This window comes from Thalia democratica, chromosome 9 (genome assembly GCF_965202585.1).
Source record: "Thalia democratica chromosome 9, ktThaDemo2.hap1.1, whole genome shotgun sequence".
Classification (NCBI taxonomy): domain Eukaryota; kingdom Metazoa; phylum Chordata; class Thaliacea; order Salpida; family Salpidae; genus Thalia; species Thalia democratica.
This window is the reverse complement of record NC_139173.1, coordinates 23547029-23619117: the sequence shown is the minus strand read 5'-3', so window position 1 is coordinate 23619117 and position 72089 is coordinate 23547029. Positions and strand designations below refer to the sequence as shown.

The following is a 72089-nucleotide window of genomic DNA, read 5'->3' as shown; positions in this document are numbered from 1 at the left end:
AATTTTCGAAATATAAGTCATCAAATTCAATGAGTTTGATATGTTTCTAACAAAAGGCGCAAAATAAAAACCAAAAAAACTATTACACAACAAATTTATCTTCTTTTGCATCTTTAACCAATATTCTTGAAGGTTTTTCAGTTAGTCCATTACTAATATTTAAATCCTTTTAATGCAAAAATTTTTTCAATACACATTTATTTACTTTTTTAATATTCAAAACATTTAAATTAAAATGGAATGTTTCCCAAGTATTTGAGGTAAAAAAACAGAAGAGGAGATAAGCTTTAAGTAAATATAAATAGAAGAGAAAACCGACAATATAAAAAATTGCTGTATATAACTTTGAAATGGATTTTATTACAAAAATGTCTATACCTTAAGAATTGATTATTTTTTTTTTAAACTAAATTATAGCTTATACTTTAAGTTTTCAAATAAAAACCATTATTAAACTTAAAAAAATGCTATAACCCTCCCCTATACCCTTAAACACTTTTAGTTGTAACTTATGTTTTGCTTTTGGCTAAACTTGAGTTTCATTTTCATAAACTTTACTTTTATTTATAACTGCTTTGTAGTTTGAAAAGATTAATATCAATTTATGCTTATTTAAAAGATAAAAAAAAGACTTGTATTAAATAAGTAAACTACTTTGTGTTTCAAAAGTTTGTACTAGTTATAGAAAAATATTTGTACTATTTAAATTAAGATAACAAAATTTGTATAACAAAAACTCTGTTAAAAATTGATAGTACTTTAAAATGCGTCTTAATCTTTAGGATTGATCATGCCAATTCGATCATCAGACCACAAGTTTCGGTAGACTGAGACCGGTTTCGTCCTTTTTAGTTCTCATCAGTCAGTCACAACCGAAAAACTTGTAGTCGTCAATCTACAAACGGTTTATCATGCTTTCGCATGAAGCAAACATTTGCTGGCAATGATTAGTGACGTCAGCATTGTCTTTGCCGTGCAACGTTTAAAACATTGTCCACTAGGCAAGACATCTGGTACGCTCGTTTTAGTACAATCAACAAAATCGGCAAAAGTCTGCAGAACAAGTCCGGACTTTCGTTTGCCGTGAGACAAGCTCAAATTTAACAAAAGGGTTGATCATGCCAATTCGATCATCAGACCACAAGTGTTGGTAGACTGAGACCGTTTCGGTAGACTGAGTAAACTTGTGGTCTGATGATCGAATTGGCATGATCAACCCTTTTGTTAAATTTGAGCTTGTCTCACGGCAAACGAAAGTCCGGACTTGTTCTGCAGACTTTTGCCGATTTTGTTGATTGTACTAAAACGAGCGTACCAGATGTCTTGCCTAGTGGACAATGTTTTAAACGTTGCACGGCAAAGACAATGCTGACGTCACTAATCATTGCCAGCAAATGGTTGCTTCATGCGAAAGCATGATAAACCGTTTGTAGATTGACGACTACAAGTTTTTCGGTTGTGACTGACTGATAAGTCCTAATAAGGACGAAACCGGTCTCAGTCTACCGAAACTTGTGGTCTGATGATCGAATTGGCATGATCAACCCTTTTGCTAAATTTGAGCTTGTCTCACGGCAAACAAAAGTCCGGACTTGTTCTGCAGACTTTTGCCGATTTTGTTGATTGTACTAAAACGAGCGTACCAGATGTCTTGCCTAGTGGACAATGTTTTAAACGTTGCACGGCAAAGACAATGCTGACGTCACTAATCATTGCCAGCAAATGGTTGCTTCATGCGAAAGCATGATAAACCGTTTGTAGATTGACGACTACAAGTTTTTCGGTTGTGACTGACTGATAAGTCCTAATAAGGACGAAACCGGTCTCAGTCTACCGAAACTTGTGGTCTGATGATCGAATTGGCATGATCAACCCTTTTGCTAAATTTGAGCTTGTCTCACGGCAAACGAAAGTCCGGACTTGTTCTGCAGACTTTCGCCGATTTTGTTGATTAATCTTTAGGAGTAAGGTTTTCATGGTACTCTTAACATTAGATATAAACTTAATAACTTTATAGTATATCTTAATTTTTTAGAAAATCCAAGAATTAATGAAAATAATAAAACCAAAAATTAAAGCATTACTGTACAAAATTATAAAAGTAACTTTTTTAAACTGATTTCTTGATTTGCAAAACACTTTTGACTTTTTAAACCAAAAACTTGTATTTTATAAAACAGGCACATTTTTTTTATCAAACTATCTTTTCAGAGTATTTGAGTTATAAAAATCCAGTGAACACTAACAATCTATCTGGAGTTTTTATTTATAAATCATTTTTTGTTAACCTACATCATATCTAAATACTTTTACGTACATTCAAATGTGCTGTGTGATTAACATGAGTAACATATAGATCAGATGTTGGTTTTAAATTATCTGTCTTTACTTCATATTTCCATCTGGGTCTGTTGACTAAGTCCTCATTAGAATTTAGATTTGATCTATTAAGTAATATTTAATTTATTATGTCTTTTCTTTGTAAATACAACTAAGTAAGCAACTGAATAAAATAAGTATTAAAATGTCATCAAAATATTTTTTAAATTTGTATTTGGCTTAGAATAAACTTTTTTATTTAGTTAAGTTATAAAGGCTGTATACTAAAAGTAACTAAAGACTGAAATAAATGTACTTGTCATAGTGTTTTTCTAAAAACTATGAATTTTTAAGATTTTAATAATATTTGCATCTATTAAAATTGCACTACTTGCTTGTAATCTATTTTAAGCTTTTAATTTCTGAAAACTGATTATTTAACTTAAGGGCATAGGGGGGGGGGGGGGGGGGGGGGGGGTAAACACCCATTTTTGGTTTTTGATCTTATTTTATATAGTTTTTACTAAGCTACAAGATGCTTTTTACAGATTTAAAAATTTCAAAATAATTTTTGAGATATAGCCAGTCAAAGTCAGAGGCAACAACAGGTTCCTTATGGGAGGCGCAAACTAAAACGGCAAAAATAGACTATTTCACTAAAAATCTATCTTCTCCTACGTTTTTTGAGATAACTACCTCAAATTTTCAGGAAATGTTCCTTGATATATTTAGAAAATTCTGTTGGAACAGAATTTAAAAAAATTAAAAAATAAAAATTTTATATAAAAAATAAACAAAAAAAACAGTTTTTTTTTAGTTTTTTTATTATAAAATTTTTATTTTTTAATTATTTTAAATTCTGTTACGACAGAATTTTCTAAATATATCAAGGAACATTTCCTAAAAATTTGAGGTAGTTATCTCAAAAAACGTAGGAGGAGATAGATTTTTAGTGATTTCTAGTTATTTGCAGTTTTAGTTTGCGCCTCCCATAAGGATCCTATTGTTGCCTCCGACTTTGACCGGATATATTTCAAAAATTATTTTGAATTTTTAAAATCTGTAAAAAGCATCTTGTAGCTTAGTAAAAACTATACAAAATAAGATCAAAAACCAAAAATGGGTGTTTACCCCCCCCCCCCCCTATGCCCTTAAAGCAAGTTATAAAACTCATAGACAAGCTAGGTTAAAGCTTTTTTTAACTAATTTAATAAAGATTAGCTGCAAAGCAGTATTATTATTTTTTAAATAGTGATACTTAATTACAAAGTTTTTTTTTACTTGTAATTACCTTTTTATAAAAGCTGTAACAGAAAGTTATAATATACTATAAAAAAATAAATACATAAAAACAAAAAATAGTGAACAAATAAAGATTTTATGCATTAATAATTTCTATTAACAAAAAAATCTTCACTGTACCTATATATTTTAAATAAAATGAAAAAAATATGTATTTTTAATGAAATTATTCACAAACTAACTTGTCAAGTTGGTAGAACAAATGGGCATTATTTAGAACTTGTTTCATTTTGTACTCTTAAACATTAATTGGAGTGATGAGTTTAAATTTTCATGTATTTAACGTGTTCATAAAAAATTCTAAAACCATTTTTTTACTGTAAAAATCTTTATAACTATTTGCCAATAAAAAATTAAACAATATGAAAAGTTGAACAAAACAAGTTTTTAATGCTATACATGCATAAATTTGCAAAACAAACCATCAAAATAAGTTTACTAGAAACTAAAAAGTGGTTTCATTTAGGTCATTAATAGTTAATATACAAAATTTCATTGCTATACATACAGTAACTTTATAAGACAAATTGTTTTGGTTTTCAACTCAAACTGTTATACCATCAGAAAAGAAAAATTTTGAGTGCTTCTGTATTATGCATACATTTAATTTTTCTGCATGTTGTATTCACCAGATAATGTTAAATTTTGCGTTTGGACTATGTGGACAGGGCTTATTGTTTATGTATTTTACTATATATTTTATATATGTGTTGACCAATTGGTTTCGATCTTGCATGGATCAATTCAATAAGCTTTCAAAGCTGTCATTATAGTCCCTATGCCATTAGAAAATTGATATTACTAGTATTAAAATATAACACTAACTTTACTTTTTGTTATTTGTTTCAGATAGTTGTAAAAAGCTGTTAAACTGTCATTTTGTTGACCTACTACTAATGATTTAGTAAACTGTTTTTGTTACAATGTATTTTAAGATGTTACTTGAGCAATCAAGTATACACAAACAAAAACATAGTTTGTCAAATACATATAAAAAATCAATGTTTATCATTATAATCTATGACCCTAGTGTAGAAAAAACTTTGGATATAGTCTATTATTCAAACTTAAAGACTTGGTTCTAAAATCATTAAACTATTATCAGTGAATTGTGGGTTCACTTTGGTATTTGTTATCACTTGTTTGAAATTGTTTGAGTATTTTTTGTTGCAGCATTGGTAAACACGTAAGTAATTTCTTCACTTAGTTTCTTTAAAGCACGGTTATCAATGTGGGCCAAATGGCCCCTTAGGGGCCATGAGCAGTAAAGGAGCCACAGGGGGGCCATGAGGTCATAATTTAAAACTTACACTAGATATTCTGGAGTTGTTGACAAAAAGAGCAAAAAAAAAGGTCTTAATTAATAAGCTTTTAATGGTAGTTTTTTTTAGTAATCTTGTTGAAAGGGGCCATTTGAAAAAAAGTTTGGGAAACCCTGCTTTAAAGCCTTAAAGAATTTCTATGAGATAAATTTACTTTGTTTAATTCATATAACAAAGTGTTTATAACTGTTAAAGGACAGGTAGAGTTATGCAAAACTTTTTCTTACTTTTTGTTACTGCATGTATCTTGTTGCTTGGAACGGGCACCGTTGCACCAGGCTACCAAAGCACTTAAAACAACAAATATTATGTTTCAAATCAAATTCAAAATCAAAACTACTTAATTTAAAAACTTTTTTTTTCGTAGAAAACATTTTATATGCTTTTTAGTTTATTTAGTTTTTAATTTTACTAATAAGTAAAAGTTTCTCTAAAAGCATTTTGGTAACTATAGTTGTTTACATTTCATAACTATTATGAACTTTTAAAAAAATGTACTTCTACATGTTGTTGGAATCACAGCATCATATTTTGGACAACAAAAACTACTATATACTTTTTGATTTTATTAGAAGTTTCTACAGTTAACATAAAAAATCTAAGTAAAAAACTAAACTTTTTGAATTTTTTTTGTTAGAAAAATAATAAAATATTTTCAAATACTACCTAAAATGTTTACTTACGTTTCTTAAGTTGCTTTTGAAACGAGCGTTAACTTAGCTCGATTAGCATTTTTTGCAACTTTTAAAAAATGTCTAAACTTTCGATCGTGATTCAATTATTATGAGGGATTTCATAAAAAAATATGAGGGGTTTCATGTTCAAATAATGGTAACTTAAGTAAAACGCGCATTGGTCATGTCTTACATAAAGCAGTTTAGATAAAAAAAAGTTTGAACTATTTAAAACAGTAATAATTAAGTGTATCAAAGAAAGTTTAAAAAAAGAAAAAACATTTTCTGCTACAGTGACCGTTAAAAAATTGAAGATTTTTAGAATTTACAATCGGGCATATTTGTATATATTATCAAAGTATTAGAATTTATAAAAAATAAAAATTAAAAAACCCTTGATAACACAGCAAAATAAGAATATTAAAACAAAAATAAAATTGATATATATTTATTAGCTAAAACATTCTTAGAGAAAAACTTCAAAAATAAAAAACATTTTTTTCTAAGGGGCCCCACTCAAAAATTCAAAACCCAATTCAATGGATTTTTTTAATTAAAGGCAAAGGAGCGTTCTCTAAAACAAAAAAATTTTACTTAGCTTTAAAGATAAGGAATATAATTAAATCGAAAGTTTTGACATTTTTTAAATATTGCAAAAAATTCTAATTGGGCTAGATTTAAGCTTTTGATTTTTAATATTATTTAAGCGTATTTAAACTACCATCGAGATATTACATCAGAGACAATCAGCAAGACCGGGAATTCAAAACCCGTGAGGCCGTGACCTAGAGATTGCAACCCACTGTCGTAAATCATAGAACCATACGGCATCGCCAATAATTTCTACATACTCAGAAAAAATATCTTTACATTTTCTTAACTTTTTTAAGCTATTAAGTTAATTAAAAATTTTAAAACAAAAGTATTTAATCAAATTCAAACTTTAAAAAATTTTAAAATATAAGTTCCTGTGATTGTGACAAAAACTACTATTTTTTGTTTTTCTATAAACTATCGCTGCTTTAAAACTTTTCATTTTTAGTTGCTAAAGCTTTTTTATTAGTTTGTTTTATTTAAAATATCTTAAAATAACTAATTATTTAGTATTAACTTTTTATTTAAAACTATGTCCTTAACTAAATGTTTTAGAAAAGATTGTGCATTTTCTAACATCAATGGATAAGCTTATTGCAATTTTTTAACAACAATACCTATGTATTTTAAGTTGATAAATTTATTTCCATATTCCTACTGAAAAAATTCTTAATATATTTATATTTATTTACAAAGCTTAAAACTAGCCTTTTATTGAAATTTTTAGTAGTTTTAGACTGATTGCATAGTCACAAACTTAGCTGTAAATTCAGAAGTATGTTATTTTACTTTTTGTACTGTAACAACATAGTTCAGTCAGTTAAAACTGTTAAATATTTACATTTTATAAGTAACTAATGGTTAATTGTATAAATATACAAAAACTTTTTTATTTCACATTTGCTTAATTTTTACCTATTTGAAAACAAAAAACGATATCGCTAGTTCGCAACTTGAAGTTAAATACCTGCTCACTAATAAAAAGTTAATCATTTATTATATTTAACTTAATATTCACATACTACTTTTTTTTGAAAAGCCTTGTACAAATTTAGATCTACCCAAAAACTAAAACAAAAATAATCAATAGTAGAGCTAAGAGTTTTTACAAATTATTTTTAATTATCTGTCAAAATCTAAGAAATATTAGATTCGTTATTAGCAATATTAAAATAAACTTGGGATACTTAATAATACTGTTTTTGTTAAGTGTGAATGTAACAATATTTTGTTAAAATCTTATAAGAAACAAAATTTGTACTTCACTGAGTAAAAAATAATAAGTTGTGGTAATATTTTAAAGAAATAAAACAAATATAATTTAATTTTTTCAATTTGTTATAATTTTAAGTGAAAAATTTATATATAACTAAAGTACATAAAGTAGTATCTTTTTGTCAATAGTCGTTTATTCATTTTATGTTACAGTCTTTGTTGAACAAAACCTTGATTTTAAACTAAATAAAACTTAACTAGGAAGATTCTTATAGTATTTCTGCAAAATCTTAAACATTTTACATAAGTTACTATCGTAATACTAAGTTTATTTTTTATTCGCAATTTTTTTCAAAAATCTATCAATACCAATAAGCAAAAAAGTTATAAGACTTTAATTTTTTAAAGATATTTTCTAATTTTAAGAGATTTGTTCAATAGAAAAATTTCCAGTAGAATCTTTAAAATGTAGTATGTAATTATCAAACTGTTTTTTCTAGTTAAGCAATCTAACAGAGTTGCCACTCATTTTTAAATTTTTTCCAGGTTTTTAAAAGTACACATTTTTGGGTCTATTTTTAGTTTTAAGTTAATTTCAATTAAAGAAACTGTGTTAAAATAGAATAAAAGCATTGAAAAGATAGTGTTAAGTTACTTTAAATGTGTTTTTAATAAAAATAATTATTGATGATGACAAAAAATCTTAATTATATGATAGATTTTTTGTGTCAAACCAAAATTTTACAACTGAAAATGTTAATGTTATTAAAAATTCCAGGTTTTTCCAGGTTTTTTGATCAAATTTCCAGATTTTTCCTGTTTTTTTTCAAAATTTCTCAAATTTCAGGTTTTTCCAGGTTTTCAGTTAAAGTGGCAACTCTGAATCTAAACTAACTTAATAAACTTTACTAAAACGTCGGCAGTAAAAAAAAGAAATTTAAAAAGGTTTAAAAAAAAATTAATTAATATTGGTACATTCCACCTTATATGTTCTCAGGCAAGGGAAATCCAGACACCACGGTGTTTGCTACTCCGTCCAGCAAGTCCACATGCTCGGCAATCTGAAGTTGCTCCCATTCGTTGTTGAAGCATCCCCGCACGTTCTGCTTGATCGCGTTGTAGCTCCCTTCAAACCGGTCCTGCGCGTCCCTCGATCGGTCGGCTTGCGTCTTCGTTCCCACGAGGTACTTCATGAAGTGCCCCGACCCGAACATGACGAACATGTACAGGGACAACGAGGACATCCAGGACGAGTCCAGCAGCTCGAGCTCGACCCCGCTCTGGAACAGCCTGTTGAAGGTGGCTGGTATGGCGAAGGGGATTTTCAGAATCAGGTACCCGCTGAAGACCCGGCTGATTTTGTGGCCCAACCAAATGTGCGCGTACCTCATGAACATGTTGAAGGTCGCGCCCGAGAACATGTTCGGTGGCATGACGGGCGGCGGCGTGTCTTTGCCTTTCGTGATGATTCCGTCCTTCTTCGGAGGATCTTGTTTCTTTTTATATTTTCTGTTACCTTTTTTGTTGCGCCTCCTGTCTCTGTTGTTTACACCGTCGCAGTCCTCTCCGTTCAGCAAAAACGCTTTTCTTTTGTAAAACGCCTCCAGCGGAATGTACCCGCCCTTTTCTCTTAGCAACCTGGACCTCATCACAGCTTGACCCTTTTGAATGTCCTCAAGAGTCAGTTTGTCCTCGCCTTTTGTCAAGATTTTTGAGAGGCACTCGCGACCGACCGGCAAGAGGTAGTGCTTCAGTATTTGGACCATCACAGTTATGGCTACCAGTGGTATCAGGATAAAGTTCCTGATGTTGGTGTCGAGCAGCATATTGTTAGCAGACATAATTTATAAAATAATGTGTTTCTAAAAAGTTTTACAATTTTTTACAACTCTGATTTCAAAATATTTTCAATGTAGATTATTAAAGATATCAAATAAAAAATAAAAAACATTATATGTGTTCAATGTAAATTGAACTTTTGTATTTCTTTAACTGTTTACCAAATAATAGATAATTGTGTAATGCAAACAAAAAGATATTAAATTTAAACTAACTCAACTTTTGCTAATAAATACTAAAAACTACAAAACAGTGTACACAGCGAATAAAGAAATCAAGTTTATAGAATTCTAGCGAGAAACCATTTATTAATCTAAATATCAGTAAGCTACAATTTTTATAGTATTAAAGTATTTCTTAAATGTTGTCTAAAGATGCACTCGAAACATTAATTTGTATAACTTTATGAAAAAGCAAATTTGCAAAAATTGAGAAACAACAATAAATAAAAATAAATAAACTGAGCTTGATCGTTTATTTTAATAAAATAAGAACTCAGTTCTGAATAAGCTGTTTAAGTAAAAATATGCTTTTTAACTAAACTAGTATAATGTACAATCAAACCTGAACTGAACATATTAGGTTATTTAGTATACTAATGTGAAGCTTATTTAAACTGACGTTGCTCAGTCTTAATTTGTCTTTAAATATTTTAAGCATTTTTGAAGCTTTAAGTACTCTGTAATTAGTTAAAAAACTACAGTTGGAATATAATTGAAGCTTTTTATATCTAAGACAGGGTTCAGCGTTAGGCAGGCTTTGGTGTTTGTGAGTAAAACTTTATAAGTAATAATCTTCGCGGGTCTTTATGTTCGGGTAAGGTGGGTTAAAGATAGGGGTATAAGCTAACTACAAAAAAAGTTTTTTTTTAATGCTGACTCAGCTTTTTTCAGCTCAGACTGCCCTTTAAGTATCACTTCCCTTTTTTAATCTCCACTTAAATTCCCAGAAAATCTAACTAAAATTTTAAAGTTTATATGCTCGCGGGCCACAGTTTTGCCCTTCTTGCACTTTAGTTTGCCAACCCCTGACCTAAGTATAAATTTAATTTTTATTCATACTAACTGATGCAAAACACATAAATCATGCATATCAATACTTGTAAATAACTATTTTACAAATTTGGCTTTAAAATTGTTTAAATTGCTCAAAGCCATTAAAGTGTAGCCTGACATTGATGAAACTTTAATAAAGTATTAAATAAAACTGCTCATAGATGTCACAAAAATATTGAATACACATTTTGTGAAACTACGTTATTTATGAAAAAGAAATTCAGTTAGTAGTTTTTTATTACAATACCTGAGTACTAATTACAAAATGATTAACTTTTATTTTTACTTCCCTTAGTTAAGCTAAACAGTCTTCAAAACTTTTAACCCATACAACTGGCAAAAAACTTGAAAATTTTTTTTTTAATGTTGTAGAAAATCATAAATAGTTTCTTGAAAAGGAAAGTTTTTACATCAAATTAATTTATCTTAAAAACATAATAGTTAAATGAAGCAAAAAAATTCTATTATAATTGATGCAAAAAAGTGAATAATCCATATGTTTAACTTAAGTATCATAAAAATAGTTAAGTATCATAAATATTGTATTTTTACTAATTAAGATTTTATCATAATTATACTAATATTATACCATGCCATTATTGCTGAAATCAGGAAAATAAATTATGACTTAAAAGTTATTTTAAGTTAATAAGACCAAAAATAAAAAATTGAAAACAACAAATAGGTCTATAAACACAAATTATTATTTTTTACTTTTTAACTTAACTCGAGCTTTAAATTACGTGTGGTATAAAACTTGTATAAAAACTTTACCAAAATGCATCTTTTCTAAATTTTTTACTTTTGTTTAATAATATTTTTAGTTATTACCCTATTAGAGACACTTATATTTTGTAAAGGAGATTAGTATAAACTTTACAGCTTAGTTTTTAAGAATCATATTAAACAGGCTTCTTTAACTGTGAACAAGTAGTAACTAGTTATAAAGTGAACAATACATTATTTAGTATATAATAAATATTAGCTATGTTTTAATAAAAAGTAAAAGCAAAGAGTTAGTTTACATGTAAATAAGTCATAGTACAAAAAGTTCTTAAGTAACTTTTAACAAAAAAAAAAGATGATTAAGAAAAAAAACTGTCAAAACATGCATATTCTTTTAAAGGTTGCAAAAATTTAAAACTTATCAAATAACTGTTTAGCAGTATTGAAAGAATAAATTAAATAAATTAAAATTTAATGAAAATTGAGAAATTGTTTCAAAATGTAAGATATGTTTTTTCATCGTAAAAAGTTAAATTTGGCATGTACTTCAATAAAAGTATACTACTATTATTTTAAAAATTTAAACTTTCAAGAATAAGTGACTACACGTATTAAATCACAATTACTTTAAAATTCACTTATAGGTAAGGACTCAGTTAACCTCAGTTAAAACAAAAACTATTTTTTCTTAAGTCTAAGATTAAAAAAAAAGCTGACACACACTTTAAAGCTAAACTGAAAGTATAAGAAATAACTACTCTTTACAAAGTTTTTGAAATAAAATTATGCTTAATGATGCAACACGAGGTATTCAGCATTTAAACTATTTGAAAATGACTCTAGTAGTACATAGTTTTGAATTGAAAAGAACTTAAAACCTTATAGTTTAAATTATCTTTTTAACCTGGTTTAAAGATTTAGAACAACATTTTTTGTCAGCATTTATTTTTTTAAGTCAAATTCTATATTTTACAGTAAAATATTTCAAAGGATAAAAGCCAAAATAGTAGGTTTGTAGATAGTATAATTTCCATGATTTTCTTCGAGCATAATAAAACAACTGGAGCATGAAAAAAAACAACTGTTTATCAGTATTCAGAATTTTTATTTTATTAAGTTCTGGCAACTCTGGTTCAAAACATAGTAATTTGATACTTATATATTATTTTGAAGATTTTACTTTAAAAAAATAATAAAGTATGTTTGATAGTTAAATAAATTTACATTAGATAAAATTAGCTTTGTAAAACTGTAAGTAATTTTAGTTTGTAAGCACTCACTTGTATATTCTTTTAAAGGTAGCAAAAGGTTTAACTTGAATTTTAAACTTACCAAATAATTGAGTTTTACAGTATTGAAAGAATTAAAATTCAGTTAACATTAAGACCAGAACACGTTTCAAAATAAAAGTAACCTTTCTTAAATAAAAATTAACTTGGGATGCCCTTAAAAAATAGTATAGTATCATCTTTTTCAACTTTAAACACTCAAAAACAAGAGACTAAGCGTGTTTAATGAAAATAATTTTAAATATAACTAGAAAGTAAGAGACTGAGTTCTTTAACCATCTTTATTAACTCTAAGATTTAAAAGAAAAGCTAAACTAAAAGTATAAGAAATTACTGTACAAAGTTTTTAAAATAAACTTATGAAGATGCAATGTCAGGTGTTCAACATTTAAACTAATTAAAATAGATTGTTAACAACATCAGTAGTACATAGTTTTGTATTGAAAAGAATTCAAAACCATTATATTTAATAAAAAATATTTAAAAGGTTTAACATGATTTATAAGTTTTAAATGACCATTTATCAGAATTTATCATTTTAAAGTAAGATTCTAGATTTTAGTTTAAAACATTTTCAAAGGGTAAAAGCCAAAATAGTAAGTTTATAGTTAGTTTAGTTTCCATAATCTCAGATTTTTATGACCATAGTAAAATAACTCGAGCAAGAAAAATTATTTTATTTATCAATATTCGGAATCTTTGTGTTTAAATTTTGGCAACTCTGGTTCAAAGAAAAAACTAATTAAATACTTTTTTTAATTTTTTACATGTGACAATTCTATATCATAGCAACCCTGACAGGTTAAATCTGAAACTAAAAAATTAAAACTAATAAATTATATTTGCTAGCCAGAATAATTTACTTTAGATAAAATTAGCTTGGTAAAACTGTAAGTAATTTTAGTATGAAGGCACTAAAATATTTACATAATAAAGTATGGTTAAATAACATAACTATACAAGTGTACCTAATTATTATTTATCTCATCTAGTTAAAGTATCAATTTGTGTGTAGCTCGATGACCGAAAGGTTTTTATATGCATCAAGTGCCTTGACTAAATTTTTGGTCTCGATTTTTTCATTTTGTTCAATTAACGTATTTAATTAACAAATTGTTTTTCATCGTTAGTTTTCATATTAATTACTATATTCCGAAATATGAAATAAAATATAACATTAAATTTTTAAGTAACAAGTTTGTATCAAGGTAAAGTACAACATAACCATGAATACTGTTTTTAGTTTCCTGTATCCATTTAAAAATAAAGTTATTTAAATTTCCAGTTTTAAAAATATGAAAATATTTTTGCTCTAAATTTGTTATTCAATACATGACGTTTTTTTTTAGCACAAATTAATTTCAGAAAAGGTTAGAAATAAAGACTCACTTTTTACTTATTTATTATAGCTAATAACAGTCAGACCTTTTATATAGATATAAGGTTATAGAAATATTTTATAAATTTTTCTAAAAGGTATTGTATGGATTTTTTGATAAACAAAATATCTTGCATTACCTTTTAAAATATTTTTTTTAGCAGAATTCGAAGTTGTTTTTAGTTTGCTTTATTAGTTTTTCAAATAAGTTTGTTTTATTTTTATTTATTTACTATTAAGTGTTTATGTAAAGTCTAAAAAAAATATATTATGAATAGAATATGGATAGGAAATTGCTTGTATTCTAAATAGTTTTAGCATTTTTTGTTGTGTCGATTTATTTTGTTTGTTTTATCTGAATAGAAAAAAATATGAACAGACTTTTAATCTTTTTCTTCCAGTTTATACTGCGAATATAACACAAGTATAACACTGTATGTACAAGAACATGAAAACAAAGTTCTCCTATTACTTTGATAAAAAAATTACTTTTTTCACAATTTTGTTTTCATTACTTTTGAACATGAAACTATAAAAAACCATGTCTATCTAAACTAAATATATTATAAAGTTTTTATTCATTGACTAAACTAACTTAATCATATACAATTAATATTTTGTAGTGGCAAAAAAAAGCAATAACTTTACTATATAAAAATAGAAACCAACTTACTTTTTATTCAAACTAGCATAAGCTAAATATTCAACCCGGTTATTCTCACAATGTGCACAGTAAACTTCATAGAACATATTTTGCACAAAGAATTTAGTAATGACATTTTTAAATACGTTTGTTTTGTCTATTGCAAGAACCTAAATATAGCATAAGTTAACAGATCCTAAAACATTAATTATAAATTAAAAGACTAGAAAAACAAAATAAATTGAGTCTTGTTAATATATTTTTTAAAGTGTGCAAATACTTTAAAAAAAATTGAATTTATTTCCTGTAATTTACTGTGGACAGTTTTCCGAAAGGTAAAAAAACAGGTCAAAATTATAACCTTTAATTAAAGTAATTAAATTACTCTAATTTTTAATTCTGTATAAATATTTTTCTTAATTTTTTTTTTGTAATAATTCTATATACCGGGTTGCCACTGGTTTTTAAGAATATTCTTCCAGATTTTCTGAAATTCTTAAAGGTTTTTGAAAGTACACTTTTTTGGGTCTATTTTTAGTTTAAGCATAGTTTAAAGTACAAAAAAAAACAGTGTTAAATAGTATAACAACATTGAAAGGATACTGTGAAGCTACTACAAAATATGTTTTTTCATAAAAAAATTTTGATGATGACAGAACAATTTTATCTTTATAAAAGATTTTTCGTGTCAAATCAAACTTTACAACTAAACATGTAAAAAACTAGTAAAAACTCCAGGTTTTTTTGATTTTTGTTAAAAAATTCTTGATTTTTTAACCTAAATTGTCAAAATCCAGGTTGTGTGATAACCCTGTATACAAAAAATGAATTAAGTACATAAGGATTGTATAAGATGAATATAAATTTAATTATTTAATGTGCACTTAACTTTACTTTAACAACCAACTAAGCACATCTTTTTTTAACTTAACAACTACTTACACAGCGGAAAAGAAAATAAACAATCAACCATATAAATATAACCTAGTTTTGTGACAAAATATAATTTAATAATTAGTTTACATATAAACAAACGTGAAATATTGTATCTTTAATAACAAAGTGATTGCTTTTGTGTAAAAAATAAATGAAAAACAACATGGAAATAAATGGCTCACACCAAGCTGAAAAATATTAAAATAAAGCGAACTCATTTTTGGTTCGTAGTCTTAAAATTTAAACGACTAATATTTAAATAAAAGAGCTTATTTTATCTAAAACGCAAGTGGCGTTCTAAAACAAATTCCTAGAACAAAAAGTTAAACAATGAGAATGAATGTGTAGCAATTACTAACTTTTGACAATAAAACTTGCAACTTTAATATTTCTTTGTCTACCTTACAATTAGATTATTTTAAAAGAGATCAGCCAAAAAATAATAGTTTTTTTTTTTTGATATTTCAAAAACTAAATTACAAAATATTTAAAGCTTTTTATAAATGTTTCAAGGCAGCAAAATCTTTAGTTCAGTTTTTCCTGCGACTGCAGGCTTTTTCTCTTCACCCGCGTCAAGCTCTGCTCATTGGAGGACCTCCTCGCGTGGTTTTTGTTCGGGGACTTCCCGGAAATCGCGACCGGAAACTTGTTCAGATGACCGCTGCCCCGCCGCTCACTCAGCTTCCACGGGTCTTCCACCGGAGGGAGCACTTTTCTCCCGCCGTCCAGCGTGTCGTCGACGCTTCTGGACTTTTTCAGAAAATCCCCGCGGCCGCCGTGGTGGGTGCGGACGACTAGGGGGCTCAGTGGGGGAACCACCTGGATGCCGACTTGCTCCACCGCCCTCTGGAAGTTCACCTCGAAGATGTCCTCCGATTCGTCGTGAACTTTCAGCATCTCCTGAAAAAATATTCTGAAATTATTTTCAATTATATATATATAGTTTACATATTATACTTAATTTAATTAAGAATATTAAAAAAAAAAATTTGAAGTTATTTTAGTTTAAATGAAACATGTTTAAATTCTGTAAGGAATGCAGAATGTTTTGATCATAATATAAAAAGCTTATTGTAATGTTGAAATGGTTTTTCCATAGAATAAAAACTATATTGTCCGAAGATGCTTAATTAAAACTTGAATTAAACTACAAAAATATTTTATGATTAAAATATCTCTAAGTATTGCAAATCAAGAAGCTAAAAATTATTCCAAACTCAAAAATTTCCAGAGCTTTTTTTTTAAGTTTATGAGTAACTAAATTAAAAAAAAGAAAAGAAAAACAAAGTTAATTACATAAGTCAATTAATTTGAAATTAGACAGTCAAAAGCAATTAAACAGTTTCAATTGAAATCAATCAAAGTTCTTATACAGCGATTATTCTCTTATACGGGCATGGTGGGCAATGTTTTTTTTTGTAAACATGTCCGGATAAGCATTTTTTTCGGATTAGTACAAAAATTTTTTTTATAAAACAATATAACTGCTGCATATTATGCAATGCATAAATGATAATAAAATATCAGCTCCTCTTTTTCAGCTTTAAACTTTTAAAACTTTCTTCACTTTTCAAAATGTCGTACAAAGTCGACCTACTTACGCTAAACTGCTCCTTTATAAAATAATTCGGCACATTGCTTTTAACTTTACAAAATTCTAGCTAATTTTCAATGTCAGTGAAGCTCGTTTTCTTTTTTTGATGTCTTGTCTATTTCTAAAACCTGGTATGTTGAGTGTGTCTAACTTAAAATATAACTTATAAATAAAAATTCATGCACCTCATCTTAAACAAAGAGTTTTTGAATTAACAACTTTTATAATACACTTTGAATTAAAAATCAAACATAAAACAACTGCTATACACTAATTTTCTGAAAAAAGCACTTAGAATTTAGTTAACTATTAAAAGATCTTTATAAGTTTAAATAAAAAAACTCTCAGTCTTATTTTAAATCACGTTGTTTAAAAAATGTTATTTTAACTGACTTATGTTACATACAAAGGTTTTTGATAACTAAACTAGTTTGTACGTAAGCTTTAGTCGTATTATTACGCCATAAGGTCATAACAATGAACTAAGTTTCGGAATTTATAAAATCTTATAAAACTTTCTTACAGTATGAAAGCTAAATATTTGTATCTAACAAAAACGTTAGTGTTTATTAAAAAAATATTTTTTTAATTTTCTTCTCTACTGAAACAGTGCGGATAAGTGAGCGTCCGGTTAAGTGAATAAGCACTGTACTTATCCACAAATAACTTATCCACAATTTAGTAAAAGAGCTTAACTATTTTCAAAAAATGAACAAAATACCCTTCCCTGTATTCGCAGGCGAACAAATAACTAGGAAGTGTTTTCAAACTTAAAAAATTGAATTTTATTTTTCTCAAAAACACAAACTCACGTGGTAGGAGGGGAGGTGGTCGTTCACGTTGTCATACAATGAATTGGCTCTCGAGCGCACCTTAGCGGAGGAAATTCTGCGCGTCACCTTGTCGGTTTTGGCATCGGACGGTCGTTTCTTCACAAATAGAAAATAAATTAGTATGATAGACAGGCACCTAGTGTTTGTGACCACACAGGCAATCATGCTTTTTGGTGTCTTTCTGACGTCATAATTTCATAGTTGTGACGTCACAATGCAAAGTGCAAACTCAAAACGTGTGGATTGGACGGATGAAATGTGAGTTAAACGAAAAAAAAAACTAAATTGCTTTCGAAAAAATTAAATAAATTATGAATTGCAACGAAACTTTTATACATTTGCTTGAAATTAAGTAAATCGTGGTAGAAAATATATCTGAAAAGTACGCAAAAATATTTAGCACAAAAAAAAAGAGCTTAAGTCACCTTACAAAGCTGTAAAACAAGAAAATAAACATAATTAGCTTCAAAACAAAATAACTTAGTAAGGTATTTGTATTTAACCAGCTTTACTAAACAGTTGATTTTTAGGTTTTTTTTTGAGTTAATTGCATGTCAACCAAAAGCAAAGAAAAGGATTGAAAAACTATTTTACTGCAAAACATTTCCATAATAAGAAGCTAAATTCCAAGCAGAATGCAATGAAGCAAATATTGCCAACGACAAACTACCGTAACATGCATGATAAAAATGGAGCCTAATTCCGCAGTGTCAACAAAAAAAAAAGAAAGGAAAAATATTAAAAATCAAGCTTGTGTGAGTCGTTCACAGCCGCGTGAGGCGCTTCTGATTTTTTAATGATTTTTTCGAGCTTTTTTTAGTTATTTTCACCTCGTTGCCACCACCAACCACCGCTTCGTCGCCACCAACTTTTTCCTCTGAAACTTTCTTCCACTTTATCACCGAGTTCCTGTTGGAACTCTGCGAGGAATTTTTCCGCCGTTCACTTTTGTCCTTGTACCGGATGACCTCCATTTGTTCCGTTCCGCTCGGCTGAGCGTGGTCACGTGACGACCGCCTTCTGCGCTTCTCGTCGCTTCTTCTCCTGGACGACGGAGGAGGGGATTTTTTGGCGCGGTTTTCCGTCGGTGCTGCGGCCGGTTTGGCGCCGCTTTTCAGGTTTCCGTCTGAAATGTGTTTCGGATCAAATTGCTTGTTTTGTTTGAGATTTTAATAAAAACTTTTTTTAATTTAGAGCTACTTATATGAGCTGAACAAATTTTTTACTTTCAAATTTCTCAAAATTAAAATTAATGATTAGCTACTAACCTTGTAAAAATTGTGTGATTTAAATTAAATTTGTCTTAAAATTCTAAAATTTGAAAAGTTAAGCATTTTAAGCAATACATATCATTAAAAGCTATTAAGTTAGACAATCATTTTACCTACAAATTTTAAGTAAAACTAATTAGTGCATATATATTTTTTAACAAAACATTTTTAAAGCATAAAACTCAGGAAAACTTTGTGAGGAAAACTTGGCTATTTTAGTTTTACATAAGAATTAAATTCTACTTAAAATTTAATATTTTTCTTTATAAAAATAGTAAATCACTTGATAGTTTATTCTTCGCTTCTTTTGCTTCCTCCTCGGCTATTTTTTTGAGTTCAGCGTCCAAACTCTCGCCGAACTTTTTCTTTGGTTTTTCGTCTTTGGTTGGGGAGGGAGCGCGATCCATGCCGTTCCTCCTCAACTCGCTCATGCATGACTGAAACGTATTGAAGTAGTAAATCACTCATGCGTGTCAGAAATGTATTGAAAAATTATCTAGTGATTTGTTCCTTTTATAATAACAATAATAGATTAGGTATAGTTGCAGTTTGGCATCCAATTAAACTGTGAAATTGTTTTAAAGCAGAGTCTTTTAAATTTAAGCATATCTAAATCTAGCTGTTGTAAAACTTTATTGAATTTAATTTGTGAAAAATTTACTTTTGAGATCTAAGTGTAAAAACGGTGGTATTTGCAAAAGTTAGTTAAGAGAGAAATTCATTTATAACAACTATGAGCCTAGTTTTTAGCAGTTGGTAATAATTTCAATTTTAAGTTTTTAATATTTTTAAACTACATATTGGTTGTTAAATCTAGTTTCAGGCGCCCAAAGGTTTTTAAAATTTTTACAAGCCTTCTAAATTTCTTTCAAGTTTTGAAAGTACAAGTTTTTTGTAACCTTTTTGTATAAAATTAAGTTTAAGGTTAAATCTGTCTGAATTAGAATAACAATGTTGAAAAGATATTGTAATGTAATGCTACTTTAAATGTGTTTTGTAAGAAATAAAACTCTAAATGATACAAGCAAAGTTGCTGAATATGATAGGGTTTTTGTACTTTCTCATTTAAAAATTTCTCATTTAACATGTAAAAATTGCTTAAAATTCCAGATTTTTTATTGATTTTTGTTCAAAATTTCTCAAATAACTGGGTTTTCCATGACTTTTTTTTGCTTAACTTGCCAAACTCCAGGTTTTTTTAATCAAGTTAAAAGCAAAACTACCAGGTTTTATAAATACTATTTTTCAATTAAGTTCGAATTCACTGAAATACAGCAAAAGAAGACAGAGACCCTGACCTTGTCAATATGAACCTGAAACAACCCTTTATCATTTTTTTGTTTTTTTTTAAGTTCAAAAAGACTATTTAGTCATAAATATAGATATCTGTGCACACATGGCTACTAGTACTGTTTGTATGTTTGTAAAAAGAAAAGTTTTTTTTTTTAAGTTTTAGAACATTAAGACTTGTTATTATATTTAACTAGCACACATTAATTTCACAACAAGACAAGACAAAGTAATACGAGGATAAAAAAAAACGCTTAAAGTATTCCTTTTAATCAAATACACTTTCTATACATTTTTAATAGAAACTGCCAAAACTAATACATTTAATTAAACTATGTAAAAAAACTAACTGGGCTTAGTTGGTAAACCAATGGTGTTAATGTAAAAAAATAAAAACTGTATAACTCACTTTAAGGTTTTCTATTGTGACGTCATGGTCATATATGAAATCTTGCGATAACTTTTCTTGTAAAAAATGCACGATATCTTCCATGTCCATTTTTTTGATGACAGCTGAAAAATTTTAAAAATGTAAAAACCAAGAGATAGTTAACACAGATACAAAAATATAAGTACTTATTATTGAAAGAGGTAAAAATAAAAGTTTGTTGGCCTAATCATATTTATGATTAATAATAACAAAGGAAGTAATTTTCAAAACATTTTTTATACTATTTAAAACAACTGAGCATCAAAACATTACATAAGTATCAAAAATCAAAAACTTTGAGACGTTTTAGAAAGCAATGCAATTGTTTTTACAATTGATTGTTTTGAAAATGCTACTAAGTAGTTCCTTAATGTAGTAATTTTACGGTTCATCAACTTAAGAAAACAATTTACATAATTTATGACTGTTTATAAAGGAATGCTCTTTAAACATAGCATCCTTTTAAATGCAAAACTTAAAAAAATACATCAGTTTAAACTAAATGATTAATAACAAATTGACAAAATTGTTAAGAAAGTAGATAAAGAAGCTTTAAGAAAATTATCATCTTATTTAATAAATGGTATTATATATTTTTATTGCAGTATTTTGAAACATTTTACATCATACTGCTAAAAGAGATTTTATGATACAAACTAAAATCTTAGAGTTTAAGTTGCACAATCTCTATTTATAATATCTAAAACTTAAGCAACAATTCAAAAATTATAAATAAATTTAAGCTTAAAAAGTGAAATTTTAACACAAATTATAATGAGCAAAAACGTTAGGCGTTTAGAATATAAAAAACAATTATACTAGAATTCAGTTTTTCATAAACAAAATGTATTAATCATGTATGTTTAAAACTAGAAAGGTAAATTTACTGGTAAAAAATACTATGAATAAAACTTTCTTTAAAAATGATATTATATACTCTTAGTCAAATTTTTTTTTTTTGCGATTTACAACATAATGTTTACACTAAACATTGAATTATTGTTCAGCAGTTTTGGACTTAATGTTTTAGATACAAAAGTTTATCACCAACCTTTTATGTATATAAGCTGTGATAAAACTAACACTATACAGAAAGCTTATACATTTCGAGCAACATCGAAACTTTACTTTTTATTTTACTTGTTGTGTATTTACAATTATTTTTTATTTACACTAGATAACAAAAAATATTACCAATAAAAACTAATGAGAAATAGCACCTACTAATTTGTTTAGCGTAATTTTTCTAACCACTTATGTTTTTAATAAATTGGCTACAACACAAGACTGCACATCAGGCAACAAATGCTATAAAATACCGAATAAAAAAAGGAGAAAAATAAATTGACTTGTATAACACTTTTAAACTAGAAAGGATATGTTTTTGTTCAAGTCATTTAATTGTCCAGACAAAATTGTCTCATTAAAAATTAATTAATTGTTCATTATTATGTGTACTTTATAAATACTATTTTTTACAAACTATTAATAACTTTTAAATCTGTATAAAGTTTAATAAAGCATACAAATTAGTATAAAAATCAAAAAAAAAAAAAAACTAAATAAGAAAAAACAAATAAAAATCAGTTCACAACAAAACAGTAGACAATCAACAAGAAAAAATGTAAACCGTTTAACTACATACAAAACAGAAAACATAGCTAATTGAGTTTATAGGAAGTAGAGAACAACAAGGTTTATTTATTCTTGAACAAACACATTACTTTTATGACCTTTATAGCTTTACTGCTCAATGGTTAGGTACGACATTGAACTTAACTACTTGTACTTAATTGTTTCATTTTTTATTACTGTTAGGTTAGACTAAAATATCATTTATCACCTAGAGCAGGGGTCGGCAGGTCAAAAAGGAACGTTTTTTATGTGCTTTTAAACATATTTAAAGACAATTTTTTTGAACAAAAAAAATTAGGCGATAGAGTATCCTTTAAATATAACACTAAAATTTTATTTTTGTGTTTTCAAAAATATTGGTATATTTAAATAGTTGAATAAAAATTTTAATGTGGCTCGCGGGCCGCAGTTTGCCGACCCCTGACCTAGAGTTAGCTCGAGTGTGAAAAACTAATTTAACTAATCATAAGCGTATTTGTTAGCATTTATACTTTTACCAACCTTATACTAGCTGAGTTAATGTAAACATAAAATAAGAAACATTAACAAAAAATTTTTTAGTGAATTCATATAAATTTAAAATACTTTTGTTTCGAATAAATTCTGATAACATATTGGTAGGAAAAAAACTATTTAAACCAAAGTTTCCCAAAGTTAGCAATTACAGAAATTTAGGGGTCCATAAGCAGCAAAGAGGCCAAAGTAGGGGCCATGAGGCCATAATTTCAAAGTTACACTGGATATTCTGGAGTTGATGGTGAGAGCAAAAAAAGTATATTTATAGAAAGTTTTTTTGAGAAACGTTGTCGGAGGGGGTCATAATTTTTTAAATTTCTTTAAAGGGTCCTTATGAAAAAAAAAAGTTTGGCAAACCCTGATTTAAGCCAAATTTAACTGTAGTTTTCAATAAATAAAAAAAAAAAAATATCAATCACCTAGGTTTAGTTTAAACATGTTTAAAAAATATAAAAAACATCTAGGTAAAAATATAGAAAGTAATATTAAAATGTTATCTTCAAACAAACACGTAGTATCAATCACCTTTATGCAGCTTGAGCGTTGTGTAGGACATGGCTGTGAGTATCCTTTCACCTTCCAGTATGTAGATGTCCCACAACCTGAGCGTGAGTGGGAAGGGAGTTCTGTCGAGGAAGCACTGGAAGAACCACTTCATCGTGTACAATGACGAGTATATCTCCTGTTTGTCCTGCGAAAATATATCTTATTGACACAAAATTCTCCTGTGAAAACATGCATAATACTATAAAATTATTTTCATTGAATTGTTGTTTTCTAGGGTAATATTTTTTGTATGTCGGCTGACAAGTCGTTGGATATTTGGAGTACTAAGTTATGGAAAGTTAACAGTATTAGAGTTAGTGTCAAACTTGTTACGTACTTGACAGTAACATTTTCTTAAAAAGTTTTCTTGAGTGTAATTACTAACCTGATTTCGTAAATACAATTTGTATTAATAAAATTAAGACATACTTCCTGTTTTGTGATTTTACTGAACTTTTTTCTTTCTTTGTAGACAAAGTGACAACTAATTTCAAGTTTAATTGAGTTAAAACTTGAGACTAGTGAATTACAAAATAGTTTTAACTATTATTAGGGAGAAGTAATTTAAGTTTTTATTATTATTTCAATTTAAGCATTTTATTAATTGGTTTAACTATATTAATAAAATTTATTATCTCTGAATAGAAAGCTGATTAACAGTTTATAATTGTATATAACTAATAAAACAGAACAACAAAACAAATTGCTTTGTTGTTAACTAATTTCAAACACTTTTAAAATATAATTAAAAGCAAACCATTGTTTTAAATTAATTGTTTTTGAAATTGTTAATTCGAATTCACGTGATAAATGAAACAATCTAATACAGATGAAAAAATACTTTTGAAAAACTTAAATTTAATATAACCATTACAGTCAATTTAAAATTCATACTTAAAAAAATAATATAGTTTTAATATTGAAAGTTTTTGTAAATGCATAGTTATAAGTAGTAAAACATTTGTTTACAAAACACAACAATTGCTACAAATTAAATGTAATTAAATATGCATAACATTTCAAAACATTACATAAACAAGATTTTCTTTATAATTAACTAAACATACTTAAAAAAGTACGCGTAAAAATTTATTTTATTTTTCAACTATTAAACTTTTCATTGACTTTATTCAATATTAAATATCTGAAATAAACATAATACAAAATAAAAACTAATTATTTTAATCTCTTATTAAAATGGTAAAAATCAAATGCACGTGTTTTTTTACAAATTAGTTTAGAAAGTTTTTTATAAGATGTTTTGAATCCTAACAATATAGAGTTCACTATAGAAGGATATGTATATTTACCAGGTGTTTTTTCAGTTTTGGCATCATTTTGCCGATCAGGTTGTCATGGTGCTGCTGGAATCTCATGAGCTTGGGGAATCCCGGAATGAAAAACCCGTGCATTGAGTGTTTGTCGCCGTATAGCAGGGAATGTAACGCCCAAAAAGCTTCCTGTGAGAAAATTTATATAAACAAAACTGCAAATACATTTATTGTTAAGCAAAAAAGGTTTTAAAAGACAAGTTAAGTTAAGGCCATCGGGGTGTTCACTGTTTTAATTACAAAAATTAACATTGGCTCTTATATAAATGCTTAAAGTATAAACTACAAGCTAATTTTTATATAATATAAAAATTTTAATTACTTTTTGAGATATTGTAGTTTTTTTAAAAAGTTTCCAATACAAACGTATGGACCGCAATTTTTTCATCGTCAATTTCGAGTCAAAGTTTTTTTGAGCTAGAGGCCTTAAATTTGTAGAAAACATTTCTTTTATAGTTTAAATAGTTTTGAATGTTCGGTCTTTAAACTATTAAAAACAAAAGCATTTGAAAAAAAAACATTTTTCTTTTTTTTCAAAATTCAAAAAATTCCAACATCGAATCGATTTAAATATTAGTTAGACTTACTATTAAAGTTTGAAGAAGATTTGTCAGAAATAAAAGAGAAGTTACACTTTTAGTTCAATAGTTTTTTTCGCGTTTTTTGTATGCGCATTCTATAAAGAAACTATTGAGGTCACCGACTTTGATCGTTTATATCTCGAAAGTTACTTTGGATTTTGTTAATCAGTTAAAAGTTTCTGATAGCTCAGATTAAACTCTAAAAAATAAAATTAAGGTGGACCCCTTCTATGGCCTTTATATAAAAAATTAAATCAAAACTAAAAAAAAAAATAACTCTGTATATGTATAAAATTTAAAGTATTTTTAAACACCTCTTAAAGTAGGGTTTCTTAAATGCATTAATAAAGTAAAACAGCTTGATTAATATACTTCCAGTAGAGCAAATTTACACTATTAATACTTAAATAATTAATTAAATTATCATTTAAATAATTAATAAAATAATTATTGAAAGTAAAATTTTGTTATGATTTGAACAGTATATTACCAGTTTTACTTATCTAACTCAAGTTTTTTTTCAATGTTACTTTTAACACTTTATCTATTTAAAAACTACAACATTATAGTTTGGTATGATTGTACCTTACCTAACAGCCTTTTTATCTCATTATTTTCTTTATATAATTCAATTATTTACCTCTTCGATAAACTTCCACCCTTTTCAAAGTGTTTTTTAATAAAAAGAAATACAAGAAGTAATTTTCATTCATACAAGTTGATATTAATCAAAATTTACATTGTTTTTGAACAATTATCACTACTGCATTTAATCAGACCGTAAATACTATTATCTTAAAGCTTAACTTTTTGCCAAATATACATGAGATAAGGCAAGAAATATTTTATAGACAATTTTTCACACACAAAAAACTATCAAGCATACATTTTTGCATGTATTTCAATTTTCTTAAATTTGTCATTCTTGTTGATTTTATTTCAATTTTATAGCTTGATAACTTGTTAAGCAATGAAACTTGGTGACCTTTAAAGAAACGTTTATATATACAATTTTCCGCATTTTCAATAGTAGTGATACTCATCAACAATAAAACAATTTATTATACAAGCAAACAACACCAACCTCCTCGCCCATGAACATGAGCAGCAGGGCGGCAATCTGGCTCATTCCCTGGCAGTAACCCACCTCAGTGTTGTACATCGAGTAAGCGACCAGCACGTGGAACAACTGCTGCTGTTTCTCACTGTGTTAATTTATAAATTAAACTTCAATTTGACATTTAAAAATAAAATAATTTAGTTTAAAAACTATGCTTTGAATTTTTTTTTTTAACAACAATAGAAACTTTTAGTGCAAAAATTTTTGTGGAACAACTGCTGTTGTTTCTCACTGAATATATATTGTGAAATAATTTGTTATGAACTTGAGTTTTTTTTTCACTGTGTGGATTAATTTTGAAGAACAGTTGTGAGCTTTTTTTTCATCAAGTCATCATAATTATTGTAAATAATATTTTTTTTCAAACTGGTTTAATTTGTTTAACATAAACTTGAGTTTTTTTGTTCACTGTGTGTGCTTTATAAAGGTTATTTTTTGATGCTCTTTTGAGTGTAAATTTAAAAAAAAACTTTGATTTGATAACTTGAAAATATTTTTTGACTTGATTTGTTATGTATAAATTTGAGTATTTTGATTCACTGTTTATTTGTTATACAATTGTTTGTATAGTTAATACTGTTATTTGAGAATTTAATGTAAATGAATCCTTTAATGTTACTTCAAGTTTTTTTTTTTTTACAATATAGATTAATTTTATAAAAAGTGCTGTGAGCTTTATAAAGTTTTTTTTTTCAAAAAATTGCTATTTTGAGTGGTAATTTAAAAAAAAAAAACTGCGTTTTGATACATTAAAAGAAAATAAAATAAATTTAAAAATCATGTTCTGAACATTAATACTTTTTTTAACTATTATAAAAAAAACTATTGAGAGAATATAAGTAGGGGGATCTTCTGCTCTCTTTAGTAAAATTAAATTATAATCATCAAAAATCACAAGCTTTTGAAACTAATTTTTGTGATAAATATCAAAAAATATATTTGTTCATTTAAGGCCATAGGGGGTAGGCCATGTTTTTTACAAGTTGATCTTATTTTATAGAGTTTTTACTAAGCTTCAAGTTGCTTTTTACCGTTTTTAAAAATTCGAATTAGTTTTTGAGATATGACCGGCCAAAGTCGGGCCGCATAACAGGTTCCTTATGGGGAAGGAAAAACTAAAACGGCGAAAAAAGACTAATGCATTCAAAATCTATCTCCTCCTTCATTTTTTAAGCAATCTTCTTCAAACTTTCACAGTCTATTCTTTATACAATAACAAAAAAACGTTATTTGTGACTTTGAAAAATTTCAAGTAAAAATACCTTTTTTTTGAAAAAAAAAATTTTTTTTTTATAAAAAATCACTTTTTTTTTTTTTTTGTCATAAAATTTTTATTTTTTAAAATTATTAAAATTCACAAATAACGTTTTTTTCTTATAATGTAAGGAACATTTCCTGAAAATTTGAAGAAGATTGCTTGAAAAATGAAGGAGAAGATAGATTTTAAAGCCCGTTTTTAAAAACTCGAGAAAAACGGCTTTAAAGTTACCCTTTATATACCCTTCATAAAGAAAACCCTTTATATAACCGGTCATAAAAAAAAAGTTACTTAATATTTTTAAAATCTAAAAAAAACATCTGAAAGATTATGAAATTTACTATAATATAAGTCTATATGTTATTTTTGGTCAAAAAATGGCTTCTACCCCCCCCCCTATGGCCTTAATATATAAAAAGTGAACTTTTAGTATAAGTTTGTTACCAATAAAACTACTTTGAACGACTAGAAAAGGATAAAACAACTTTTCCCTAAAACTTAATTAATATTATAATAAAACTGTTTGTTGTTTAACACTTATAATGTTGTTTACTAATGTTAGCATACTTAAATTTCTTGTAATATAAAATTAAAAATGATAATTGTTATTTATTATACTTTGGTTTTTTACTGTTTCTGCAGTGAAAACAACTGACAGCTAAAAATTGTTTAATTTTAGTTTTCTATTAAAAAGGACTACTTGATAAAGCAAAATAATAAAAAATAGCTACTAAAGTACTACTACTGTTTCTTAAAAACAAAAGTAGTTTAAATAAACTTTATGTCTTTGTTGTTATTTTATTTTATTTAGTGATCTTTAAAAATAAGTATCATTATAAACATTTTTTATTGAAGTTCTTTTTTAATTTCTACTTTAAATATAACTTTTTAAAAGTGGTCTTTTAGATTAGTTTTTAATAACTTTAATTTAATTAGTTTTAAAACGTAGCATAAAACTTTGAAAAAACAACAAAAGATTTACAGACAAAATGATAACACTTAAAAAACGCTTGAAAATTGACAACATTCAAATTTATTGCTATTATCCAAAATAATAGCCTACTTTAAACGTTGAAGTACTTTTATATGTATTACGTAAGAATTATAAAAATAAAAACGATTTGTTTATATTATACCATTTTTTCCTAATTTAAATAAAAGTGTTTCATTACATTTAAGTTAAATCTACAACATGATGTTATATTTGAATTTTTACAGTTTAATTACATTTATTTGTTACAGAATATTTTTGTTATTAGTATCTTTAAAAAAATATAAAATATATAATTCTTTTCTCCTAAAATAATTTTGCTTACAGCTTAAATAATTTTTAGCTACTTAAGCAAAATGAAATAAATATTCCTATACCAAATGATTTACTTCATCTAGTTTACAACTTTTAATTATTAAAATAAAAACTTAAAACATTTTAAATACTATAGCATTGCAAAACATTTAAACAAAGAAGCAGGGAAATATTAAATTTTTCTTTTGTTTGTTTTAATACTAATTCATTAAAAGTACTGCATATTACAAACATATATTTGTTTATATACTAAGGTGTGTATTTTAAAAAACTTGCGTTTAGTTTTTGTGAAGCTAACTTAAAATACATTGTGACGTAACTATATAATGCATTTTATACTTATGTTATATGCTAAAATATTCTTACCTAAAATTTATTTTATAAATAGAAAAAAAACTCTACTTTGCCTAATTCAAGCAAAATATAATATTAAAGCATATTGATACAGAAAAGTAGAGTTTTTTTCAGAAAAATTTTTGAAATGTTAACACCTTACACATAAAACTGTTACTTATGATAATAATTCTCAAAAGGACATTTATCATCTAGTGAAAAACAACTATGTAAACAAATTAAACAATTAATTTCAAGTTACCTGTACCGTTCTCGGAACATTATGTGGTTCCTGTAGGTTCGGTTGACGTCCAAATCAACTTGTCTCACATCAGGGGAATTTGCTAAAGCTACTTTCTTTACATCCTACACAAATGTTGGTTTTTTAGTTGGTTGAACATAATTGATTTTTTCCCAGTAGATAAATTAGTATACACGTTTCATAAAAATACTACTGGTGTTTAATTTTGTTTTGTATTTTATACTGTAAAGATTTTAAAAGTTATTAGGAACTATTAAAACAAACCTAAAAGTAAACCTTGATTATCTACTTTTTTAAGTATTTTATTACTTATCAAAATTTTGAGCACACTTTGATAAACTTTAATATAAGATAAAACGTTATAATATTTTGTTATAATACTATAAGATGATCTATTAATGCACTTTTATAATTCTATGTGAACTAAATGAACCAAAAAACTGTAGGTAAAATTATACAACGGTTATACAAGGTTGAAAACAAAACCACATGAAAAATGTTACCAAAACAAAAAAACAAATAACTTAGCACAAACAAGATGAATAAAGATATATTAACTAATATTAAAAAAAAACTATTATAATAGTATTCTCAAACGTTTTTTCAAACAAAAAAAAATTATATACTTTATGTAAAAAAAAAGCTTTAGGATTTAACTACAACAACAATTTTTTGACTAAAAAATATAACATCTTTCAAAGATTAACTTTAAACTTGTTTTTTAAGCTTTTATTAGATTGACAGATTTTAAGACCGTCAATACAAACATTTAAAAGAAACATAAAACACAGTTTGAGATATACGATTTGAAACTACTTGACACCTAAAAAATACTAAATCCCACAATTTATTCATAGTTTTTATATTTTTCAATACTTTCCACAAATGAAAATTATTTTATAACCAAATTTAGTTATAAACAATCTTAGCATTGATTGAAAAAGAGATATTTTTGTTCTCCGAAAAACAAGAAGCTTAAATTTTCAAACGTTTAAGCCAAAATTAATATACACTAGAATGTTTTATGGGAAATATTATTTTCTTTGCATAATGCATACTTTTGCTACACCTCAAGGAAATCATATCTAACACTTTCACCTCAATTAATTTTATCAAAAGTAACGACTCTTACAAACTTTAATAAGAAGCACTACAACAAAAAATAATCCTATTAATATTCCCATTACTGATAAATAGTTTAGGGTTCAACAAGGTTTTTTGTTCTGACACACAATTTTTTTTTTCAAGGGATTTTTAATAATTTAGCATTTTATAAAAGAAATTATACCTGTCTAACTTAATAATTTTAGAAACGTTTGATAACTGAGACAAAACTTTACCATAGTTGTTTTTTTTTTTGATCAGCAATTTTATGTTATAAATTAAATTTCTCTCACTTGACAACAATTAACTTAGCAAGACATTCTCAAAATTTGGAAAATAGTATTTCTTAAATACTTTAAGTAATATTTGTCGAACACTTTATTTTAACGCAAATTAGTTGTACTGCAAAGTTTTATAAATTCATCTATAAATTTTAATTTACAATCACCTAAAAAGATGTAAACTTTTTACTTTTTTTCCAAATAAAAATCACTAAATTCAAGCCTAATACTTTTTATGAGTTCTTTAATCTTGTGCACGTGTTAGTATTTTGAATGATTAAATCAATTAATTTTATAATTGCGTTATTTTAAATCTTTATCATTCTTAACCTAAGAAATAGTTGTTGGTGTAAACTAAATATAAAATTACAGTGAAATAGTATTTTTTGTTTTTGAAAACTCAAGCATTTAAAATGATAATTAAGTATACTATAAGTAATAAGATATGGGTTGACTGTAGTAATGACGGCTGTAGGTTTTGGAAGCATTTTCATTGATAATACTATGCAAATGAGATAAGGTAATAATACAGCAGTACATAACATTTAAAACCCTATCCCAAACCAATTTTACCAAAAAACTTATATTTAAACAGTTACCTCACCTTACCCAAACATATAACAAATAAAACAAAAAAAAGTTTATTTATTAAAACTTAAAATAAACAAATATCAAAGTTTAACCAATCAGATATTGTTAAACAGACTAAGATTTTAGTCATAGATGCTATTAGTAATTTTTGTTTTAATATAAATAATATTTAACACTGGTTAAAAATAGTAAAGTAGTAGCTTTAATTTTAAGAGCCACTACTTTTAAATGTCTATCTTATACGTCAAGCTTTACATGCACTACATTGATAGTCAATATGCTTAAAATGTTATATTCCAATATTATTTAAAAAACACGGTCAATGTTCAAGTCGATAAGTAACAATAACTTTGAACTCTTACAAATGTTGTTTAATTTATAAAAAAACTATACTAAATATTTTCATACAATATTTCCAAATAGTCGCCTTTTTTACCCATCAAACTATTTGGAATAAAAACTGACAAGGTAAAGCTAATAAACAAAACTAACTGCATAAAGATCTTTATTTTTTGCAATGTAGTTTTGAACTTTCAACAAAAGTTTCCAAATGTCGCCACGAAATCTCAACGGAACTCCTTTGTAGACACGCTTCTTGAGCTGGAAAAATTAATAAACTTTGTGGATTGTGTAAAATTTATCTGAATTTACATCTTTTTATACTAAACAAATTATAGCAAAACTTAGATACTTACAGTTTTAGTTGCATTTTTATTTCAAATAACTTAAATATAACAGATGTTCTAATACTTTTAAAAGCTTTATTACTTTTTGTGTCTTTATAAAACAAAAAATAAAATATTTTGTATAATGATTGCAAAATTGGTGTTTCTAAAAATATATAATTAAATATATTTGATGTATTTACTTAATAAACATAGTCTTAGCTCATCGTAAGTAGTTCTCATTAACAATTTAAATGGATGAACAGCATAAATTTCATTTGATTATAGATATGACTTTAATTTAATGTTAGTTTAATTTTATTCAATAGTACAAAAAAATATTAAAACTTGAATAATTTCGATACAGCATAGTATATGGCTTTAAATTAATAGTTTCAAATTAAAATGCTTTATAATAAGTTAAAAAGAAAACATGTATATTACATACAAAAGAGCAACATGAAAAGTTTATTAACAATTTATATAAGTAAACTTAAGCTAATATGACTTTGAAATTTTTGTTTTTTTTTAATTAGAAAACTGTTTTTAAGCCTGTTTAATTAAATCAAATGTGTTCAATTATTTATATTTTAAACAAAAAGAGAAAATTAGAATGACTATAGTTAACTGAAATTTTCCGCATGAATAATACATGAGATTTTCTTTCAATCAAGATCTAGTCAGATATTCAAAAACAAACAGATCAAATACAAAAACTATAAAACTTAAAAAACTGCTAAACTTTAATACTTTTATATTCTACCTTTTCTGTGCCGTACAATTTTTTCCAGCCCTGTATCATCTTGAGCCACTTGTCTTGCCTTTTAACTTCCGAACTTCGTCTCTTGTCCTCCTCACTCGTCAGCTTTTCGTTGTTGTTTTCTTCACTGATATAAATAAAAAATACTTAAAAATTTCAAAAATCACTTACGTAGTTTTTTATTATTGGTAGTCATATAGGAACAACTGATAGATTAGTGTTAACAAAAAGAGCAATAGGTAAACTATAATTAAATATTTAAAAAAACCATAACCATGTTTACTATAAACATTTAAAAAGTTATCCAGTTAAAACAAAAATAGTTTGATACATATATTGATTGTATTGGTGTTATATAATATATTTTATCAAAGTTGCTCTATACTGCTATAAACACTGAACAGTTACTTTTTTTTAGAATAACTTTTCTTTGATTATTTAATTTTACTAGATTTTTTTGATTAAATTTAAAGTTTTTTTAAGCAGTCATTGTAACTAACTCCATTGTAAAATTACTTTTCAAAAAATAAAATAATTCTTAAGCTAGAAGTTTATTCAAGTTTTTACAAGAATTTACTATGAAAACAAAGTTTTTTAAGTATTAACAGAATAAGAAAACTTAATATTTTTGTATATTTTAGAATTAAACTTGTGTAACACATTGAATTAATCAATTTGAAATTGCTAAAGATTATCATTAGACCCAGTTTCTTTTAAAACATAATCAAAGTTTGTTTGTTTGTTTGTAACATTTTTGAAATACTTTTTATAACTGCATTTAATCAATACTTAAAAAAAGTTTTATTAATTTTTAAGAGTTTTACTAGTTTAAAAAATATTACTACTTAATTACATTTTTAAAAACTTTTTAAAACTTCTTAAAACAATTTTCATTGTTTTCCAAATCTATACAAAAGCTATCTAAAATGTATGCATAGCTAATTTAGATTGAAAAATATTAACTAATATAAAACAAACTTACTGTAAAAACCCATATCTGTCAGTCATCTTAAATATTTTAAAGTCCGGATCCAACACCCAGTCATCTTCTTCTCTGTATGATTTCTAAAAAAAAATATTATTAATATTTTTAAAACTTTTAAAAACTTATCTGTGCAAATTGGTACCTTACCTTTTTCATGTCATAAAATAATATGAACAAGTTCTGTTTATTTTTTCTGGGATAAGCTAACAAAAAAAGATTAAAATTTTATAAAAAGTACAAACAAACTAAGCTAGGTCAAAACTATTATACTATATTTCGTTAAGTTAATAAATTGATAACTAATGGACTAAAACTTGTAACTAAACTAAATACAATTACTAGAACTCACACACAGTTAAGTGTTAAAAATATAATAAGTTACTTACCCTTATACTACTCCAACATTGTTCATTGTAAAAAGTTATATTAAAAAAACTAATTATCATTATCAAGTTAAATACTACTGCTTTCTGGTTTTTATTTATAAGTAAATTCAACTTTAGTTGGTTTTCTATGGTCTTAATTAGTGTATTAAAACAAAAAATATATGTTTTTATTTGAACAGTTTTGTATTATCCTTCAAATACATATCAAAGTGTGAATAAATATAACTAACATCATAATATTTTTTCACGATTTTCTTTCTTTCCTCATTAGCTTGTTTTTTGGCATCTTCTTCTAGTGTTAGATTACCTAAAGTATGATTTATTATAGCTTTTTATTATAACAATTGTTTCAAATTTATACCAGAAAATAATAACTCATTTAGAACTTTAAGTGTATCCATTATTGCATAGTTATTTATCACATAGCTCATTGTAGTGCATTTGTATTTGTTTCTGGTAGTAATTTTTCATTGTTAATAAATAAGTAAAGAAATAGCTAGGAATTATTCTTGAACTAGTTATCATCAAAGTTAAAAATAAACTTAATAAAAGTTAATAAATTGAACCATACAAGTTAGAATTTTTAAAAACATGGCTTTTTAGATGTAGATTAATGAACATAATGGGTTGCTAATTATGAAAAAATAACTAAGGATTTACATTTTATGACTCAAAATCATAGATTTAGTAATTTTTTATTTTAATATTATGTAAATATTAATGTAGAAAAGCACTTGATTTTTTATTAAATATCATTAACAATGAAAATAACAGGGTTGGCATTCAACAAAAAATATATTCTCAAAAATTATAAGTTTTTTTATTTAATCTTACTATAAAGTATTTCCACTAAATACCAAAGCCACACTAACATATTACTTTTTGTCCTAAGAAAATGTTTGATTTGGCTTAATACATGGACTAAAATATAAATTCACTTGAACAACACACTTAAAAGTAAAATTACTAACTTTTAAACAAAATAGAAAAAGTTGTCAGCATTAGTTTTGTGATATATATATATATAAAGCAATAATATTAACTTAAAACTGCATTAAGTATTTTGTAAATAACACGATCATAAATGAACTCTAGCTTTGCAAACAAATTATAAAAAAAGTTTGTGTAATTTATTATAAAATTAAGTTAATTTAAATGAATATTAATACTTTTCATAATTTTTTAAATAATGTAATTGTTTAAAATGTACTATCTAAAAAAATATTTCTTAAACATTTATTTGAATAACTTTTCATATTCAACTATTAAATGTTTCTTTTTTTTTTTAATTTAACTTAATCTATTCCTTCCAATTATTTATAAAAAATAGATACTGTTTTTATAGTTGTAAAAAGTAAAACAAATTTTCAAACTAATTTTATAAAAAATTCTATTTAACCAACTTAAATATCAGTCATTAGAATAATTGTAATGCTTATTTATTTAAGACAAAAATTTGTTTTTATTTTTTTAACTAAACTGAGCTATCATGAACTTAATATATTATTTTTTCAAATTAAAACATTAAGAAAACCAAAAAAATGAGACTAATAAAAGTATATAAAAGCTCGTGAATAAACATGTTTATCAATCACTTTTTTGTGGCTGCAAGACTGTTGTAATATATAAGTTTGATAGTTTTACTACAAAAATATTAGTTTAATGTACATAGATATAGTCAATAACATACCATAAATTAAAGTTGAGTTATACTAAAGCTTTTTTCCACCAACATATCAATATAATATTTTTGATGAATTAAAACATTTATAATTGTGACAACTTCATTGAAAAAAACTAAAACAATTTTAATAATAACAAACTATACAGTATCCTTCTTTTATTACACTGACATATGTTTCTGTGTGTTAACGGATTAACACACTTCAACTGAGCTATGAAATGGAAGGAAGAACTATTTTATAAACTTTATTCTACATGAATAAGATATTTTTATTTCAAGCACTGACAAGCTCTTTAAGCAAAACTTTGCTTGCAAAATAAAATTTTGAAATTTCATTAATATTATTTAAATTTAAAATATTTGAACAAATAAGTTTTAAAGCAAGCAAAGCCACAGCCACAAAAAGATAAAATGACACAGACTTTATAAAGTAAATTATTTTAACATTAATCCTTGTTGTTTTTTTAGTATAATTATTCATAATATCAAAATTTAATTTTGGATACATAAATGAAGTTAACTAGTTGGGAAAACTTGAATAATTAAGGACATAGAAAGAATAGGTAAATTTTTTTTTTTTTGAAAGTTAGTCTTTTTGTTATATATATTTTTTACCTTTTCTTTTCTTGTTTTTAAAAATTCAAAAAAGCTGTTAAATGCAAGCGAGCCAAGAAAGAGAATTGATAGGTTATTTACGCAAGGTGTAAACTAAAAAGGTGAAAACAGTCTATTTTACTGAAAATCAATATACTCCTTCAGTTTTGGAGTAACTCTTTAAAACTTTTCGAGTGTAATCTTTAAAAAATTTTGAACAAATTTTAGGAAACAAACTTTTAACTTTTTTCCTCGTTTTTTATAAAAAGAAAACAAAAAATGATCTCCCTTTAAATTTTAGTCATATATATTTTTTTTAAACCTACTTCGTGCAAATTGTTTGTAATATTAAAAATAGCATTACCTAAAAATTGCAATTAAATTGCTTTAAAAGCAAAGAAGTAAACATATATTTGGTGAAATTTCAATCCTTAAAAGAAATCAACAATGAATTTTTTTATTTCATTCAGTTAAGCAGGTTTTTTTTTACAAAACTGGTTTTATCTCAAAATTTGATTGAAATTTTTATTCTATAAAAAGTATTTTATAATATATCCTTTAATCTTTTAAATAAGAGCCAATGTTCATTTATGTAAAAAATGTTTGACTTCCCCTATGCCTTGATAATTAAATGGTCATTATTAATAAACAATCAAGATGGAACAACAACAAAGCACTCAAAATATTTGGTCCTAGGACCTGGTGCACAAAAAAAAACATTTTGGTTATCGAGTTGCACACCACGTATACCTTTTAACGTCTTGTCCAGGACTAAGCTAAGTTTTTTTTTTTTTTTGAAAATCTTTTAAGTCATAGTAATGCAAAAATTTTTCAAATTAAAAAGCTCCGTGATTATTAGTCAAAATTACATAATCAGTGTATGGTATAAATAAATTGTTTAGTCTTATTACTGTTAGGGTATTCAAAAATTATAAATTGTTAGCCTAAAATTTTAATGACAATTTAAATTTCAGAAATCAACAGAACACAATAGGAAAATCTCATGAACTTAGCCTTAAACGTGTTCATATATCTTCAAAAAGCTAAAAATGTCTATTTATGTAAACATTATTAGAAAGATATGAACTTTAAATGCAATTAGAGTATATCATAGTGTTTTGTTAGAAACCAAAATAACCTGATAAGATTAGCTTTTAAAAGACATATAAGAAGAAAAATTAGTGTTACAACTTTCTCAAGTAAAAATAATCGAATATACAGTATTGGTTAAGTGTACAGGGAACAGCTTTAACAATTCTGTTTGTAATACAGAACATTTACAACTTAATTTAAAGAACTGTAAAAAATATACAGCAGTGCGTTAGTATTAGTAGTAGCAAGGTAGAAAACTTGATCATCAACTGTCTTTGAATTACAATAAGATGAACAATCTTAATATTGAATGAGAAACAATCAAATGATAGTTTTGAAAAAACTGTAAATTTTTATTGCACATTAAATAAGTTTAAAACGCTTTCAGACTTTAGGATAGTTTATTGAAAGTTTATCAAGGACAGATTGTAAATCAGAAAACGTTTTATACTTATGTAATGTAAAATAAAAATTTGTAGATTTTTCAAAATTATCATTTGATTTTTTCTAATTATTGATACCTTAGAAAAATTACAAACAAAAAATTGACTGTGTCCTGACTGATTTAAGCATTTTTATATAAATGTTGTCTAATTCTAATGTGGTGACTCTTTTGCACTAATTAATACATCCTATACATCCTGTATACATCCATACAGGCCATAGGGGGGGGTAAGCCATGTTTTTTTACATGTTGATCTTATTTTATAAAGTTTTTTCTAAGCTTCAAGATGCTTTTTATCGTTTTAAAAAATTCAAACAATTTTTTGAGATATGACCAGTCAAAGTCAGGCAGCATAATAGGTTCCCTATGGGAAGGGAAAACTAAAACAGCAAAAAGACAACTTTATTTCAAATATATTTCCTCCTACATTTTTCAAGCAATCTTCTTTAAACTTTTACAGAACAACTTTACAGTCTTTATACAATAACAAAATTGTTACTTTGGAATTTAACAAATAAATATTTTTTTTTGAAAAAAAAACTTTTTTTTGTGATAAAGTTTTTACTTTTTTAAAATAATTAAAACTCAGAAGCAACATTTTTTCCTTTTAATATAAGGAAGATTTCCTGAAAATTTGAAGAAGATTGCTTGAAAAATAAGGGAGGAGATAGATTTTTAGTGAATGTTGAAATTTCTGAGAAAATTGACCCCAAAAAATGTGCAGTCCATTCGTTTGTATTGGAAACTTTTTACAAAAAATGAAATATCTCAAAAGTTAAATGATATTTTTAAATTCTATAAAACATGCTTGTAGTTTCTATTTAAAGCTTTCATATAAAAGCAAAAGTTAATTTTTGTAACTCCCTATTTTATCCCTATGGCCTTACCTTTGCCTTCCCTCCTTTGCCTTACCCACAACTCTTAAAACTTCATTCTCCAACAATAACCCTAAAAATACATAAAACACACTGTGCTGCTTTAGCATATACCAGTCAGTTTATATTATAAAAACAAAAGTAAAAACTGATTTTTAATTAAACATTAAAACTTACAGTATTTAACTTATTTTAGATAAAATTTTACATATCAAAAATACCTGTCATTTTCGAAAGACTAGTGTTTTCATTGATACTTGAATTTTGAACTGCAGTATCTGAACTCATAACTTAAAGGAGAAAATTTTTGTTTCTGACATAATTTCCAATAATTTAAATTTATTTTTATTGTGGGTTAGTTAATCAGTTTTTTGGTGAAAAGCTGTTTACTATAAATTTTTAATAAATAAATAGCATTTGGTTTCAAAACAAAACGGGTGTATACGAAAGAGCTACGAAAACCAGGGTAAATCACCAAACAATTGTCTCGCTTTTATTTTATAGTACGGGCGTCAACTAAAAAGTTTTAACCTTACTAATCTATGACAGTATTTAACGCCTTGATTAGCAAACCTATGTCACAAATAGTTTTTGGAAATCAAACAAATAAATATGCCTGAAAACAATGGTTGTTTTTTCAAATTACTTTGCATTAAAAATGTCTGGCTTTTAAAGATACATGTTTATATACAACTAGCAACTAGTCATCATTATTGAAAAACTACTTCTTTTAACAAAAAGTTTCGGTTTTAAACATAACATACTTGTTTCCGAACAACTAAATGAAATTAAATAACGTTGTAACTTGTAAGCTAAAAAAATGCTCAATATGTTTTAATTTTACAAGTTGTACATAATAAGTTTATACTATAAAACTTTTTTTCATAAAATCTATAGAAGAAAATAATGGACGATTTACTGTACATCTAGTTAGTTGGTTTGTTTAAAAAAATAAATAGTGTCTTAATGGTTTACAAAGTCACATAAATGTACGATAATTTTTCCATTAGAAAAATAACTTACACGTAAATGCACAGTCAGACACTGAACAAAATTTAAAAAATTTTTTGTTTTAAATAAAATCGACTATTAATGCAAAAAAAACTTTTAAGTTCTCGACTAGTATACAAAGAAAAAATTACAAGTTTATTTACAAAAAAATTATAAAAAAAAACATTAAGTCTAAATTTTTATTTGTGTTCTCTTAAAATATTATTCTGACAAGTTTTAATAAGTTTATTATTTTTATTATCAAATTTTTTTTGTAGCTTAATCCAAAGCAGACTTAATTTCTTAATCAGTGGTTTTTATTAGCTTATCTTTTAAAATCTAAGTTGTAAATTAAAATTGATGTTCTAAATATATATATTTATTTATTTATTTATTTATTTATTTATTTATTTAAAATGTAAAATTAGAGACCATACCTAATCTAGTATCTAAAAACTTGTTTTCAATGTGCACTTTAAAAACAATTTGCACATTTTATCTTTGAGTTTATTCAATAATTTAGTAATAACTTTTATTTAATGGAAATATTTGAAGTAGACTTAAACTAATTACTAGTCTTAACAGATTTTAAAAATATTCTAAGCCTATTCATTATAAGTTTTAATAGTTTATGTGCTGATGCAAATTTTTTATTAAAAACTTAGGTTTATGATATAAGTTTTACACGAGTTTCATAATATATCATAAATAATAAAACATATTTTTTATGTATGTACTAAAGTTTGAATAAATAGTAAAAACAAATTGTATAATAAATATATATTAATTAATCCTTGTACTTGTACAAACAACCATTTTTTTTTTGTTAAAATTAATACAAGATAAAGTATTTATTGTTATAAATTGTAAATTATGGCGGCGGTCTAAGGCGTTTTAATATACACAAGCAAAAGTTTTATGTTTTATTAACTTTCTATCAAAAAATAAAGACTTTAAATTAATGTTCATTTAAATAGTTTACCCTGAGCGATTACGTTTTACCACTTTATAGCAAAATGTTTGAAAAGACTTAAACTGAATCGAATTATCAAAAAACAATTGCCTTAAGAAGCTTTTCAAGCGGTTTCAAACAGTTTTTCGTTAATTTTTTTACTTTGCAGGTCAAAAATATTACATGTTTTGTTTGTATAAAACTTTAGAGATTTATTAACTAGCAAAATTTAATTCATGTGACTTGACATGTTTGTGTTTGCAAAGTTAAAATTTATATTTTTTAAATATATACACTACTTCCATGCATCTAATATGACTAGTCGATTGAAAAAAATTGATGTCTAAGAACGGCTTAATTTAAAAACCTTGTTAATAACGATTACTTTGTTTTAAAAAGTAAGCGTGGGCATAAAATGGATGGCGGTTAAGCATTTTATAAAATGATCTTATTCTGACTGACACTGAGTAGTTGTGTTTTAAATTTCTAAACTTGGTAATTCCCTAAGTGGAAAAAAGGGATTGTAGTAATTTTGATGAACATAATTACTATAACCACTTAAAGTATCACATGTCTTCTTCTAAGTCTAATAACTTTGATGGAACAGATATCTTGATTGCATCTGATGGAATGCATATGGTAATAAACAATAGTATAGAAAAAGCACAAAAATTATTTCAAAAAGAAAAGTATGTTTAGTTTTTTATGACACTAGCAATTGCAATCTAATTTTTCTTACATTATTGTAAGTTAATCAAATAAAAATAATACAAATTATATATTTTTTATGCAGATAAAGTTTTTGCTAGTTATTTAAAAAGCTTATACTAAAATAATAAAGATCCACACACCTTCATATTTCATTTTATAAAAAAGAAATCTGTGTGGTGTGATGGCACAGGGATATTAGTAAAATTAAAAAAAAAAGACTCCCTAAGTTGTTAGAAAAAATCCTTGGTATACTATCAAAATCCACCAGCGTTCAAAATTCACCAGATTTTTGTATTTAAATTTATTTATTAAATTATCTTATATACTTTTTGCATTTTTTTAAACTATATTTTGATTGGTTTTCACTGTCTATGTTACTTCTAATCCTTACCCTAGATCAGTAAGCTGTTCTCGAATTTGAAAGGGTGGATTTTGAATGCTGGTAAAAAATTATTTAAAAAAATCCTAAAAATTTTTGTTAACAATTATATACTACAAATTTTGTTATTAATTTAATTTTTCTCATTTTAAAACAAAAAAAAAACACTTTTTTGCCATAAATATTGTAAAATTTAGCAGAATTTGTTTTAAAACAGTATGGTTTTTATTTATTTAAAGCTCTTCAGTCAAAAATAAACTTGAACTTTTTTGATATATTTTTTAGTAGTTTGTTTTGAGTTGAATTTTACATTTGCTATCAAAATAAATATAAACTAGATAAATAAATTTAATTTTAGATGTGCTTCAACTTTTAAATTGTAAAACTTTTGTTCTCATGTTGTTCAGTTTAAAAAGTTGTTTTAAAAGTAAATACATTTCCTTCAAAAAATTTATAAAAAGGTTATCATAAATTAAATAAAGTTGTTATCTGAAACTACCTAAATTAGAACTATCTTTTTTTAAAACTTTTTTATAAATAAAACTAAAAAAAAACTAGTAATTTTTTAAATCTTTAAGTATTTTGGAATAAGTTATAAATTTAATTTATATTTTCAGAAATACAAGCTTTGTCATTTCAACATGTTGGAGTTTTGTAAAAGTTTTGGTAAGTAGCCAAACTTTCAATTTATGTTTAATTTTTTTTTTGAATTGAAAAAAATGTATAACAAACTAAAATTCTAAAATATCTAGTTTTTACAGCTTTGATTGATTTTGTTGTAATTACTTTATAACTGTGCTGTTATAAAGTTCTTTAATTATTGATAATTTTATCTCATTTTAACAAAGTTTTAAGAAAATACACTTTATACAGAAAGCAGTAATATCAGGCGAGGAAGGTTGCATCACAAATGGAGTTGGATGCGTGAAAAAGACTATTAGTTTTATTAAAAATGAAAGTTCAAGTATCAACAACCTAAGAAGTTTATTATCAGGAAAGGTAGACATTTTCAAGTTAATAACTAGAAAGCTTTCAGTATTTTGTTCATATAAAAAAAAAACTAATAAGATTAGCTATCTTGTTATTTTCTTTTAAATATGTTGCACTTTATACTGTAAAATTCAAAGTAATTTAAGAATTTTCAATATTTTTAATATAAAACCAATATATGTGTTTTTTGTTACAAATAGCTTTGATTTTTTCATATTTATTAAAGTTTTGTTTTAGTATCTTAAGTAAGTTAATATTTTTAGGTTCTATAAGAAAATCTAAAGAAAAGAAGTTTTGAACAAACTTTTAAACTTAGATTTTGATTTACAAAACTGTATTTTATAGAGTTAATTAGTGTTTGTGCTTTCGAAAACTATTTTGAAAACTGTTTTCAAGTTTCAATAATAAGTTGATCTAGTTGTAAGTATAACAATGTTTTACAAATTTAAAAAAATAAGCAAAGTATACAATTGTCAAAATTATAGTTGAAAAATAACAAACTAGTTTTATAAAAACTTGTACATTTATAGAATGATATACCACAAAGCTTAAAAGAGATCAAGAAAAAAACACTAATTTCCGAATGTTATATGTACCTTGGTATTTTGTTCCTCATGAAGCAAAAAGTATCAGGTAAGCTAATCTACTTTAGAATGTATCTATAATTTCTAGTTTTTACTATGTTGTTAATATAATAAGCTATACAGAGCTAAAGTTTAAAACAATTTTAATATATTTTTAAATTTTTTAATTCTATTTTTAACTATGAAAGTTTACATTTTGTTTTTTACAGTGAATTTGTAAATGAAAAGTCCCATGTATAAAATACTTCTTTTTATATACAAAAATGTTCCCATTATAAAACTACAAATTGACTAAATAAATTATTTAAATAGTTTAGCCGTGTTTAATTTAGAAATAAAACAATAAACAGTATTTATGGAAAAATAGAGAAGTTAATGACATATTTAAAAATCTAAAAGTATTACTGTTGATGTAAATAACTTATAACTTATTATATAAAGGCAAACTGACATAACAATGTTTTTCTTTATTTAAAAATACTATAACTACTTTTTTTCAACAAAAAATTATTAGCATGTTTTATTGATAAATAAAAAAAAGCTAGTCAAGGTTTTGTGTAAATTGTGTTGGTTTTTAGGAATTTGTCTTTTATTATACATTTTCACTCTTTTATGTAAAATTTTAAGTGCTAGATATAAAAGTTACAAACCTATAAAAAGTAAAACTCGTTCTGGAAATAAATATGCTTGTATTTCTAAAAATGTATTTTTTAATCAGCATTCACATGTAAATTAAAACACATTGCGGTGAATAAATGATCATACTTTTATTGGTCTCTATGTATTTTATTTTATTTAAACATATTATTGTACAGTATTTTTAATATTTTTTTATTGATAAAGACCTTATTTTGTTTGAAAGTATTAAATTTTTTTTATAAAAAAAATTGTATTGTTAATTTTTTTCGAAGAAAATCAACTAGTATTTAGTATTGTGATGAAAATATCTTTATTTTCAACACTTTTTTAGATTTTTTTACATCCTTAAAATAATTAAAATGTTCACTTTAGGTAATAAGGAGTTCTTGATTTGAAAAAAGATATATTGTTATTCATGATACTTTGTCAAGTTTTATTTAAGTTTAAATGAACTAGAAGTGATATTTTTTATCTATTTTTATGCTTGAATAAATTTTTATCTAGTTTTGCTTCCATGTGTCATAAAAAATTAAACACACCAAGTAGTTATTGATAAAAAAAAAAACTTTCATAAATTTGAATGCACTAAAATACATTTTGCAAAAAAAAAGTTTTTATAAGCTTTTCTCTTTTTATTCAATAAAACATGTAAAGTAGTTCAATGAATAAAAAATTTAATTAGTTTAAATGCTAACTTAAATCAGTTTTAATCTAATAGTATTCTTTTAAAAACTATTAAACTTTTATTCTACTAAGATTTTCGTTTTTCTTAAATCTTGAAATTTTTTTATGGTTTAGTTTGTTCTTTATTCTATAAGTTAACATCTTTTTTTTTGATTTTTAAAATAATAAAAAGTGCTTTTTACAATTTTCTTTTATTCATGTTTATTTATATATATATGCTAAAATAATTTCTAGTTAATCTTTTTTACTTGAATAATAAAAGTTTTAAACATCCTAGTACTGTTTATTTTAAACATATTAGTTATTTTGCTGTTTTATGATTCAAAAACTTGATTAATTAATTAATTTAACATAAGTAACTCATAGTTAAAACATGTTTTCTCTAAGTTGTAAGGATTTTATTATAAACAATTAAAGGTTTATAAAATCATAGAAAATACAACGAATAGCATAAATTATGTAAATTAAAGGGTAGTAAAAAACTAAATTAAGATATCTAAGTTAAAGTTTCAACAAGTTTTTTGAATTAATTTTATTCAACCTGTGGCCAATATAGTTTACTGAAATACCTCTATATAATTTATTTTTTCAGTTGGGTGAAAAATAACAACAGTGTAACAAACATAAAAATTTCATTTATTTTTAAAACTATACTTTTTTACAAAAAGAATTATTAGAAAATGTATCAAATAAAAAAATTTGAATAAATTGATAGTTTTAAAGTGTAAATTAAATAAAACAGGAGATTTTTATTTTAATAGCAGAGATTACAACTAATTGTACTACTACATTGCACTATTTTCTGTAAAGTATAAAGAGTTACGTAAGTTTTGTCTAACTTTATTGGTCTTATAGATTAAGGTACTAATGATTAAAAATACTTTCACTGTGTTTGTAGTTTTTGCTGTGTTTACATAGACTTATGTTACTTGTTATAAATTAAAGAAATATATATGTTACAATCAAATAAACATTGCATTTACTTTTCTAAACATTGAAGTTTTTGTATTGATATGATATTAAACGTGTAATGCTGCAGGAATGCTGAAATGTAGCTGGTACTTCAGAAAATCTGTAAAATCTTACGAGAAATGCACACAAAAGTTAGACGAGTTGAGGAAGAGATTGCTGGAGTGCAAAGTACGTTTCATTACCATTAAAACAGCTATCTACTATGTTTTTATAACTTTAATACTTTTGAAGCTAATTTGACATAAAGTACCTTTTTCTTTTGAAAATTTATTAAACTATCCACTGGTACTGTGTTTAGCTTGTCATGAAGTTTAACTATCTAACTAAACTTTTTATCTGTTATACATACGTTTATATATATAAGCTTAGCTTTAGTGATTATTCTTTACAAGCCTTATTAGTATTTAATTTTTCCTGTTTTAGTTGTTTTAAAACAAATAATCTTCATTTTTCTCAAGTAGTTTATCATTAAAGTCAAATATGTTTTTGTTTTATGAAATTACTAACTAGATTCGCAAAGATTATTTTCATTAAATTGAAACACTTGATATGTATACTTTTTTTATATGTTTTAACTTCAATGTTAATTTTTTGTTCTGATTTATATTTAACGTTGTCTATATTAAAGCTAACTAAATTAAACATAAGTATAACTTAAAAAGTAAAAATAATTTAAGTATTAAAACTTTCACCTATTACTAATTAAATTAATCATTTCATTGTTCCATGGCTTTTAGTTGCTCACTATTTAGCTTGACTAACTTAAATTAAAGAATTAGTATATTTTAATTTGTGTTAGGTTTTTAAACACTGTTTGTGTATACTTTCTATAGCTTAGTTATTTTTTTTAATACTTGAAACAGTTTATTTTAACATAAAAAAATGCAGGAAAGCAGTAATAATATAGAGAAAAGTGATACAACAAGCCATAATTGCAAAGTTAAAGAACCAGTTATGTAAGTGTTTATTAAAAGCTTATTATTTTTTTGCATGTAGTTTAAATTAAGCCAATTGGACTTTTTTTAAGTACATAAATAATACCTGTTATAGAAAACAATTTAAACTCTTTAAAAAAAGATGAATTTTTAAATTCGTTTAAAATTTTTACAAAGCAACTGTTTACTAAAATAATATTTTTTTAAAGTCTACAGACGACAAGTTTATATTTGTTCCTAAGCGAAAAATAAACTATTAAGTTCTTTTCTCTGGTTCTGAATTTTCATGATAAAAAGTTTTTTTTTTCCTTTTTTAATGTTATAAACAGAAACAATTCTTACTTGGTTGCCACATAATCAGGAAATTTTTAACTGTTTAACAAAAAAATATTTTCCTGAACAAGTGGAAAAATATATTGTATGCATTAAAAGTTGCCTTGAAAAAGTATATAGTTTTTTTGAAGAAATGTTTTTGTGGTTAAAAAATCTTTAATGACTAAGAAATTGACAACTAAATATTAAATACTAATAAAAAGCTTGTGGTTGTTAAATTATAGTCAGGCGTATTTTGTATATAATCACATTTGATCATTATATTTATTTAAATCACAAATAATAATTACCACAGCTCAAACGAAGATCTTAATTTAAAAGAGGTCGAAAAACTTTACGCTTCAGTGAGTTTCGGCATCGGCATCTTCCACTTGGTGTCATCTGTATTTCCACCTGGCAACCACCACAAGCTGGTGTCCTTCACTACCGGTTTCCATGGCGACGCGGGGAAAGGTTTGGAAAACTTGAAAAAATGCTGTGATAGTTCGGACTACAAGGCTTCATTTGCCATGTTATTTTTTTTTAATATTTTTTTTAATGATTTAATAATTAAGTTACAACTTAAACTTTTAAAATTTTAATAAGTAAACAAAGTTTCGCTCAATAAGCTCATCAGTACTAACATTAAAATCTAGAAAAATATGTTTAAAAGTCATGGAAAATATTAGTGTGTAAATGAGAACAAATATTTCCTAGAAAACAAAACAAATCTAATTATTATTTTGAGTTTAAATTGATAAAATAGATTTAATCTTATAATTTGTTTTTTTTTTTATTTGTGTTTGCACACTAGTATATTCCATGACTTTTAAACATATCTTTCTAGATTTTAATGTTAGTACTGATGAGCTCATTGAGCAAAACTTTGTTTACTGATTGAAATTTTGAAACAATGACTTATCTTGACTATTCTCATCAAGTAAAGATCTCTGTGTATTGTTTTTAAAACATCAAAACATATGATTTCAAGTTATTTTGATAGGTTTATTTAATAATTTATCATTCTATTAAAAGTTAATCTATATTTTCTTTTTGAAAATTCATAGTCAAATCTGGCATTGGAAATATATATACATAATAAACAAACAGTACAAATAAACATGTTATAGCCAGAGTCAAATAAAAACATAATTTCTTGCTTTACATTAGCTGAAAATTGAAAACGGACATTTTAAAACTTAATTTTAATCATGATTAAGCTACCATGGAATGTTAAACAAAGGTTTACAACGAGGTTTCAGAACAATAACTCTACATAATTGAGTTTCTAAAATTTGTTGGTTTTTATCAAAAAATGAATGTTCATTGTAAGTAAGAAAAAATATTGTGAAAAAGATAGATTTAATATTTTACTTCATCTTTTAAAGGACAACAGGTTTTGTAAGGCATTTCATAAAAAACTGGTTGAAAACTTGATTGTGACAAAAGTTTTCCAGTAAATTAAGAAGCAAAAGTTAATTTGGCTTAAAACTTTTAAATCATAAATAAAATTCTCTATAGTAAAAACTAAGTTTTAAAGACAAAAGTAAAAGGCATTTTTTCATTTTTTCTGACATTATATAGTATTTTAGCGGAAACAATTTTTTAGTACAATTTTAAGACATTTTATTTAAAATTTTATTCTATGATTTAATAATTGCAATACATACTAGAGAAACTTTTACAAAGAAAAGTTATTAATAAATAAAGTAAAAACTGTTTTTAAATATTGAATACATAATAACTAACATAGTGGTTTTACACTATGAGTAAACACTTAAATGTTTTTATTAATTTTAAAATCTCAGCTTTTTATATTTTTTTAACTTGTTTAACTTGCTTTGAAACGACTGTTATGTCCTTACAAAGTGCAAACTCAGCAACATTCAAAACCGTTGAAGTTATATTTGAATACAAGTTATGAGTTCGTGAAAGTTTTTACGTAAGAAAAACTGTAACATGCATATTTCAAAATGTTTTTTGTTTAGTCTTAGTTTTGTTTTGTCCTAAAAATCGCTAATGTCAACTTTTGACAACAATTTTTTTTTTTCATAACAATTTTCTAGTTTGTAGTTAATATTTAGTTTTGTAAGAGTTTATACATTTTAGTTACAAAATAAAACTGCATTATAGGTTTCAAGTAAATTCAAAGTTTTACTACTTCAACGTAGAAAAGTGTATAACTATCTTAAGTTGATCATTTTCATCTTAAATTTTAAGTGTTAAACTGCTGTGAATATTTTTTTTTTAAGTGTAGCTGTTGGATAAATTTTTTTTTTATCTAAACTAATAAAATATAAGTACAGTGTTTATATAATTGTTTTTTCCTTTAACTATGTTCCTTCACAAAAAACCTTGCTATATAGACGAAAAAATGTAAGAAAGCTACGGTTTTTCAGAAAAACCACAACAATACAAGAAAAAGTTAAAATTTTTATACTTACTTGAACTTAACATGTTCATTACTTTATTTGTTTGAATGAAAATCTTAAATTGTATAATTTTGCTGTTGCGAAGACTTTAATAAAACTGTATTTCACAGTTTAGAATTTTCATATTTCAACTGAAATTATATTTTCGTAGTATAATCCACAAAATTTTTTTTGCAAAATTGATATTTAACCTTCATAGGTACTTTCTAGTATAAGTAGAAAAAAAAGAAAGATGCCTAAACGTTTTTAATAATTGAAATAACATAAGCTTAACTATTTGATTAATATAACAAAAATAAACAGGTTAATTCTGTTGTACTACTACTGTGTTTTGAAACCGTCTTTCTGCGAGGAACGTATGTGCGAAAATGAGCTGGCTGAAGCAGAAAAACTTATTACAAGAAATGAACAGCTGTTTTCGAAATCCGCCTTGTTTTTATACCTAAAATCAAGGCTCCTTCGACGTAAGGTAAATTGTAGATCAATTTCTTTTTGTATAAAAGTTTTCTTTTTTAGTATTCTAGTTAGTTTTGAACTGAATCTGGATGTGTATATCAGCTTTGTTTTTTAATCTTTATATTAATTTGGCCTCATGGCAAGGGGGTTTTAATGACGGTTTTGAAAACTCTTTGAAATGAACGTTGCAAGATCGACATATACACAAAATGAAATATACATTAATACTTAAGTTTATTTTAAATATACATATATAAGTTTTAAAATTGTGATTAATAGTTAATCCACTCTTTGAAAAGATTTGGGCTAAATTTTTAAACATAGTTCAACAACCTGCATACTTATTCTTATGAGACTTTAAAAGAAAAAACATCTGATCTGTACATACGAAAAAAGGACTTAGTTATGAGTTTAGATGTATTAAATAACTGAAGTAATTTTATTTTTTTAAGTATCATGAATAAATAACGTGTGTTTTAGTAGAACAAGTATTATTTTTACAACTTAAAGTTTGTTTAGTGTTTATTAACAAGCAAGTTTAATTTAGAAAAAGAATCAAATGGCAATAGAATGTCTCGATGAAGCTTGTAAAGGTTCGACAATTGGAGGATTCCATGAATTTTGCCTGCTAGAAATAGGTTTAAAACAATTTTTACTAATCTCATGAGCTGTAACTTTTGTCATACAAGATTACTTTAGAACAGGGTTTCCCAAACTTAGCCATATTGAGGGCCATGAGGCCATAATTTGAAACTTACACTAGATACTCTGGAGTTGATGATGAATAGCAAAAATAAAGTTTTAATGTGTATTTAAGGGAAGTTTTTTTAGAAATATTGTCGGAGGGTTGATTTAAAAAAATTTTTTAAAAGGGGGCCTTGTGAATAAAAGTTTGGGAAACCCTGCTTTAGAATGTGGTGTTTAATGAATACTTTAAATTATTTTTTTAGCATAAAAAATAAATGATATTGTGAGTAAAATTAATTAATAAATTGTAGTCTTGTTGTTTTAAATTGCTTAATGAGACCTTTAGCTTCATAATCTTGTATAAAAATAATTTACGAAAAGTTTTAAAGAAAATTTTCTTCGTTTTCCTAACAAAGATTACAATTTTTACTTAAAAAAAACCTGTGTAAAAAAGAATATGTTTGTGTTTGTAATCGTAAGTAAAATTAAAATAAATTTAGCACATAAAAATCTTTTAGATAATTGATCTAAATATTACTTTTTTCTTGTCACTTAGCTGCTTATTTGATATCAACAGTGTTAGTTGTCTTTGTTTAAAATTGGGTGTTTAGCATAAAAATATCTTTAATAATTAATTTTAATACTATTTAGATAAGTTTGATTTATAAAAACAATCTGTATTTTCAGCTACTTGTCAAGTTATATCAATGAATCTGGAAAATTCTTTAATTGCATTCAAAAAGTAAGTTACATTTGTGATTATAAAAATTACTAAAATACTCAGTTTTCAGATTTTCTTTTATAAAACTTAGTAGTTTAAATTCTTTTACAACAGTGTTACTATACGTTTCAAGGTTATAAGACACCAAGTCATAAAAAATAGTGTTTTATTACATTTTTAAAGACAGTAGGTGTCTCAAAACTTTAGCATATTTTATATAGACGTAATTAATACTAAAAATATTTGAATATTTAAAAATTCACATACAATAACTTTACCTGACTTTATTTTTTGTTAATTGTCTAGCTATCAATTACTTAGTTACAAGTTTTTATTTTTAATTACTTAAATTTTACCTTTTTAAAATGTAGTGTCCAGATCTTACTTTAACTAAGATTTGATTTTCTGCAAAACCTACTTAAATACGGGATTATTATTTGTTTTATGTGATAAAAGCTACGTTTTGTTAAATTTTAATTGTTTTATTTCCGAAAGTTACTTACTTTAAGACTTTGTACAAAAAATTCGAATAATTTCTCAAAACAAGTAATCCAATAGATTTTTTTCCAAACTAAGACTAGATCAGATCTAGATCTTAGTAAGAAGGACTTCAGTAGGTAACTAGTTCAAAATGAACTAATTTGGCATATTTTCTATTGCTAGTGAATGTTTTTAATAACTTTAATCAAATTTTGAAATTTATTTTATGTTTGATCTAAAAGAACAGTTTTTAATATTGAGTAATTTAAAACTAATTTCAACAGTTTATAATTTTTAAATTGTTTTTGAATTAAATAGACTTTATATTTGTTAGTTGATTGTCACATATATAATTTTCATGACAAACTATTAAAATGATTTTTATCCAAACCAGAACATTACTAATTAAAGTAATAACTTTAGGTTTATTTAGTTCTATTTCATGGTTTACAAAAAGTACTTTTGTAGTTGTGTTTTTTAACGACTCTTGTTCTCAGCGATATAACTTTTATATGATTACATTCTGCTTAACATGCAAGTATTTATATTTTATCTCTTTCTACTAATTTATTGTCCCATTTGTATTGAGTTACGTCGTTTCACTGCAGAGCAGCTCATCAGACGCTAACAAAAGCTGAAAAACAAAAACATACAGAGCAATAAATTAGAAAATAAAAGTACATAAAAGTAAAATTAAATTTAAAATATGACTTACCATTAACATGCTGTTTATTAAAGTATAATTAAGTTAAAATGAAATATATGTAAGTTTAATTTTAGTATTCTATTAACTATGCTTTATCTAAATCCATTATAATAAAAAAAATAAAATTAGTTTTGTATAAGACTAAAACAATATTTTTTATATTAAACTTTGAAAAAATGTGAATATTAGGATTTAAATGGGATTTTAAGAAAACAAAAATTATCTTTTCACGAAAAGGTTGTAACTCAAAACAAAAATATATACACAATACAAACATAAATATAACAAAACAATAAATTAAATAGAATAAAATGAACTAAGTTGCTGCGATTAAAAATAAACTAAAAAATATACCCTATGGTAATGAAGGCACTGCGTGACCAGTTTATTTCTCCTATTAAGGATATTTCTTTTGTCAGCGTTTGCTATGTACAGTCTTTCTAGGTTGCATAATGCGCACATACAGTTTGGTTTGAATCAGCTGTTAGTCTGTCTGAGTATTTTCCACTCAATTGTGTATTTTTCGTCTTTTTGATACAATTTCCGTATGTAGTTGTGTGCAGTTGGTGGGCTTCTTTCTGTTGGGTTTAGGAAATGATGCTCTATGTTTGTATAGTCTGTTCTTAAAAGGCTTTCGGGTGGAGCCAATATATGACATGTTTTAACTTTTCTCAGATGAGACAACTGCTTTGTAGATTACTTTTTCAGACTTACATTTGTTCATGATTGGACATTGATTTTTGTTTTTGCAGTTGCACAGTTCTGGCTCTGTTGGTGGTTTTTGAGCAGCTTTTTATTGTGTCCACTTATGATTGCTTTTATGTTTGGAGAACAATTGAATCTTTATGGATTTCTGTTAAATATTTTGTAGAGTTCAGTTGATTTCAGGAAGTGTTTGTTCAGCAGTTTTAGAAAAAGACTTCTGAACTTTGTTTTTACTGATTCGCAAAAAGGTGGATTGTAAAATATACATTTCTTTTTCTGTCTTTTAGTTTGGTGTTATCAATTGTCGGATTATATTCGAGCTTATAATTGAAGTTGCTTTTGTTTAAAGCGTTTTTGTAAATTTGTTTTTTGTTATCAAATGATACTTTGCTTTTTGTTAGTTTTGAAATTATTTTTTTTAACTATTTTTGGGATGGTTCGAGTCTCTGTCAATATAAATAGTTATTGCGTTTGGTTTTGTTTACGGGCAATAGTCATCATTTTAGATATATTTTATCTCTTTCAGCCAAATAGATGATACCTATATTTAATTAGAATCCCATTAGCTACTTATGAAAATAACAGCTGTTAATCATGGGTGTTGGTGTACTTAAGTTATTAATACTAGTCATAATTAAATACATATTTATTTAATGCTGGATACTACTTTAATCTATTTTATACAAATCATACAAACCTTTGTGAAATGTATCTATATAATAAAAGAAATACAACAAAGCACTAATATAAAAACTCTAAGATAAGTTGCTTTTATAAATCAAACGGAAATAAATAAAACTTAATTAGTTTTTTGTTAGTTTTTTGTATAAAGTACTTTAACTTATGTGAAAACAATAAAATATTAAAATCTAACTTTAAAATACTTGAAACAAATGAAGCATTGTTTAAATAAAAGCTATTTAAACTAAAATAACAAACATACAACAGTAAATAAACATGCAGTATTTAATGTAGGTCTAATTTAACTTCAAGCTTAATACCAATACTTACTCTATACACCAATCATAATCATTGATTTATAATAGCTCTAATATTCACTGTTATAGTCGACTGCCTATAGTGTACTTCAACTAACTTAATGGTTATTAAAATATACTTTCATATGTGGTTATTTTTTTGACTGACTCTACATACTCGGATTTAAAAACAATAAAACAACAAGTAAAAAACAGTAGTTGCATTATACACCTTGATTATAATTACTTTTTTACAAAGGTAGCTTCTAAAAGAATGTTAAACAGGTAGAAGTTAGTGCTGCATGGTTTTTTTAAGAGAGGTGAACATTAAAGAAAAAATATATGATAGGAAAATGAAAAGTTTAAAAAGAGTTCTTTTATTCTGAAGTTATTATACTTTTGTTTTTCATTTGTAATTGAAAAATAGTAATGATAAACGGTTATTTTCTTTTCAAATAGTATAATACTTTTTAATTTAATGTATAAAAAATAGTTTAACTTTCAAAGTATAAAAAGGAAGATGTATCGGTAATAAACTTTTAAGCTAATAAAATACATCAAAAAAATTGATAAAAAATATTTTTTGTGGTAAAAACTTACAGTAAAACTCTATTTAATAATTACCAGCTATTAATGCTTTATCATTGCACATATTATCAAATATTTCTTTTAAATAACATACTATGTTAATTACTACATTTATTTTAAATGATTTAGGAATTGGCCCGCAATGTACAAAAGACTGTCGACCCATTGAGTCAAATATAATGTAGAACTTCAAAAAGTTCATGTTAAAGTTTTACGTTTGAGCTTAGTAGTGACGTAGTTTTAGTTTTTATAAATTTGTAGTATAAATCGTTTATATAAATAATCATAATTCTCAGATATGTTAGATAAAAAACTAATGGTACTAAAATGATAAAGTTTTAAGACCAGTTTATCGAACTGGTAGTGAAAAACGATTCCTAATGGGATTACAGATTAAAATATTTGGTAAAACACCTGATGAAATTTTCATTTAATGTGTCTAAATGAGTTTAATTCGACCTATGTATATAAAACCACTATTTTAATTGACTGTTGTTTTAATAACATGCTTTGCGTGTTCTGCTCAAAAATGTAGTTTTTTTACGATAAATACGCTACACTAAAAAAAAATAAAACAAACTGAAGAAACAAAATTATTTATAAAAAACCAATAATAATATTTAATAAGTAAAATTTACCTTAATCTGTTTTCTACTTCAACTTTTTAAAGTGTTGCTTTTCTGTTCTTCGAGTTTTGTTTATAGACTATCTGTCTTAGTCATTAACAAGCTGATCAAACTTATTGGAAGTTTGCGTCTGCTAACGACCAACTCGCAATGATAGATATTTCTCCAAACTAAAATAATAGATGCAATAATAACTTGATGTTTATTTTATTCCATTTTTCAGTTCATAAATGATTTTTTTAATTTCTTATTTCTTAAGACTCTAATTCTCATCTAATGACTTTCAAATAGTCACAACCTAAGTAACATGCTATTTTGATTATTCCTATTTTAGATAGTTAGAATACAAGTAAATATGTTTGAACTCTTTCAGCCAAACAGAAGTGTATTTAAATAGTAACTCATTAGCTTATAAAAATAACCAGCTACTAATTACAATTACTTCCTTACAAATTTGGAAAATTAAAAAAAATCCATTAGCATAGAGGTCAGCAAACTGCGGCCCGTAATGTAATTATCTGCTCACATTATACTTATTTAAAGCGAAAAAAAAAACAATTTATTTTTAAAAGCTCACAGTTAGGCTTTTAATTGACGATAACTTATTACTAAGTTCTTTGTTTTACCATATTGTATTACACTTTTGTTTAAAACAGTATTATTTATTGATAGCTACAATTATTTTTAATAACTGCAGCCTGCAAATGACTTTTTTTTACAGTGCGGCCCGCGAACAACTTTTTCTAGGAAAGTTGACCCGCTATTTATAAAACGCTGCTGACCATTGAGTTAAACTGAATATAAATGTTCAAAAAAATCAAGTAATTTTTTTACATTTGAGCTTAGTAATGACGTCATTTAAATTTTAATAGACCTAAAGCATAACAACTTTTTTATCAATAATCATAGTTGAAAGGTGTGTCTAATTTAAAAACAAAAATAAAGTGAACAAGTTAATTTGTAGCCAGTTTATTAAGCTGGTAGAGAAAATTGGTTGGTAGTGGGATTAATACTTTTGTGGCAAAATTCTCTTTTCTGCCGAACAATAAATATGTGGAATAGGTTACCGCAGGATGTGGTTTCGTGTGGGAGGGTGGAACAATTTCGATTAAAACTAAAAAAAATCGATTTAAATAATATAAACACAAGTAAAATACAGTGATTAAAGAATAAAATTAGTATCACTAAGATTAATTTTTCTTCCTTACGCCTTCCCCCTACAGATTATAAGTTTTTATATATAATTTTTGTAAATGTGTAATCCTTTTTAGTCTATGCATAAGTTTTTATATGAGAATTTAATTCGTTTTGTTCTATGTGCATACTAAGTTATTATTTATCATACAGGACTATTTGTTTGTAATTTTTTACTATGTTATTTTTAGATGTATTCATTAAATGTAGTTTGTATGTTTCTTTTTTCGTGTGTATTGTTTAAGCGGCTCATTTTTTAATGCCAAGTCCATCTTTGCACAATAAATTCCAATAATAATAATAATAATACATAAAATGTTTATACAATGTCTGTTTAAATGAGTTCAATTCGAACTATGTATTTAAAAAACTTTTGATTAAAACTGTTATTGTTATAGATTGCTTTGCGTGTTGTACTTAAAAAATAGTTATGTACTTTCGTATAATAAACAGCACTAAAAATAGATAAACACGCAGATGAAACAAAACTATTAAAAGAGTAATTTTAATAAACAAAATTCACCTTAATCGGATTTCTTCGTCTACATGGGTTTCTTAAACGTTGCTTTTATCTTTCTTTAAGCCTTTTGTAGATAGCAGATTGCCATTTTTAGCGGTCCTTAGCAAGCTTGCAGACGTCTTTTAAAAGTAATGTAGTTGCGTCTGCCAACGATCAACTTGCTATAAAGCAGATATTTTATTTTCGCTATTTGCCCCATTCAAAACCTGACCAAGCGAGCGATACCTGCGCTTGCTGGAGTAAGGTACAAGGTAGTCAGACCAGTACGTTTCAACACTTTTTCATTAATAATATTTTGTTATAGTTCTTATGACGCGATGAACACAGCATAGGTTGAAGCTGTTGATTTTGCACTGCTGCACATCCGACTGCACTTTTTGCTATTGTGTAGCAGAGTACTGGTATTAAGAAATAATTGCAAACTAGTTTAACTATTTGTTTAATCCATTAGGTGTGGTATGAAATGTCATAAAACATTATGTCTATTAGCTACTTATTAAAGCTACGAACTACAATTATTTTCTTACGAATATAATTGTAAAATTTAGTTAAAAATTGTAAAGAAATACGTTAATAATTTATAAAGAAGGTGAATATACAAGGAAACAAAGCAAAAAGTTAGATGGACAAAAAGGTTTTTAAATAGTTCTTCAGTTATAAAGTAAATAAAAATACAGGGGTTTTTTAGTTTGAAATATATAAAAATTATTTCCGTTTAAATATCAATGATAAGTAGTTAAATGCCTTTAAAATAAGATGCTTCTATTTGAATAGATGTCTATTAAGATAATTAAACTTTTAAATAATAGAAAGAAGCATATTCTTACCAAGGTTAGGCGTTGAATCTTTTAAAGGTTCAAATAAAAAATCTAAAAATTGAAACAAATCTATCAGCACAGAGGTCAAAAAAGTAAATTTCTACGGCCCGCGATTTATATTTCAGCTAGAAACATACTTTTTAAAAGCAACAAAAACAGTTTTTGTGGTAAAAATTTACATAATTAGGCTTTTGTTTAATTAATACTAGCGCTTTGTTTTTTTCATAATTTATCACTATTTTTTGTTTAAAAAGTATTTTTATTGATAGCCACAATTATTTTAAACAGTTGTTTTCTTTACAGTGAACAACTTTTTCTAGAAAAGTTGATTCGCCTCACTAATAAATTGAGTTAAATTGAACCTAAATGTTCTAAAAATCAAGTAAAAATTTATACTTTTGAGCTTGCTAGTGACGTCATTTAAATTTTCATAGATTTAGCATAAACACTTTTTATATATACCCATAATTCTCAATAGTATAATCAATTTGAAATTTTTGGATAAGATCTTTTAGAGCCAGTTTTACAAACTGGTGGTGAAAATTGAATATTAGTGAGATTTTAATAACAGATTGACTTGCATGTTATGCTAGCTAAACGTTTTCTTTGAGTTAAAGAAACTCTATAAGATATTTCATTTAGAATTAATTAACTTTATCTTTCAACAAAACTCTAATTTGCAAAGCTAAATATTGGAAATTAAACTTAATTACAAATTCAAAAAAAATTGAATTGTAATTTGAGTAGTTAGTTTAGTATTCCTGACATTCATTATAATAATTATAGTAAGATTATGATTGTATTTATAAATCAAACAATTAACTTTTTCAAGTTGAGCGAAGGAGATTAATAATTGAGAATAAATTAAATTGTACTTTGTTTTAAATTATTTTTAATAGTATACCTCATTTTAGTATTTTTTTAAACTCCATGAACATTTTCGGGATATCATAAAACAATTTCAAGAGCTTTCAAAGAAATTTTAATTAATTTAAACTATAAGAAACTTTGTATTATAAAAAACTCTAATCGTTATAAATTGTTTATTCTTATTTCCATTCGTAGGTTGGTTGTTTGGAAAAAAAAAATTCTAAAAAGTAAAAGTTTTGTATATTTTAGGTACGTAAATCACATTTACTTAACCAAAAAGCTAATAAAAATTGTGTAACTGTTTTTATTATCTTTTAAACATTGTTGTCATATTTTAACTCAGGAATTTATTACTTTTGTTGTTTGCAATTTAGTTCGTTTAGTTTATTTTTACTTATGATTTCAAAACACCAAATAAAATATTTTTTCACACAGACTAAAATTTGAAGATACTTTGTACTATCAGTGGTATAACTATCTGAAAATACGTTAGTACATCTATAGATTAAATTTGTGTTAACTATTCTTTATTATATTTCTTAATCATTTGCAGTTGTATACGGAATGAATGGTAATTACTCAAAACTTATTGAAGAAATTAACCAATTAAGAACAAAAAACATTCAGTTAAAAGCTATGGAGTTCTACTACATTGAGCGTAAGGTAGGTATTTACATTTATTGTATTATTAAAGATAGAAACTGTTAATGTTTTTCATAAATATTTTATGTCAATATGTTATTGCAACAATACTTTTTACAGACTCAAAGCTTGATTACCAATGAAATAACCCGTGACATCGTTCTTTTGAACTTTGTTGAGTTTTTGTATCTTTCTAATATTCTGAGCGACTTTGATAATGAAACGGCTGTAAAGTTAATTGAAGGTAAGGATTTCAATGCAGTTTTATTGAATCAACCGTAAGTAGATACAAACTGATTTTAAAATAAATAAGACCTTATCTTTTTTCATACTTTAAACGAGACGTTTACAATCTGATCTAAACATAAGTAAACACTGTATATCAAAATATTGAAAGGTTTTTTTATCAAAAAAATCCTTATACAATTATCTAGTAAATTATGTTGTATTGCACACAAATTTCTCTTAAACTGATTGTATAATAAATATTTTTTGCTCACCTATGTAAAAAGAAATATATTGAATGTGTATACACATACACTTTTAGTGAGCTTTAATTTGATTATTTTTAAATACTTGTACTTAAAAGCTAGTAATTTTTAATCAAAGTTTGAAAAGCAGATCTACTTAGGGTTATTTAACTTATGGTTTTTTCAACAATTTTTAAAAGTTATTTTTTTGACAAATCTACTTGCACTCGTTCCTACACCTGCTGTTACTTTGCACCAGGGTACGCTGGCTTTCCAAACAGGTATATCTCATCCGCCACGTATTTTTAGCCTAAAAACAACTTGTTTTAAAAAACTTTATTAATACTTGTAAGAGAAAGTATCTTATAAATAAAAAATAAATGTTTACAGGTATGCTCTTCAGGGTTATTAGTAAACTGAAGTGATTATTTAAATATCATTTGTTAAGCTTTTCATTTAATTTTTTTCTTATAAATTACGGTAGCCCAAAAATATTTTCTAGTAAACTCAGCCTGTTATTTGTAAAAAACTTGAGACTCTTCTTTACGCCTTAAGTCTTTAAGTAACTTTAAGCCTATAGAGTTTTGAAACACTGTTATATCTGATGCTGACTAAGTAGTTTAGGTTGGATACGTTAGTAAAGACTAAACACGTGACTATCTAAAAACAAAGTGCCATAAAATTACAACGGCTAGAGTTACAAAAAAGTCATTCATTTCAAATATACTGCTACCAAACTTTGTAATTTATTTTTAACAAAATTATTTATTGTTCTTTTTCTTAACGCATGGTAAAGTTTTGAAGTTAGCTCATTCAAAAATAAAAAAAATACATTGTGTAATTTCAAAAGTTTTTTACTAATAAAAATGTTTATTTTATGTTTTGTAAAACAGATTTGTTTTCCAAAAAACACTATTAATTTTTTAAGAATGCCTGAAAATAGACGTGAAAGAAAGAACAGGTCAAAAGCACTTTGTGTTGGGAGCACTGTACAAAACTGTAACAGACGCAGAAAAATCTTTGCAACATTTTCAACAAGCTATTGTAGTAAGTTATTGTTAATTTTTTTTTATAAATGATGATACTTTTACGTTTTGAGATTTTCTTTTAAAAATTTTTCTTTTTATCAAGTAATAGTATCTTACACTCTACAAAAATAGTTCTTTTTACTTTCGATATTTTAAGACTTTATTTTAAAAACAATGTTTCACTCAAAAATGTATGTCATCAGTTATCAGTATAATCTTTTTCGAAAAGTATATTATATCGATCTCTTTAGCAATAAATTGAGATGTTATTTAATTGTTATCTTTAAAAACAAAAGTTTTACAAAACACTTCTTTTTTATAGCTAACCGAAGAAGATGATACAAATGACTCCCATTTGACTCCATACTCAACATTTGAACTGGCAGCAATCTACATTGATATTGACCCTTCCAAAGCAAATCATCTACTTAATGACGCAGCAGTAAGTTTTATATCAGTTGGAATAGTTTTAAACAATTCAACGTACGTTTAAATAATAGAAATAATTTTAAGTTTCACTGTTTACAGCCGAAAAGCTTATGAGTTTTTTAAATAGTTTTAATTAACAGTGTAAGTAAGTATAATTTTATTACTATTGGATTTTATATATTATGTTAAAAAAACTCAAATTTTAGAATCTTTGCTTTTTAATCTGTATCTTGAAGTTTCATAAAAATCATCAAAATTTTAATTAATAATGTTTTCAAATTTAATAACATTTAAACATGATTATTTGTAATAAAGGCATACACAGACTACGATTTAGAGAACCGACTTCGATTGAAAATTCACCACACAAAAGCTCAACTAAACAACAATCATTGACTAAAAATTTTAATATTATTTAAGTTATTTGAATTTTATGGTACAATTTTAAAACTACTTGCTACAAACTAACTTAAATCTTTATAGAAATACATAGTACGCTTTATAAGGTACGTTTTCATTACACGTCTTTTTTTTTAGTTATAGGTATGCTTATTCAAAAATACTTGAAACGCTTCGTTTTAAAAATTTATTATTTATCAACAAACTTTAAACATTTTAAGTTTGCTTTGTTTAGTACTTTTTTAGTAAAAAATACTGAGTTTTATATTATTTTTATTTTACTTAAATAATTTTACTCTAGTGCAATAACTTTAGCTTATTAATAGTACTTTTTTGAAATTTATTTTATATTTATCAACAAAAACATTTGTTTATACAGAAGCACTTACCTTTCATGTATATATATTTTGCTTATTAAATAAAACTTAAAAAACAACTTTTTACTTTTTTTGTTCCTCTTACATTAAAATACGTTTTCAGTTTTAGACTGTACTTCTTTTTATTACCCAATTTATTGATAAACTATGTACTGTACATTCTACGAAATTAAATTATAGTTCGGGCTGCGAGCACCTTCTTCTAGGAAAATTGAACTGAAAAATATAAAATGCTGCCGACTACTGAGTTAAACGTATACTTACTTTTCCCACCTATTTTATTGCTTTTCTTTGTTTGTTTATCTTTTTAAGTTTTTTTATTAATTTTTTGTTTATTTTTTACTATCACTGTTACCCCTAACCCTTATCCTTGGTCGGTAACCGTTTCTCGGATTTGATCGGGTGGTAATTGTGCGAATGGGAAATTATCGCGGATTAGAACTGAGCGATTCCAGAATTAAACTCAACATTTAAAAAAATTAAAGTAAACATTTACACATTTGAAATATTACAAGTTGCAGTGCGACATGCGAGCACCTTCTTATACTCAACGTAAACTCAACGTAAAAGTTCTAAAAAATCCAAAAAAAAATTTTCATCTTAGCTTGTTATTGACGTCATTTAGATTTTCATAGATTTGTAGAACAAAAACTTATATAAGTAACCATGCTTGCCGGGACTATTAGAGCTGAAGATAATGCTGAAAGAGGGTAATTTATGACCAGTTATACTAACTGGTAGTGAAAGGTATTTTTAAATGGTAACACATATGACATTTATGCCACATCTTATGAAAGTGTGATTTAGTTTATTCAAATCAGTTCAAGTCGATCTATGTGTTTAAAACCATTTTGATAAATTTCTATTATATAAGTACAGTGCTTATTCACTTATCCGGACAGTTTCGGTCAGAAAAAGATTCTAAAAATATTCAATAGTAAACACAAAAATTCATTCAAAAAATTTCACAATTTTTTGAATTCCATGAGTTTTCTGCTGAAAAACGTACAAAAACTATAAAAAAACGTCTATTATTTTTTATTTTAGTAAAACTTCCAATAGAAACTAGTTTGTTAGGAGTGATTTGTTTCCGTTAAATTGACTTAAAACTTAGTCAAAGTTTCTCGTTTTCTTTCAGTCTGTTTTTTAATTCAAAAAAAGTCTTTTATTTGATTTAAAGAGATAGCTTTACATTATTTTTTGTTTTTAAAGATAAATTTAATTTATTATTTTATTTTATAACTTCTCTTTAAAAAAAATTAATATCTTTTTAAACTAATAGTTAGGGCAGGTAGAATGAATTTTACTTGCTTGACCCTCAAAAAACGTATAAAGTTGCAGAGGGTTAGTAAGTCTGATGATTTTCTACCATAGAAAAAAAAATAAATTAACCTACAGTTTAGCTTTTATTATTTACTCACGATTACTATGTATTTGTTTTTACCATAACATTTTTATTATGCATTGCATTAAATGCAGCAGTTTTATCATAATATGAAAAAAAATATTTTTTGTAGTTATCCGGATTTTTAGTTATCCGGACATGTTTATAGAAAAATCTTGCCCAATGTGTCCGGATAAGTGAACAAGCACTATACCTTAACATTATTCATTATACATTTATTCTCTTGAAATAATTTTAGCTGCTTATTAATACTTTTTTGAAATCGATTTGATTTTTGTATCAACAAAAAAAATATATTTATTCAGAAGCACTCACCTATTATAACCTATTACTTTTACTTGGTAAATAAAATTCAAAAAAAAAAAAGCTTTTTTAGTTCCCTCTGTGATGTTTACCTTTTTTTTGTTCTTGAAAAGTCTTAGCGAAACATTAAAATGAATTTTCAGTTTTAAACTATACTTTTTTGTTACTCAACTTATCAATAAACTATGTACTGTACATTCTATCAAATTAAATTACAGTGCGGCCTTCGAGCACTTTCTTCTAGAAAAATTGACCGGCAAAATACACAATGCTGCCGACACTATTCAGTTCAACGCTTTACATACATTTCCCACCTAATCTTATTGGTTTTCTTTGTTTGTTTATTATTAACTTCATAAGTTATTTTTTATTAATTTCTTATTTATTTTTTTACTATCACTGTTACTCCTAACCCTTATCCTTGGTCGGAAACCTTTTCTCGGGTTTGAACAAGTGGTAATTGTGCGGGTGGGAAATGATCGCGGGTTGGAACTGAGCGTTCTAGAGTTATACTCAACGTTAAAATAAAATTAAAGTAAAAATTTATACATTTGAGCTTGGTAGTGACGTCATTTAATTTTTTAGAGATTTGTAGAATAAAATACATATATTAATAAGCATACTGCTTTGTAACTTTGGGCACTTCTTATAAAAAAATTTAATTCTATGAGGCATTTATAACCAGTTGTATTAACTGATGATGAAAACTTATTGTTAATGGGAAAATGCATCTAATAATTCATGCAACACCTGATGATGTTGTGATTTAGTTAATTTTAGTCAGTTCAATTCGACCTATGTGATTGAAATCCTTTTGATAATATACTAACACCTTAACTTTATACATTTATTCTAGTGCAATAATTTTAGCTTTTTAATAATGCTTTTTTGAAATCAATTTGATTTTTGTATCTACAAAAGAAAATATTTATTCAGAAACACTCACCTATTATAACCTAACCTTTTCTCTAACTTTAAAAATAAAATTTTAAACATATGTCTGCTAATTTTAATTTTTATACATAAAACAAGTCTTTTTCAACAACACATATATATTTCAACAATTTTCTTCAGTGTGATTACAATTGTAACAAGGTAAAACAAATTTTAAACTTATATAGCCTTTTTAATTATATGAGAAATTATCAATCAATTAGCAAAAAAACCCTAAACTATAACAAAAAAAAAATTAAAAACAACAAGGAAAACGTAATTAACTGTAACAATTTAAAACAAAACAAAATTAGTCTAATTAAACAAGGATAATGAGTAATCAAATTCTCTTTGTTTGCATAATTCTGGCTTGTTTAAGTGAATATAAATAGCTTCTATTTTAATTAAATCAAAAATGTTCGTGCAACTTCTTAAAACTTTGAACTTTGTCTCACTGTAATTATTACCACATTTAGGATTTTTTACTAAGTGCTCTGAAATTGATGATCTTTTTGTTGCGTTTAAGGTTGCATTACTCATTTTCTTCGGTTGATTTTTGATATGGTCTTTTATTTATTATTGGTTATTTATGGGCTATCTTGAATACAAAGTTCTACCAGAATTCGATTCAAATTGTAAGTACATGAGATACGTGGATGATTGTTTTGTTATCAGTGATAGTGTAAAAGTTAGTAATTTATTGTTTGAGAGGTTAAACTCTTTGCATAGTGCTATTAAATTTACAAAAGAAAATGAAGAAAATGATCAAATATCATTTTTAGATGTTTTAATCAAAAGAAAGGATAATAAATTCATAACGTCTATTTTCAGAAAACCATTTACTGGCCAATACCTTAACTTTCAATCATATTGCAGTAAAAGAAGAAAAATTGGTTTGATTAAAACCCTATTTCATAGAGCAAATAAAATATGTTCGCCAGAAGTATTTCAGAATGAACTTAAGGTTATAAAAGAATTACTAATAAAGAACGGATATCCTAATCCGTTGATTGATAAGGTATTCAAAACTGAATTGAAAAGACTAAAGTACACAAAACCTTATGGACCAGAGAAATGTCCTGTTCTATTAATTTTGCCCTATGTGGGTGAAAAATCAAAACAAGTTGAAAGAGATATCAAGAATATGACAGAAAAAGTTTACCATGCTTCTAAACCAAGAGTAATTTTTACTTCTACTGCTATCCTAAATCCTAGAGGTAAAGATCTAATATCCTACAAACACAAAAGTTGCGTGGTATACACGTATAAATGCTGTTGCGCAAACAGCTATATAGGACAAACTTCTAGGCATTTAGAAACAAGAATAAAAGAGCACGTACCTAAGTGCGTGAAAGACCATATCAAAAATCAACCGAAGAAAATGAGTAATGCAACCTTAAACGCAACAAAAAGATCATCAATTTCAGAGCACTTAGTAAAAAATCCTAAATGTGGTAATAATTACAGTGAGACAAAGTTCAAAGTTTTAAGAAGTTGCACGAACATTTTTGATTTAATTAAAATAGAAGCTATTTATATTCACTTAAACAAGCCAGAATTATGCAAACAAAGAGAATTTGATTACTCATTATCCTTGTTTAATTAGACTAATTTTGTTTTGTTTTAAATTGTTACAGTTAATTACGTTTTCCTTGTTGTTTTTAATTTTTTTTTTGTTATAGTTTAGGGTTTTTTTGCTAATTAATTGATAATTTCTCATATAATTAAAAAGGCTATATAAGTTTAAAATTTGTTTTACCTTGTTACAATTGTAATCACACTGAAGAAAATTGTTGAAATATATATGTGTTGTTGAAAAAGACTTGTTTTATGTTTAAAAATAAAATTTATAAAAAAAAAAATTAAGCCCCTCTGTGATGTTAGCCTTTTTTTGTTGAAAAATATTAGCGAAACATAAAAATTAAGTTCTAGTATCATTTTTTTATTCTGATTTAACAATAAACCATCTTCTGTATACTATATTAAGTTCAATTCTTTTGGTAAACTTCTTGCTTTAAAATACTTTCTAATACATAAAGGTTTCGGAATAAGCTCAAACAAAAAGCATCTTAAGCATTATTTTATATCTTGAACTTTCATTGAAGCAAAGCTTGAGTATCTTTTTTTCTTAAATACATGCCTACAGCATTGAACTTTGCTGTGTGTTTAATATTATTAATATTTACCTAAAATCCTAATACAATGCTAGTTTAAGGTGGTTATATTTTTGATTGATTAAATGTTTAATTTTAATTATTATATGTTATGAAAATTTTGTGTTTTTTTTTCCTTGAGTATAAAACAAAAGTGTTTTTTAAAATAAATCAGTTTATTTTGCAACTGTAAATTGTTTAACTATAATTAGATTAAAACAATAAAATATGTTTCTTCTTTCCTTTTACAATCAAAATTCAATTAAGTATTTATCTTTAACAGTACAGTTGTAGAACTCTAGTACAATACTTGAATCAAATACTAAAAAAGATGTAGATAAGTTAAGAGAAATATAAAAATATTTTATACTTTGTAGTAAATAGATTTAAGTTTGCAAAAGATAAGATATTTTTCACTTTTAATCAAAAGCAATCGCCAGCTAACTTCGAATTTTTACTATTTTACTTCCTCTAAAAAAAAATATTATATTTTGTTGTAGAAAATGTACGGATATTGTTTCGTTTACATTTTAAGCATAAGTTAGATTTTCAGTGTAGGATAAATGTATAACAAGTCTTGTTTGTCAAACATGAATTATAGGCTTGATACTCATTTGCTTTGAAATACAGAAAAATAAGATATTTTTAACATGTTATATTAAAGTTGAATTACAATATAGTTAGTACAAATGCAGTATGTGAACGACTCAAATTTCGAACAACAAAGATTATTCCTGAAGATAAAAAATCGAATATTTAGAAATTTATTGTGACAACGATTTAATTGTAAAAATCTAAAAAAAACAGTTGTGCGTTTCAAAAAATGAGTATATAGTCTATATTTAATACAATGAAAGTTGTTTAAAAAAAATTAAGTAATTTTTTGATTTCAATAAAGTTGTCTTTTCTTCAGCCTGTTTGGATATCCACATTTTAACCCTGTAAGTTGTATAATTTTTCAGCTGACAATCTATTTTTTTAGGATAATGTGAAAGTAAAAGATGTATGATAATGATTTATTTAACCGTGTTGCTTTCTTTAACTGTTATAACACCTTAATTAAGTGTGCCCTGACTTTTATTTTTAACGATTTATTTTATCTTATCTTTTTAAATTATATAGAATTTTTTAAAGGTGTTCTACTTAAAGCTAAATCCTAAATTAAATTTATTAATTGAAACTGTTATTTCAAGCTTTATTTTTTTTTTCAAAAAATAAGTTCTATACTGCTGTACTTTGTTCATCAAAGTTCTGTAGACTTTATGTTTTATTTTTACATTTTTTATAAATTTCCAACGTTGTGTAAGCAAATTTTTACTTTTATTTCTTGGTTATCTAACTTACCGTTGCTCAACAAATTCATGATGGTTGTTTTGTTGAACTTAACTATAGTTTTTAGATCAACTATTAATTATTTGTTTAAATTAATAAATTTAGATTGTCTTCAACTAATTTATATATGATTTTGTTATACTTTTATAACAGTCGAGTTTCAAACCAAGTAGTAACTAAATTACATTTACAAACTTTTGTACAGAGAACATATTACCTTTTTATACCAAGTTAGTTCATTTTATCACAAATAATAAAATTAACTTTACTTATAAAGTTGTTATGCATAATTGTAAGTAAGTACTCTTGATATTTGTGGAATACATTAAATTGTAAACAAAAAAGATTGACCGAAAGACTTGAAAAAAAAATGTTAAAAAAGTAAAGAAAATTTGGTGCAATTTTTTTAAGCATCATATAAGGAACACAAAGTCAAAAGTCTGAGTGGAATAGTATTGGTTTTATAAAACTATTATTTTTTATATATAACTTCATATTTTGTAATAAAATAAATGAATTGTTTGTGATCTTTGTGTTTTATTTACAAAGTTTTATTAAAAACTGGTGTAGCGGTGTATTTAATTAAAATGTTTGGCATCTCTTTCTTCGCAAACACAAAAAAATATTTATTTATAAATTCAGAACTAATTTTGTTTATAACTGATTGTGCTTAACTTAGTAAAACGTACAGAAATAGCTGATAAGTCAAAATCATTTATAAAAACAATTGAAGTACTTTATGATGGTCATGTAAGCCAGGGTTTCCAAAACTGATTTTCATAATTGCCTACTAGGCAGAAATTTAATAAACTAGCTCCCTTTTATAACTACTCATTTAAATTTTTGGCTCTGAATAGTCTTTTCCCACCCACTTATAGCCAAAATCGCCCACTTTTGGATATCCTGTAGACCATTAGTATATTTGTTAAGACTATTTTAAATAATGATATTATTCTTTCAAGAATTTATTTTACAAACTAAGTTTCGGTCAAAGATCTCGTCAGTGCTTAAATAAGTCTAAAAAGATATGTAAGTATCTTTTATCCAGTAGTTGAGATCTCTTTATTTGTTTTTATAAAACCAAAACATATAATACTATTTTAAATAAATCAATTTACAATTGATTAAAGATTTTTGTGATTAAAACTGTTTTAGATGTTTTTAACTATACTTGTTTAGTATTAGTCTAAAAGCGAAAATTAACTTTTGTAGATTATAAGACTGAATTACTTATACAATTACTCTAACAAATTTCAATGTGTTGACAAAGTTAACTAGTAAAAAAAAAGATTTTGGTATATATTTTGCACGTAAGGTAACTTTAAAAAGACTTTTTGTAAGAATAACTTTTGAACCAAAAAACTTGTAATAAATATTTTTTCGTAATTATTCTTTTTAGTGGTTTTAAAGTATACAATTTTTTGCATTTGTCTTTATTAGTATTCGAGAAGATTTTCCAATCCTTTTGTGTAAGTTGCAGTTTACAACACATTTTTTATATTTTCGTGACAAATATGTATATTAAACAAGTCCTTTGATAATTAAATTAAAAATTAATACTTGGTTTGCATAGCTTTGTAATGAAATCAACATTTCATTTTATAATTTTAAAGCGTGTGAATAAATATGGGATTTTTTGTAAAAATAAATATCATTAAATGGTCTTTCTGAAGTATAATAAAATATTATAAAAATAAATAAAATGGTTTCATTTTAAGCAGTTAAATATTTTGAAATGCATTTAAACGAACATTTTATTTGCAATCTCTCGAGTAACTGGTGAAGGCGATGTGCTTTAGTATGTTGTATTACAAACACGTTAGATTTAGGATGCTTATTTGGTTTAAGCTCTAAGATACTTAATAAAATTTGTGTTCAACTGTAGTTTCTTATAGTGTGATTTAATTATCATGTATCTTTGTGCTTTTTAGTTCATGTAAATAAAAGATCAGTTTTCATTCGTTTTGTATATTTCTCTATATGTTTTTTTACCCTGTCTACCCTATTGCCCATAAGCAGCCCCTTTATTAATACAGCTTCTAAAACACTTAAGTGCTCTATAATCAAATGTACAATTTAAATTACTGAATTATACGAATAAAGTTAAAATATGTTTCTTTTTTTCATGATACCCATATGAAACTTGAAGTTTTTTCTAATGTTGTAACTTACAAAAATACATAAAAACAAGTATCAAAGTTCATGCATTCTACATTTGATGTTTATGAAAAATATTATCCTTAACAGACTTCCATTTTTTGGTACTACTTTAGACATCTAAATATTTATTTAAGTATAAGCATCTACTTTTAGTCAAGTTATCTTAGCCTACTTCAATATGTTTAATATATTCAATAGTTCTACTAAACTTTATACTCGTGTTTATATATACAAGCTTTATTTAAATTAAACTTATACAGGTAAGTAGTAGAAATATTATAATTATTTTTTTTTTATGTTACAGAATTTTTAGAGTTCCTTATTATTATAGTAATTTCTACTTAATTGACTACAATTAAAAACAAGTTTATTTAATAATTTTAAGCAACAAGTTTTAGTTAAAGTCATAATTTACATAAAAAATGTTTTAGTTCAATATTACTTCAGTCAATCTATAGATAGTGTAAAGCAAATATTAATCTAGCCATTGTATATTGTTTATTGTTTATTACTGAACTTTGTTTATTTAAACATTTACGAGGCTATCTTTATGTCAGAGAAAACAAAAGTTGCAGAAAAGATGTTAAAATTTTATTTAACTACCCACCTTGAATAATATATTAACAATGTATTATAATTTATTGAGTAGTGTAAGCCGATTAAAAATGTTTTGGACTTAAATATTGTTTTCAATAAATTACTTTTTGGTTTGAATTTAAAGAGAGTAACAATTAAAACTATATATAATGGTCTCCGAAATAGACAAAGATTTTGCTAAGCTGGAATAACTCGAAATAGTTTACTTCTAGTGACTATAACGTTTCATAAAGATGATAGTTTTAAACATGCTAAAGTGCAAAACTATAGATAACTATTTTATAAACAAAAGTTTATCAAATTTTCAGTTTTTATTATAACGCAGATTGAATAAAATATATATTAGATAAAAAGGTTTTAATTACATTTGTAAACTTTAAAGTTTAAATTTTTACTAAAAATTAAGTTTTTGTTTAATTAATTTTCAAAGTTTAATACTAAATTAACTACAGTGTATCTTCGTACATAATTAAACAATTTTTTTTCATAACTGTATATAAATTTAAAGCATTGCTATATTTTAGAACTATTTATAAAAAAGAAAATATTCATTAAACTAAAGTTAAAAAGCTAAAATAAAATAAAATAAACATCATCAGTAAATTAAAAAACCATGTAACATCACATACTAATGTTTGGTTGTTAGTGTAACGCGCTATTAATTTATGTAATTGCCAAACACAAACACTAAACAAATACTGAATATCAATATTAAAAAGGGAAATTCGAGCAAACTTCGCTCAAACCTTCCATTATGTGTCGTCATAATAAAAGACAAACAAAATGCGCGTGCGTCTTGCAAGGTGAAAATCATACCGCCGAATAAAAGAAAAAGCACGAATAAAACAAACTTGAACATTGTATAACTTCACA

At 25.4% G+C, this 72089-nt stretch overlaps 3 protein-coding genes across 7 annotated transcripts; 1 reads left to right on the top strand and 2 right to left on the bottom strand.

Moving 5' to 3' along the window:
* Nucleotides 1-8409: 8409 nt before the first annotated feature.
* LOC145844940 (ER membrane protein complex subunit 3-like) lies at nucleotides 8410-9267 on the bottom strand. Its single transcript, XM_082952358.1, has one exon. The coding sequence runs from the start codon at nucleotides 9265-9267 to the stop codon at nucleotides 8410-8412; it is 858 nt and encodes a 285-aa protein (XP_082808484.1).
* A 6125-nt stretch (nucleotides 9268-15392) lies between these two features.
* LOC145843864 (USP6 N-terminal-like protein) lies at nucleotides 15393-39428 on the bottom strand. 5 transcript variants are annotated; one of them, XM_082951117.1, is made up of 14 exons: nucleotides 39282-39428; nucleotides 34601-34677; nucleotides 33982-34064; nucleotides 33003-33126; nucleotides 32067-32174; nucleotides 29599-29702; nucleotides 26404-26524; nucleotides 24718-24867; nucleotides 23387-23552; nucleotides 20690-20793; nucleotides 19274-19427; nucleotides 18550-18845; nucleotides 17699-17815; nucleotides 15393-16192 (listed from the first exon to the last, which is right to left on the bottom strand). In XM_082951117.1, the coding sequence occupies exons 1-14, from the start codon at nucleotides 39346-39348 to the stop codon at nucleotides 15818-15820; spliced, it is 2046 nt and encodes a 681-aa protein (XP_082807243.1). In that variant the 5' UTR covers nucleotides 39349-39428; the 3' UTR covers nucleotides 15393-15817. The 5 variants fall into 5 exon arrangements, with proteins under 5 accessions (XP_082807243.1, XP_082807244.1, XP_082807245.1 ...); XM_082951118.1 differs by having other exon boundaries at nucleotides 18568-18845; XM_082951119.1 differs by having other exon boundaries at nucleotides 18589-18845.
* Nucleotides 39429-41572: 2144 nt separating this feature from the next.
* On the top strand, nucleotides 41573-62307 carry LOC145844939 (tetratricopeptide repeat protein 39C-like). Its single transcript, XM_082952356.1, has 16 exons — nucleotides 41573-41691; nucleotides 42710-42758; nucleotides 42966-43091; nucleotides 43613-43715; nucleotides 46029-46129; nucleotides 46850-46917; nucleotides 47525-47740; nucleotides 49944-50109; nucleotides 50644-50734; nucleotides 51471-51525; nucleotides 59424-59476; nucleotides 59542-59651; nucleotides 59751-59874; nucleotides 61029-61147; nucleotides 61451-61570; nucleotides 61873-62307. Exons 1-16 carry the CDS (start codon nucleotides 41573-41575, stop codon nucleotides 61951-61953), a joined length of 1701 nt encoding a protein of 566 aa, XP_082808482.1. The 3' UTR covers nucleotides 61954-62307.
* Nucleotides 62308-72089: the final 9782 nt, after the last annotated feature.

Bases quoted from the DNA above. Each gene is read 5' to 3' on its own strand.
- LOC145844940 (XM_082952358.1), bottom strand. From the start codon at position 9,267: ATGTCTGCTAACAATATGCTGCTCGACACCAACATCAGGAACTTTATC.
- LOC145844939 (XM_082952356.1), top strand. From the start codon at position 41,573: ATGTCTTCTTCTAAGTCTAATAACTTTGATGGAACAGATATCTTGATT. The intron at 51,526-59,423 runs GTAAGTTACATT...TTTTTCACACAG, and splicing joins TCTTTAATTGCATTCAAAAA to ACTAAAATTTGAAGATACTT. The intron at 59,652-59,750 runs GTAGGTATTTAC...TACTTTTTACAG, and splicing joins TCTACTACATTGAGCGTAAG to ACTCAAAGCTTGATTACCAA.
- LOC145843864 (XM_082951117.1), bottom strand. From the start codon at position 39,348: ATGAGTTCAGATACTGCAGTTCAAAATTCAAGTATCAATGAAAACACT. The intron at 26,525-29,598 runs GTAACTTGAAAT...AAATTAACACAG, and splicing joins ATGTTCCGAGAACGGTACAG to TGAGAAACAGCAGCAGTTGT. The intron at 24,868-26,403 runs GTTGGTGTTGTT...ATTTTCTCACAG, and splicing joins TCATGTTCATGGGCGAGGAG to GAAGCTTTTTGGGCGTTACA.